Here is a 72,089-nt window from a genome sequence, read left to right as displayed (position 1 = left end):
TCCTATAAACAATATCTCCTTTCTTTTCTTTTTTTTTTGTTTGTTTGTTTGTTTTTTCAAGACAGGGTTTCTCTGTGTAGCTTTGGAGCCTATCCTGGCATTCAGTCTGGAGACCAGGCTGGCCTCGAACTCACAGAGATCCACCTGCCTCTGCCGCCTGAGTGCTGGGATTAAAAGCGTGCTCCACCAACACCCAGCCTTTTTTTTTTTTTTCTTACTATGATGAGATTTGGAGATAAAAATTCATCTTAGGCTCCCAATGGGATACTGAAGTTATAGAAGCTTGAGAAATTTATTTTTAAAAGTTGACTATATCTCTAATTATAGACTTTACCAACCCGACTTTACAACACTCTGAACATGCACCACCCTTGTCTGTGGATGGAGTCAGCTCAGAAGAGCCTGAGTCATGGAGCCTGAGTCAGAGCCAATATCCAGCTGTGCATAGGACAGGCTAGCCAGCCTCCATGAATCTATTTCCTGTCTCTGGATGGGAAAATGATAATTTCAGCATCACAGGCTGTTTTGCATTAAATGAGTTATTCATATAAATAATTTAGTATTTGTTTCAACATATGAGTGTTCTGAATGACTATGCATTCGTTCACACTCAAGTATTTTTATCACATTCATTTGGTGTGGAGGAGGCATGCACCTGCCAGGGTACACCTGTGGGGGTCAGAAAACAACTTACTGGAGTTTGTTTTTCTCCTTCCACCATGTGGGTCCTAGGGACCAAACTTAGGTGTCAGGCTAAGCCATCTTACCTGCCACTAGTCCTTCAAAAGATAAATATTTTCATGAGATTTTCCTAGAAGAGACATTAAAATTTTCAGTAAAATATAATTCCAAAGTATACCTTATTAACAGTCAGATTTTCAGAGTCCAATCTGTTCTGAAAACGAGAGGAGGTGAGTTTTCCATAGTTCCTGCCTGTATCACACTGGGCCCCACTCACACACATGGAGCGTATTACTCCAGACTATATTGGATTAGAGGCCTTCTGTTGTGCAAGCTCGTTTGTGTGTGTGTGGTTATAGACATTCCTTTGCTCTAATTCCATCTGCATTATAGTCTGGACAGTGTCATCAATGACATCGATAAAACTGGATCCAGATGGAAACAAAATCATTTACTAGCCTGGTACAGGAAATGCCACAAGAGAAACATTGAATGTGACAGATGGCAGATAGGAGAGGCTGCCTGACACCAAACCAGGCTTAAGCATTTTGCAGCAAAGGTTTCATGGCTTTGCTCTGTGCTCCACCTTCCCAGCTTTTGCAAAGCATCTCATTGTTCCTACAATGACAGTACTGTTAAAAATCAGTGACAACTCTACATTATCGTCTGTGTGGCTCCAGCAATAGGACACCAAAAGAAAGCAAACAGTTCTTAGAAGGCTGCCTGTAAAAGCCCAAACTGGAATTTTAAATCGAAAAGCATACCATGAAAATAGGACTCCAATGAAAACATAGCCCAATACTTTAAAGTATGAGGATATGTTATAAAAATTCTTATTTTTATTTATCTTTTGCTTTAAAGTGTCACACTTCATTGATTTTTGGAAATTCTACATACACATACAATGTGTTTTGATGTCCATCTCTCACTTCTCCCTCTGATCCCTCTCATGTACACTCCCATTCCTGAGCCCTCCTAACTGCTCATCCTCTTTCTGTTTTTAATAGCACGCTGATCCCAATTTGTGCTGTCTATATGTTCTTGGGTATGAAGCCATCCCCTGGACCATGGTTGACCTACCAGGATCCATATCCTAGGGAAAACTGACTCTCCTTCCCCCAGAAGCTACTGACTGTTAACAGCTCCCCAGCAAGGATTCAGGACTCAGGAGTCTCTCCATGCTGGAATATTGATGGTTTGCTCTTATGCAGGACTTGTGTAGGCAACCACGACTTCTGTGAGTTTATGCATATGATGGCCCCATCATTGCCAAAAGATCCTGTTTCCTCCAGGTCCTCCAATACCTCTGACTCTCACCATCTTTCTACCCCTTTCCTTTTCTCCCCAAGGTCCTAAGCCTTGTGGGGACAAGTGTAGTATAGATAACCATTTTTGGATGAGTGTTCCACAAACACTTGTTCTCTGAGCTCTGACCAGTTATGAGTTTCTTCACTCACCACCTTCCACGGCACAGAGAAACTTCTCTGATGAGGTCTGAGAGCTCCATTCATTAATCTATGAGTATGAAGACATGAATTTAAAGGGCAGTTTGGCATTATTAGTTATCATTTTATTGCTTGAAGAGACATTGTGACCAAATAAATCCTTTAAAATATATTTAATTAGGGGCTTGCTCTGTTTTAGAGGGTTAGTCCATGATCATCCTGACAGTCACAGTGCTAGAGCAGTAGCTGAGAGCTTTACATCCTGATCCCCAGGTCGCAAGCAGAGAGAGAGACATTGGGCCTGCCTGGCATGGTGCTGAAAACTTTAAACCCCACTCCCAGTGACACACCTCCTCCAGTGAGAACACATCCACATCTTCTAATCCTTCCAAAGAGTTCATCAACTGGGGACTAAGGATGCAAATATATGAGTCTGTGGGAGGCATCTTCATTCAAACCACTACAGGTCAGTAATGTCTCTGCCACTATTGCACCCATGGGTATACCTTGCCACATTTGTCATTATCATCTATAATGCAGACGCCGAGAGTTCACAGCTCTGGGTAAGACAGTTGATGACTTTGTTCCCCCAGCAGCCAACATAGTGCCTAGCATGCTCTAGTCCTCCAATAACTAACCAGTAGGGAGGAAGCTTCCTGGTAAGTACCCCCTTGATTTCTCCACTTCCTGTGGCAAAAAGTGTGGCATCCTCAGCAATAGGATCCTATTATTAAGTTTGGGGGCGGGAGGGGGGCAAACCAATGTATGGCTTCTTGAAGAAGCATTACCTCTTGAGTACAGTAACTAATCAAACTCTTTTATGTAAGTGTGTGTGTGTGTGTGTGTGTGTGTGTGTGTGTGTGTGTGTGTGTATTTTTAAAGTTAATGAAACTGTAAGTTTCCATATGGCTTTGTTTGTTTGTTTGTTTGAGACAAGATTTCTCTCTGTAACCGCCCTGGCCATCCTGGAACTAGCTTTGTAAACCAAGGTGTTGATCTCACAAAGATTTACCTGCCTCTGCCTCCTGCGTGCTGGAATTAAAGACATGTGCCACCAATGCCAGACTACATGACTTTTAAAATTAATTTTACTGTTAACTGTTCCTCTCCTACACCTTCTCCCACCCTGACTTCCCATCTCTCTCCCCTCTTCAACTTCCTTCCCAATTATTCTCCTTTTTTCCTTCATGTCACCTGTGTTCTGCTATCCTTCAAAAGTACAGAAATATTTTAATTGTTTATTCTATAAGTAGTATTATTTAGCTTCAACTGCTCCTGAAAGAATGACACCTAAGGCTTGCCGTTCTTCCTGAGTCTGTGGAAGAAAACGTGCTAATAATTATTCATAGCCAGGAACTATTCTGGCTAATAGGTTGTAAACAGATGTGCTTCGTCCCTGAATAAATCATTGAGTTGCAGGTGCAAAACCCCCTGTCCCTCTTTACCTAATGAGTTTCAGAAGGATAATCTAAACTCTGGTGAGACTGCTCACCCATCTCTTGTTCGGTGGGGCCTCCAGAAAAAGACAAGAGTATGCAGCATCCAATTCTGTTAAACCACTGCGATTTGAAGTGCAACCCAGACATTGAAGTACAACCCAGACATTGCTGCTCAGCACAGGCTCAAATCAGTACTTTTGCAAGATTATCGAAATGGCCTTTGAATTCTTCTCATTTTAGTATTTACTGAGGAGCAAAGTTATTTAAGCCAAATCTTCTGCTCTCTTCAATAATATGATACTGCTCTTGGGTTCTCTTTATCAAGATGATGTTACTATTCCAGTAAATGTTTGTCTGATGGGAATATGTGCAAGTAACCATATTCTTGTATTGCCTTTCAGAGGCTTCCTCATAATTCATTTAAATATCAAAGTGCTCACCTCAATTTATACTATTGAGTCACTACTTACTTGCCAAGGCACTTTACAGCCTTGCTTCAAAACCTTTTCTCCTTGCTGTGACTCATTCCCAACCATCACATCACAAACCTGGTCCAAGCAGAGTATTCATCAATGTAGTTCTGGAAAGAACTGATGTGTCATCCAAATGGTAAGGCTTACCTAGTCCTGGTGTGGGAAGCTAAGCAAGTACATAGTTTGGGGTATTTTAATACTAAAAAAGCAAGACTAGCAATCTCGGGAAAGGTTGGAAGCCACGTAGAAGAAAGCAATACCTAGATTGTCTCATTCAGGTCTATAAGCAGGATTCTTCTCTGGAGGCTTTGCAGAATGAGACATTTCTATATATCTAGAACATTTCCTTTCTTAAATCATGGGTGGAATTCTGACAAAGAATAATAGAGACATGTATATATGTGTAGATGTGTGTGTGTGTGTGTGTGTGTGTGTGTGTGTGTGTGTGTGTGTGCGTGGTTATGAGAGTGAGAGTTGAGAATACCTATAAAAAGAGAAATAAAAGCATACATAGCACTTGTTACTAGCAAAGAGAAAGAAAAGATCACTTCATTGCTTATCAAACTCATTATACTTTTAATTTAAAAGGCTTAAGCAACTCAGAATAAGAGCCTAAAGCTTGGGAAGTTTCATTAAATTGTTCAGGAACATACATCCAGTTTGCAGTTTTAAAACAGAATAAAAACCCATCAGCCTACAATATCAACAGCAATGGATTTGAAATTTTTCATCATATGCATACATGTCCTAAAATAAATATCTATATGCATATGTAATTCCACAAAAATGAACCACATAATAGTTCTTCTGAAGACTGTGGCTAACTGATGACATGATGTTCTTTTTACGTCACTTTTATTGTGCTTGTTGTTCAGTGGTTTCAAAACCACTCTCTTTCTGAAGCTTATTCAAAATCTAAAATTTGCGGAAAGAAAAACACAACATATATATGCTCATCAATAAATAAATAAAGTCATGAACTCCTGGTGAATTGATAAAGCAGAAACCAGTTACTTAGAAATCACACACCTTGATGGAGAAACACACTGGATAAGTTCTTTTGAGTTCAGTATCCTGTTACGCCCCAGGTTGTGCTAAGGACACACCCTGCATAAGCCACAAACATGCACATTACAAGAACATACACATAAGCTACAAATAAGCACATTCCTTGCTCACTCCATCTATTCCAAATGTGTAAGGGCCAGTATCTGAAACCTTGTGTGCATACACAGCCTCTCTTTAGTGAACATGTGACCTAGTGTTTACAACTAAGAAGTCTAGCTCTTAGGGTGTTGATTTTTGAGCCTTTCTCTGTGACAGAATTCTATCTCTACTGTTCTAAAGTTTAAAAAAAAGGGGGTTGCTTAAAATTTTCATACTCTTCAAACAGAAGTAGCCCTCTGATGCTACATAACAGCTATTGGTTTGTATCACAATATGTTTCAGAGGCTGGATTTCTCCCCCAGAGTGTCGTTATTTTAATGTGACACATTATGACAAGCGAGAAGAAATCAATGAAAATGGAATTCCATGCAATTATGTTGTGTCACTTTTTCGTATCATAAATGTAAGTTGTTTTTTATTGAGGGTTTTAATTTTATCATAGGAGCTTTGGCTTCATTGGAAAACACCCCCACACTAATTTCTGACAAATAAAAATGCAAATTTCAGCTGTTACAGATGGTTTAACCACTTTGAACAGTTTTTGAGACAAAAAGACTATATTCAAAACATGCAAAAAGGTTAACATTAAAAATTATCTCATTCTAGGAAAAGTGAAGTGAATGGCAGGAGCAGAGTCAGTGACAAATGAGCAGTGGAAAGGCATAGAGCTGGCTAAGGTACATAAGAATATGGAGGGGCAGGAGGTGGCTGGCCCCTCAGTAGCTACAGAGTAGTTAACAAGCTGGCTTCAAGCACCAGGCGGTGGGAGATGCTAAAGAAAGATGATTGCTCCATAAAGCTCATGCCTCCCTAGCTGTGCCCTTCAGACCTGACTGATGAGAGTGGAAGGTGACCTTAGGCAGGTCTTGTAAGAGTTTGCACCCATCTGTTATTATGTGGTGATACCTAAGGGAATACAAACCCTGAGGAGCTTGAAGAAATGATGGACTTGTGGTGCAGTAAACCAAGCATCCAGCAACCTGATTTCTGTTGCCTGTCACCCACTTTTGTCAGCGGCTCTACCAGCTAGACTATCACCTGCCCTGGGACTCTGGTGACTCCAGAGACCTCAACAGTGTTCTTCTAGGAACATCCTGAAACGTGTCTATTCTATAATCATGACGCTCTCTCTATACACTATCTGCAAATTCTTGTGGCTCTGGTCATGGTGGAGCCAAACTCCAGAAAATTGCCCAGTGGGCCCAGGCCTCACTTGCTGAAGGAAGCCTCTGTTCTAGCTGAAGACTAGAGGAGCCTGGAATCCTAGGAGCCTGCATGTATTCAAGAATGAGCAGGATACTTGGAACTACACAAGCCCCAACCTCAGTAAACCCTAAATGGCAGTAATCCCAACAAATCATGGAGGCAGCTTCCGCTCACGACAACATATGGAGGGCCTCAGGGTAGGTACCAGGGCCATCACTATGATGGTGGACACAAGCCTCTACCTCACTGTGAAATGAGAAAAATGAGCCCACCTATGGAAGGATCACCATGGGGGTCCAAGCCATGATGATCCCCAGAGCAACCACTCTTCTTCCTGAAATATGTGCCCCCACCCATGTCCACAACCCTGTCCTCATTGTCCTCATGGTCTATGGCATGGACCATGTTGTGAATAAGGCTTCAATGTCTCCTGCTTTTGTGTCAATGTGGAGAAGGTAGCATTCTTAGAAAGTGAGTCAGTATGCCTCCTTGGGAGATGGCTAACAGCTACACTTAGAATCTGGCCATTACTTATCTCAACAAACACAGTATTTTCCAGAAGATGGATGCTTGTGTCCTCAAGCAGCTGACACTGTGCCTGGCCAGCAATACCAGAAAGAAGACAAGTCCTGCAGGTGTGATGACCTCAGTCAAGGGGCAGGCAGCCAAGAGCCGCATCCAGCACCCCAGCAATGGACCGCACTTCAAAGCCCTTGAAGCTTACCCAGAAGAACTTCTGGGAGATCAGCCTGAGCCGAGAGTGATGCCATGAACTTCTGTGAAAGTATTCCCATTCAAGAGCAAGCCCAGGAGAGATGCTCTAGAGACATTGGGATGCCTGAAGTATTGACAGGTACAAAAACAACAATGATGGAGGGCTCCTGTATACCCTGAGGCTGATCCATTGCATTTTTTTAAACTACCTAGGTGCTAGGAAGGACCCACCCCTACTAGTAGGAAAACATTTCTCTTTCCTTTGTGCAGTTGGCTTTTGTCTGGCTTGGTTAGTTTGTTGGTTACCTATTTGCAAAACATCTTGAGTTCCTTTTCTTAATGTGTCTTTTGCAAAGTCTTAGCCTTGGTGGAAATGCTGAGAGTCTGCAGGGGAAGGGAAGAACAGCAGATATCTCCCAAAATAAAATCTCTACATGAAAAAAGGAATAGTGTACCTGTGGTTTCTTTTTTGTTTATACATTTATGCTCCCAGTGTTTGTGAAAAAAAGTTAACTATTCTAATTTTATTCCCAATATGCTAATTAACAAATTTGATCTTGCTTAAATTTTTGCCAATAAAACGGACTTCAAAAGACAAAGCTACTCATTTCTTCTCCATTTATAAGCATACTGTGACATACTTTCTTTGCAGACATGACTCACTACCAAACCCCACTGGAGCACTGAATAAATACTCAGTGGTAACTTAGCAACAGTTGGCAGCAACACTAACCCATCAGATGGTGACCTCTCCTCCGTTTTGGATCCTCAGAGAGACTAGCCAACCTTGACATTGATTCCATGTATGTATATTTCCTGCTCTGACTTTTGGTGCTCTGGCTTATGATGCTAGATAAGATAGAACCACCAGTATGGAGTAACTCTGTATTAACTGCTGTGCTTCACTTCTTGTAGATCTGGAAAGATGATTGAACAGTTTGATAATTACTTGATAGAATTTTTCAGAGTTTAGAAATATACACCAAGAACCACAAGGAAGACATTTCCACGTGGAGGCACTCCCTAAGCCTGGCCTCCTAGGGACTGACCTGGCCTACTCTTCAGGCAGTGTGACATGACAGTGTGACACGTCAGGGTCACCTGGGAGATCAGGAGCCCTCAGTTCTCCAGGTGAGCACCACCAACCATTGCTGCATGAGCTTCAATTCACTCCCTAACTTTCCAGGAATTCTCCTCACACAGCTTTAAAATTAGGGGCTCTCTCAGTTGAAACAAACCTGAAAGTTTTTGTCTGCATTTGACAGTTTTCCAGATAACACTTCTGGTTTAAAATACTTCCTTGTATTACACTTATTCCAAGAACTATACTATCTCTCTTCTGATGATGGTGTTATGAATCAAATTGTTTTCTTTTTATTTAAAAAACATATTCTCCTCTCATATACTACATCCCCTCCTAGCTCCTCAAAATACCTCCCCTCTCCCCCAGATCCAGATCCACTGGAAAGCTCCTTATTAGTATATAGAAAATGTATCTTAATTTTTAAAAACTTACATTTTTGAACAAGTGCTGGATATTTCACATCATCCCTGATACCTCCCACCCTCCTTCCTCTGGCCCTTCTCCCTTTCTGCTTAGTCCCCTGTGTCTGCTGAACAGCTTAACTCCTGCTTTCATGTTACATATGCATGCATAATTTTATGTATCTATATAAAATGTAGGAATAAGAGAAAAGAAACAATATGTATCTTTATGAGACTGGCTTAATTCATATAATACGATTATGTCCAGTTGCATGCAATTTCCTGCAAATAGCATGACTTCATTTTCTTCATGGTAGGGAAAAATTCCAGTGTGTATATACACTACATTTTCCTTGGACATTCCTGTTTGTTGGACACCTGTGTTGGTTTCATAACAACTGTGGTGAATAGTGCTGCAATAAACACTGATGAGCAACCATCTCTGTCATAGTTTAGCTTGGAGTTCTTTGGATAAATACACAAAAGTGATACAGCTGTGTTACCTAGTAAGCGGACTAGTTCGCAATCCCACCATCAGCGTGTAGGGTTCCATTTGGTTTATGTTCACATCTTTGCACTAATTGTTGTTGTTATTTGTTTTCTTTTAAACTGACGTTCTGACTGGGGTAAAATAAAATCTTAATGTAGTTTCAAATAATGTGGTGCGGGGGTGTATGAATGTGAGAGTGTACCCCTGTATGCACATGCAGGAGCAGAGCAATATATCAGGTGTCTTCTTCTATCATTCTCTGTTTTTATGCTTGCTTGCTTGCTTGCTTGTTTGCTTGCTTGCTTGCTTGCTTGCTTGCTTGCTTGCTTGCTTGCTTGCTTGCTTGCTTGCTTGCAACACTGTCTTTCACTGAATTGGCAGCTTAAGCTTTGAGGTTTTCTTGTGCCCACCCCCTGTCCAATACTGGGGTCATAGGAATTATACAGCCTGGCTTTTTATAGTGGTGTTAGGAGTCCAAACTCAGATACACATTCTGGCAAAGCAAATACTTTTTCCCACTGAGCCCTCTCCTGAGCCCCTCAATGTAGTTTTTGCCATGCAATGTCTCTTGAATAGTGATGTTGTGAATATTTCATCTTTTTATTGTCCATTTATATTTCAGATTTTGAAAATTCTGTTTTATTTTGTTAGCCCATTTTATTTCTCCCATTCTGTAACCCATATGTCTTAGTCAGTGTCCATTGCTGTGAAGAGACACTATGACCATAGCAACTCTTATAAAGGGAAGCATTTAATTGGGACTGGCTTACAGCTCAGAGATTTAGTCCATGGTCATCATGGTAGGAAGCCTGGCAGCATGCAGTCAGATGTGGCATTAGAGCGTAGCTTAGAGTTCTACATCTGTATCCACAGGCAGCAGGCAGAGACAGATGCCAAGCCTGGCTTGAGCATTAGAAATCCCAAAGCCCACCCCCAGCGACACCCTTCCTCCAAGACCACACCTACTCCAACAAAGCGACATCTCCTAATCCCCGTCAAGTATCACCACTGCCTAATGACCAACCAGTCAACTATATGAGCCTGGGGGGGGGGCGGCCATTCCTACCCAAACCACCACACCATCTCTTCATTCCATTAATTGTATCTTTGCTGTACAGAATTTTAAAACTACATTCAGTTCCATTTGTCAGCCATTGCTCTGATTTCCTGAGCAGCTAGAGTCTATTAAGAAAGCAGTTGTAGAAGCCTTTATCTTGGAGTAGTTAGTTCCCCTACTTTCTTCTCTGATAGCTTCAGAATTTTGGGTCTTACATTAAGATCCCTGGACCATGGGAATGGATTTTTTGTTTAAGACAAGAAATCAGGATTTAGTTTGATTCTTTTACATGTTGATATACACTTTCACCAGCATCATTGTTGAAGATGTTGTCTTTACTTCAAGTTGTTTCTATCTCTTTGTCAAAATTCAGTTGCTGTAGTTTCTTGGATTTATATCTGGGTCATACATTCTATTCCATGATTTTTGTGTCTGTTTTGTGCCATATCATGTTGTTTCTGATACTGAGAGTGTATTATAACTTGAAGTCAGATGTAATGATACTTTGAGTGGTTTTTTTCCTCAGAATTGTATGCTTCTAAATAAATGTCTTTTTATATTTCTGTGAAATATGCATTTGGAATTTCGACTGGGATAAAATTGAATCTGTGACTGACTTTTGGTATGACAGCCAGTTTCACAATATTGACTCAGACTCATGACCAATGAGAGGTCTTCTATAATTTATATCTTCAAACGTTTTTGAGTTTTCATTATAGATGTCTTTCACATTCTCACTTGGGCTTATTCCAAGGTACTATTTTAGGCCTTTGGAAGAGGATTGTTTTATTAATTTCTTCTCAGTATGCTCACTATTTGGGTAGGAAGGCTACTGGTGTGTGGTGAAGCTGTTGGTTATCTGTAAGAGCTTTCTTGTGACGTGTTTTGTATCTCTTAGGTATACATTCAAATCATGGGTGAATAAGGATGCTTTGAAGACTTTCAGGCATTATGTGGAATAAAAGTGGAGAAAGTAAGGCTGGAGCTATGACATATAATAATAACTAAATTTTCTTTTCCTTTTTTTTTTTTTTTTTTTTTGGTTTTTCAAGACAGGGTTTCTCTGTGGTTTTGGAGGCTGTCCTGGAACTAACTCTTGTAGACCAGGCTGGTCTCCAACTCACAGAAATCCACCTGCCTCTGTCTCCCGAGTGTTGGGATTAAAGGCATGTGCCACCACTGCACAACTGGTCATGAATTCTTTTACCCTGTTTCTATGACAGAAAGTGTTTCCTTCTTCAATTATGTCAGACAGTTTCTCTGAGTATAGTAGTCTGAATTAGCATTTGTTGTTTTTCAGAACTTGAATTATGTGTAAAAGTATCTACTGTGAATCTGTTAATCTTGTGGACCTACTTTTATATGTGACTTGCTGTTTCTCTCTTACAGCCTTCACTATTCTTTGTTCTTTCACTTTCACTACAATATGACATAAGGAGTTCATTATATTGCCTTCTCTTGTCTTTAGTATTCTAAATGCCTCCTGTACTTCCACAGACATTTCTTCCCCTAGAAATGGGAAGTTTTCTACTATAATTTTATTGAAAATGTTTTCTATGCTTTTAGCATGAAATTATTTTCCTTTTATGCCAAAAATTTATAGATTTGTTCTTTTCAGAGTGATCCATAGATCTAATGTGTTCCCTTCATATATTTTGATTAATTTATCATTTTCATTGACTGAGTGTTCCAATTTTTCTACCTCATCTTTACTCTGATAGTCAGTGCTTTCTATGTTCCTATGTTTCTATGTTTCTATGTTCTGTTAGTGAGACTTTTCACAGAGCTTTGCATTTTACTTATTGAATTTTTAATTTCCCTTATATCTAGATGCTTTCTTATATTTCTATCTCTTTATTGAATTCCATTTCCATATCCTTTGTTGATATCCTTATTTCTATCAGCTGTTAGTTTTCTTCTACAATTCATAAAGTTTGTGCCTCTAATTTCTTTGAACACATTCAGTTTAGTCTGGTGACCCCAGCTCTCAGTTTCCCAATAGTGGGGTCATAGGATACAGAGACATGGAGATCACAGGTGTATTTCTGAAATTCCATCTGGCTGTTATTCCTTTGAATGTCATGTGCCAATGTGGAGTGCCAATCTCCCAACACTATAAAAAAGAAGATTTTCTTGGAGTCTCCTTCTGTTATTGAACTTAAGAGTGAAGATTTTTCCTAGCCTCTCTAGATCACACAGACTGCTGTTGGCACTCCCTCTCACTGGGAATAAGGGTAATATCTCCTATTTCACTTAGCTACTTAAGCGAGCAGTATCCATGTCACCCATCTCTTCTTATAGCTGTTATGTCGCTTTGCCCAGTTTATTTCTTGAAGATTCTGGAAGATCATATCTAAGTGTCAGCCACCACCTTCTGAAATGGGGTGGTTATTATTTCTTCAGGGTACCATTTAACATGTTAAGGCAAGATGACTAAACTAAATGTATTACTTTGTTTTCTTTTGCTGTGATAAAATACCATGATCAATGCAACTTATAAACAAAAGAGTTTGTTTTGGCTTACAGTTTCAGAGGGCTTGAGTTCATAAAAGCAGGGCAGAGGCAGCAGGAGTAGGAAGTGGGTGCTCACATTTTGAACCACAAGAATTAATCAGAGAGAGAAACTGAAGATAGTAAAGATTCTTAAACTCTCAAAGCCCTCCTCCAGTGACATACTTCTAACAATACCATACCTCCTAAACCCCCTCAAACAACTCCACCAAATGGTGTTCAAATACACGAGCCTATGGGAGACGTACTCCCTCAAATCACAACACTAAATTTAAAAAAGTAATGTGTATAATGTAGAAATGCTGTGTTTAGAGGTAATTGTCATCTTAGAAAATAATGTGTAAGAACTGGCTTCATCTAAATGGGGTTTGAAACTTGTAATTTCATAATCTGTCAATACATTCTCAGTGTTGGTAAGATAATCCTGGCAATACATACACACCCTGTATGATGACCTGTTTCTAAAATGGGAAGTAACAGATTTGTTCTTTACGGATTTCATCAAGGCTGACATCAAGGGACAGACTTTATCTCCCAGGACTTAAGGCACAAAGAACAAATGACAGAACAGGTATGTTCACATAATAGCCAACACTTCAGAACCATAATTTGCAGTTATAGTTATGAATGTTGTCAAATCTCCAAAATAGCCAGAATATAGGCATAATTATTCAGTCTGTCAGCACTGTACCAGGTTAACACTGGCAAGTATGGTAGAACCAAATCACCAAGTGAATAACATTGCTCCACATCTGAATGTTCAGTCCAGGAAATGTAGATAATGAAAGTCAATGTTTATTAAATCAGACCAATGAGGATGCAGCAACAAAGAGCACCCAAGCCTCAGAGGAGTAAAAGAATGAATGTCATTTCTCTCTAAACCCATCATCAATTGAAAAGTTTTTGTGCATCATAATAATAATCCAGAGATCTTCCACCAACATAGAGGCTTAAATCATAACACCAGAGGGCGAAACAGAGTTCTGGGGTCTTTGCATTGACAATTAAGTGTTACCTAGCAGAAGTGGCATGGTCAGTTTTTTTCCCCACATTTATGGACATTTATGGTCTTATGGACATTTGCCATAAGACCAACTTCAGTGAAATTGGTCATTTTATAACTCCATAATATCTTAATATATCATTGCAGGTTTAATTTATATTTCCCTAGTAATTAAAGGTTGTCAGCACATTTTCCAGCAAGTTCATTGACCGTCTGATAAATTTTTTCCCGATAAATTGTTCAGATTTTTAAATACTTCACTTTGATTGTTGTATTCTACTTATTGTGACATAGTATGTACTACTCTATGCTCTGAATACAAGTTCCTTGTGGAAAATAGGTTTTGTCAATACCTTATTGCAGTTGCCTTTGCCTTTCCATTTTCATACAGTGTGTTTTGATAAGAAGATATCTTTTTCAGTTTTAAGAAATGTAATTATTCATGGATTTAATCTCTAAGAACTATTTGCCAGACATAGATTATATAATCTATTTTTTCTTTAAAATATGTAGACATGCACAAACCTGCATTATATTAAGCCAGCCAAAAATCCCACATGGATGGGGGAGGGGTTCATGAAGTTCCATTCCCAACTGAGGAGCTATTGGCAACTGATGGCTGCTTAATGTTCCAACAGCCATGGAACATTACAGCCATGCACATACAGGCAGCACAAAGTGGACTCTGCATTTTTCTGGTGGCAAACAATAAAAAAAATCAGACACATAGCTTTTATTTTGATATGTACTTCTATTTCCCACTAAGAATAAAACTATCCTAACTAAAAATGGTCCATATAAGCCATAAACCTCACAATTTAGTATTCTACAGTTTGCCTTAAATACTATGTAAAGAGAGAAAATATTGTATGCCTTTCACTCTTACCCTAATATTTATTGTTTCTTCTGCTGTTCTATATTCTCTGTAGCTCCAAGTATCAGCCCAGCATTTGTCCTCAGGCCTAAGAGCATCCTCCAACGTTATTTGCAGTACAGGTCTGTCGTGAATAAATCTGTTAGATTTCACTTTGATTGAAAGCGTCTTGATTTTACCTTCCCTTTCCAAGGATGGTTTCACCAGATACAAAACACCATGTTAACAAGCTTCTTTTCTCTTAGGTTTACTTTGAACATGCTGCCTTCATGATCAGCTATTGTCTCTTGCGTCTGATAGCAATTAAATATAAATCCTGCATTGTTAGCAGAACATATTGGGTGAATTTTCTCAGATTGCTGTGGAAGTTTTCTCTATATCTTTGATTTCAGCAGTTTGTCTATGATATCGCTAGGTGGAGGGTTTCTCCCCCTATCTTTTTTAGTGTGAGATGGGATGCACTATGTTACCCAACCTTGTCTCAAACTTACAGAAAAGTGATACTCCTGACATGGGGCCACATATGTCAATCATTGAATGTAGCTAAAACATGCTTCTCGTTGGAAATTTCTCAGTTTTTTGAATGCACAAGTTTTTGTTTTTCACAATTTTAGGGGAAAAGGAAATCATAATGGTCTCAGATACTTTTCTTCTTCATTTATTTTTTGTTTTTGTGATGCCAATTATATGCACTTTGCAATGTTGAACTCTTCACTACCTCCCTACAGCTCACTAAGGTTGCCAAGTTTTTGTGAGGCTGTTCATAAATGATTTCCCTGCTCTGCCGATTTCTGCTCACTTAACTGACTCCTTAGTTTGTAGTTTATAATCTTATATTAAGCATATCCATTTAAAATATTCTAGATGAGACAAAAAATTCATCTTCACAGTTTCTATTTGTTCCTCTTTTCCAGGCTCCATTTCACTTTTGAGATTACTCATCTGTCCATTCATGATGAAATGTATTTCTTTCTGCCTGTGAAAACACAAAACAAAGCTTCAAAATATTTTTCTGTTCATTCAGACATTTGAGCCATCTTATTGTCTTGTTCTTCCATGCATCTTAAATTGGTTTTTGACCTGTGGGCATTGTTTATAATAATCATCTTTTTTGTTTTTCTTCTCACTGTGAAGAAATTAGAGTTGAATTCTCAGTCACCTCTAGCCAGTCTTTCTGGCTATCAATCTTGGTGCTGGTTTATTAATTCCTGGCCATGCTTTTCTCCTTGTCCAAATTTATGGGTTTTGAGCTCCATATATTTGTTGTATTTAAAATCTTTTACAGAATTAGCTGTAGTGTTAAGAACAAAATAAAAAGAAAGAGAGAGAGAGAGAGAGAGAGAGAGAGAGAGAGAGAGAGAGAGAGAGAAAAGAAAGGGAGAAAACACTCTACCTAATATTCTGCCTTGATGGCTTCATTTTGCATTTTTGGCTGACTCTGGTCATAAAAAAGTTCTTTTCCTGACCTCTGGGAGTATGTTCAGGCAGGCATTGCATGATGATTGTAAATGCTCCCCAAGCCCTGCCACTGTAGACACAGCCATATGAAGACATTTCCTGCATGATCAGAAAGCTGCTGTTGAAGACACTACCCGTTGTGTTCTTCAATAATAAAGTCAGAGGACTCAGTGTTTTCTTTTCATGATACCTGGGGAGTTTCTGTGAGAGTCTATTTCAAAAAAAAAAAAACAAGAAAAAAAAAAACAGGTTTTCATCAAGTAGAAACTGTGTTTTCCTTGCCAGGAATCTTAATGCATACATCACCAAAATTGGATCGAAAGATAAGTGCACAGCCCAGCTCCACAAGCCTCAATCTAAACATTCCCCTATTTATCAGAAACGTTCAGTGTTGCTGCAAAGTCATTTTGGCAGCTCGAAAGTATGGTCTGGGAATCGAACTCAACTTTTAAGAGAACTAATATATGGAAAGTCTTAGCTTTGTAGAAATTCAGCCTTCAAAATGATCATCATACAATGAAACCATAGTACTAAAAGAAATTTGAACACAACAAAAAATTGATTTATAAACCCTTAGCTGTAAGTTGGAAACTGAATGTTACCATTGGATAAATAATCAAGAATGAGGTAATGAAGTTTCCTGTCTACTGAGAAAAAAAAACTTAACAAATCTACTCATGTAAAAATCTTCTAAAAAATGAGAGTTCATGAAGCAGAAAAGCATAAAATATAAATACAATAGGCTACTTAATAAAATATTAAGACATAATAGAAAATAAACATTATCTGTAATTGCAATATTAAAATATTTAATGTAATTAATTATAAAATCAGTGGCTTTGGGAAACAGAAGGACATGACTTCAATGTGGACACTATCATTTACTAGTTATGTGAACTTGAGCACATTTTCAGCACAGCTCCTCTGTCTGGCATTTGTACTGACTACTACTGCTACATGGTAGAGTGGTTAGAATTTTAAATGACATATTGCATGAAATTGTTTAGTCCAATGGCTGGAATCTGACATATGCTTAATAAATGGTATTGTGAAAACGCTCTATCTATCACTAAAAGATCACTATGGAATTCCGGGCTATTTATTTTCTTCTTGAACCCATAACTTCTTCTGTTTAGTAACTGGGCCAGAAATGAATATTGTTTCCATATTTCAAGTCACTCTAATGTGAGTCATAAAATCATGGACCACTGGAGTTGAATATTGCAGAAAGTGAAGATTCATGTATGAGAAAAAAATCATAAAACACCTGTTTGGAGAAAAAATGAGGCAAGAATAATCATGAGAACATAACAGATATTTATATAATACTTTGGTAGTACATGATCATTTTATAAAATTTGAAAGACACATGGGATTCTGTAACACTATGTACTTCAGCTGCCTGTGCAGTTAAAGATATTCTTTGAAAATAGAAGTCATGAGTTTTTATTTCCATACCACATGTTATTTTTCTCCTCATTTCAGTCAACATACCATTGCTAACACACACACACATGTACACACACACACACACACACACACACGTACATATATATACTCACATATGCATACATAAACAAACACCCTCACAAATGCACACAAAACATTCACACACATGAACAGGAATTTGTATCATGGGAGCTCAAGATGTTTTGGGCTGTTGGTAAAATTACTTAATCTAAGAGCTACTATAATGATTCTAATTTTCATATGTAATTGTGGCTTAGCAGGACCTCTGATTTCATCAATAATCTTTTTCCTGAATAAAGATAATGTTATTTACTAAGAATGAATAGAAGAAGAGGCGCCAATGTTAATCACAAATTCTGGATGTTGCTTTGAATGGATATGGGAGCTCCTACTGCTTATCAGGCGTGTGGACCTCTCACCTAGGCAATTGTACAAAGGTCCTACAGGCAGGTGAGAGGCTTGGGAAAGAGAAAATGATTTTATAATTTTCAGAGTATTGTATCATCCAACATTTACTAAGTGCCTATTACAAGCAACACAATATAATAGTACAAGCCTCACAGTAACTCTAGAAGAAAATCACCACTGCCCTCATTATATGATAAAGAAATGGACAGTGGGGCCAAGTAAACTGATCAAAATTCCACGGAAAATAAGTGTCAGAGCCAAGATTTTATGCATAAAGTCAGGCAGACTTCCTGGGTCATTACCTGACCCACCCCCTGTTGTGCACTTTGTACAGATTCTCAGACTTTATATACAGGTTCTTATATTCTCAGGCCTCTAATGAATGGTGTGATGATAAACTCTGAATACATGAGCTAATACTGAAGCCAAAGAGCTGTGAGTCACACAACTGAAATGGAAAATACTGCAGGAAGAGAAGCATGGCTTTCTTGCTCGGGTTGAAGCCATGGACACTGAGAAGATGAGGACAAGGCATGGCAAACTGAGTAGTGCCCAGGGACATGCTGACTCATTCAGAGTGATCTTGATAGAGCTCTTTAGCCAGACAAGAGGTCAGGGAGAACTTCAAGTTAGTGGGTGGCAACTAAGAGGAGACAGTAAGAGAAGAATGCTATTTTAGTTTTACCATGGCTGAGCTAGAGAGGGAATTTTAGAGAGTTGTGTTTATGAGTGCTTTTGTTAATGGGAGGCCGAGCAGAGACCAAGGAAAGTATTAGAGATGAGAGTTAAGAACCAAAGGATGGACCGTCATCAAAAGAAAGCCACTGTCTTGAAATTAAAAAGGAGAGAAAGTGCAGATGCACTGGACGGAAATGATTTGGAAGAAGAGAAGAGAGCACTTCTAGGTAGATCTGTTTTGTCTCAGTTCAGCAAAAGCCACCATCACTTGCTCAGAGAGTCATCTTGAAAGGTGGGGAATATAGAAGGAAAAGAAAGTACAAATAAGGGCAACTCTCCCTGAGAGGGAAGCAGTGCTGACTGTGGGGCAGAGCTGAGGGTCAGTTCAAAGTATTCCAGATTCCAAGGAAACCAGTTGTCCTGGCTATAAGCTTTTCCCCAGCATTGTTTCTTTGCTCTGGTGAAAGCAGAAAAAAATAAATGGTGCTGAAAGAAGGGAGTTGAATGGCCATGGTGCTAAGTCAGCAGTGAGATGGGGAGGGTTATTGGCAGATAGCAATCACTTCAAGAACCTGGGAGAAATGAGTTGGAGATGGTGTTGGACAAGGGGCACCAAGAAAAGTACTGAGGCTCATGGCTCCAGAAACGGCAATTTCATCTCGGACAGCCAGAGGAGATATTGAACACAGTAGAGTATGCTGGACTTCACTGGAGCACCAAGCAGCACCAAATTGAGGCTCAATGTTTCAACTAATGAATTTTGAAGGAACACATTCAAGCCACAGAAAACAATGTGCTAATATTCTCTGCAATCTGTGTGTATACTACTAACTACAAGAAACTGTTTAAATTTAATCTTAAAGTGATTTTTAAAGTGAAATTTAAGATTTACTTCCTCAAGCTCAGTAGCTTTTCAAGCACCCAAGAGATGTGACATGTGTCCAGTGCTACCATGTAGTCCAAGACAAGTCAGAACACTCCTACAGTAGCAGTTCTACTGATCAAAGTTTAGGCTTGCTAATGCTTCATTTAAAAAAAAAATGTAATGTCTGAGAATGGGAACCTCAGAGAGGAGAAAGAGCAGAGAATTTACTACCAATAAATGGACAAAATATCAGCCTCCCATTTTTTCTCTTCTAACCCCTTTAGCAATAAAGGGAAATATCAAACTTATTTATTTGCTTATATAATTTTAAAAGCAAAGGGGATTCAGGCATTACTTGATCAGGCTTCTTGCTTCCTTTTTCTCCTCTCAATTTCAAACTGGACCATTTGTTTAACCTTTAGTCCAATTTTTCTCCATGTCTACAAACATCTACCACTGTTCCAGCTTTTTCACATGTGCACCCAAAATCACTCAGAGAAAAATATGTTCCCTCCATCCTGCCCTAGAATGAAACTCTTTTATTTCACATTGGCCCAATCAATCTTAAACACTGACAATTCCCCAGGAAATCATATATATATGAATAGTCACAGTCCTGGTCAATAGTCCAGTCATCAGGCAAATTGTGCCAGGTTGAGCCAATTGAACTGGACCTATGTGGACTCACTCTAGGATAAAGACATCCTCCAAAACCCAAGAGAAACGCCTGCCTAACTACCGTGCCATGGAGCAGGCACTTCTACAGAAGCATCTGTGTGCAATTGGAAGTGAGATGGGCAGACCACAGCCCCCTGAACCTTCTGCAGCCAAAGATAAGATCTGGGTGCAAGAATCTTGTCCTACTATAGCAGTCACCAGGCATTCTAACAACTCTAACCAGATGGCTAGAAGTTCCCCAGGCTATGTTCTGAATTCTTGGCTCCCTTCACCCCCACGATTCACCAGGGAGTCACACTGACTCATTTTAAACTTTGCTCACTGTTGTCTTGGGACTTATACACACCTTCCTTGCAGCACACTTCTTAAGATGGGTTTACCAGGAAGTTTAAAAGTGAGAAAAACAAAGGAGGAAGTGATTTCAAAATAATTAGCCAAACTTAACTGTCTTCTGCATACCAACATCAACAAATTGGAAAGTATAATGAAATAACAGGAAAGCTATACACCCACCTCTCCATTTGCACTTCTTTCTGCCCTTAGGCAAGTCACTCAAGCCTCTTACATGAAAGTGTTCTCACCTGTAACGTGGGATCTATAAAAAAAAATTGCTAGGATTAAGTTAGAAATGGAATATAATGAACTTTTAAAATGTCTGGAAAAGAGTAATCATACATAAATATCATTATGATAGAGTAACAATAGATATGCTTAAATTCCTTAAAGTCAGATTAGCAATAAATGAGTTATAAATACATGAATAAATTGTAAGATGTTTGCCAGTGCATATAAGAAACAAGGTCTGTTAACGGTAAAGCACAATAGATTGTAGTTTTATTGAACTACAAAATTCTATAATTAAAATGGGTAAAATTTATGTATGAGGGTGGGGAAGGGAATTCCAAGTATGGTGGTAATATTTGAGTACTTAAGAAGGCATTAATTTTTAAAATAATTGTTGGTGACTATGCATTGCCTGACTTCAAACTCTGGCAACACCATCAATCTTGAAAAAGTTACTCAGTGTCCATGTCCTTTACTGGGGGACATCTATTTATACTGACCTCTGGTTTCTACTTCTTTGTCCCTCACCTTCTGGTCACACTCACATACATGCACTAGATGAACAGGGACTGCTTCATTTGCTGTGCAGAAACTTCTTAAGGTCATTAAGTCCCCTTTGTCAATACATGAGATCATTACCTATGCTATTGAAGTCCCTTTCAGAAAATTCATGCATGTCCCTCTATCTTGAAGTATGTTCTCTATTCCCACAGTTTTGAAATTTCAGGTTTCATATTGTTTTTGATCCATTTTGAATTGATTTTTGTACAGGTTGAGAGATACAGATCTAGGCTGGTTGTTCTTTGTGTGGATTTCCAATTTCCCCAGCACTGGTTTTTTTGTTTTTTTGTTTTTTTTTAAAGAAGCTGTCTTTTTCAAACATATTTTTTGACAGCTTTGTCAAAAATTAGGTGCCTGTAATTGAATGGGCTATTTCTTGATCCTCTAGTTCATTCCACTGAACTGCATGTCTGGTTTTGTGCCAGTAAAGTGTGCTTCTTACAGACAATAGAAAGGTGGGTCTAGTTTTTTTTTGGGGGGGTGTTTGTTCGTTTGTTTGTTTGTTTATCTAATCAGTCAGTCTGCATCTCACTAGTGAACTGAGACCTTTACATGTTAGGTTACAGTTGAAATATTCTGAGTAATTCCTATAGTTAGGTGTTGTTTCTTCTGGTTCATTGGATTGCTAACTGTTCCTTACCTTCCCCCTTATTAGTTTCAGACATTTGTTGGTTTACTGTGTTGAACATGATGGATTCCTTTATAACTCTCCTTTATTCAACCATTCCCATCAAGAAACATATTCTTTCCTAGGCTTTCATGACAGAGAGTTATCTTTCTTCTTCTAGCATTGCTAGATATCTTAATGATCATGAACTGTCTTAGTTTTGGCTTGTCTTGAAATGCCCTATATCTGTCAAAGCTACCATTGTGGAATATGGCAATCTTGGTTGGTATTTATTTACTTTTAGGCTTTAAAACATATCATCTCATACTTTCTTGATTTTGACTGTTATTTATGAAAGTGGTGATGTAATTTTGATGCATTTGTCTTTGTAGGTGAGTTCATTTTTCTCCTTTGAATAATTTAACTTGTATATAAATTGTCTTGTTAATGTGTTTTGTTTTGTTTTTAACTGTGTGCTTTTGACATATTGACAGTGATTCATCAAGTATAATTCCATCTCTGGTACTATCTTTCTGAAGTTCTAAATACCCCTCACGTTTTTATGTCAGCACTTTCCACTTTAATGTCATAGGAAAACTCTTAAGTGTTTATTTAAGTACCTTGTACTACCCTGTGGATTCTTAGGTTAGGTCTCTGGATCATATCTCAGAGGTCTTACACATTGTAGTCAGGAGGTATAGGTGGGACTTCCAGGCAGAAAGGAACAACTGAGAGGAAGAAAGGTGGAGTCTCCAACCAGACACAGAGGAAGTAGGATATGCAGGAGGAGAGGTAACAGCCACAAGCCACATGGCAACATGTAGGCTAATAGAAATGGGTTAATTTAAGTTATAAGAACTAGTTAGTAACAAACCTAAGCTATAGGCCGAGCTTTCATAAGTAATAATAAGTCTCTTGTGTCATTATTTGGAAGCCTGCTGGTGGAACAGAAAAAGACTTATTACAGGTAAAAAAGGACATTCAATTCAAATTTTCCAGCAAAGATTTCAACAGTTCCAGTGAGGCATTTCCAGGACATTATTACAATAAAGATTTTTTGATGGTTTTTTTGAAGATTTCCTTATTTTTTAAAGAACAATGCTGGAAGGATTACCATTCTAGATCTCAAGATATATTACAAAGCTAAAGTAACAAAAACAACATGGTACTAGAACAAAACAGACGTGTAGAGCAATGGAACAAAATTAAAGACACAAACATGAGTGCAAATAACTACAGCCATCTAATATTCAACAAAGATGCTAACAAACATATGTTGGAGAAAAATCGTCTTCAACAAATGGTGCTGAGAAAACTGAATGTCCACATGCAGAAGAATGAAGTTAGACCTGTATCTATCACCTTTCATAAAAACTAACTCCAGCCGGGTGGTGGTAGTGCATGCCTTTAATCCTAGCACTCGGGAGGCAGAGGTAGGTGAATCTCTGAGTTTGAGACCAGCCTGGTCTACAAGAGCTAGTTCCAGGTCAGCCTCCAAAGCCACAGAGAAACCCTGTCTCGAAAACCAAAAAAAGAAAAGAAAATAAACTAACTCCAAATGGATCAAATACCTAAACACCAAACCTAAAACATTGAGTCTGCTAGGAAAAAAAAATATTAGCCATACCTATGGGATATAGATGTAAGAAATGACTTTCTGCAATCCCCATCAAAATCCCAAGACAGTTCTTCACAGACCTTGAAAGAACAATACTCAACTTTATATGGAAAAACAAAAAACCCAGGATAACCAAAACAACCCTGTACAACAAAGGAACCTCTGGAGGCATCACCATCCCTGACTTCAAACTCTATTTTAGAGCCATAGTCCTGAAAACAGCATGGTATTGGCACAAAAATAGACAGATAGACAAATGGAATGGAATTGAAAATTGTGATATTAACCCACACACATTTGAACACCTGATTTTCGACAAAGATGCTAAATCTATACAATGGAAAAAAGATAGCATCTTCAGCAATGTTTATGCTATATAAACAGATATGAATCTATCTGTCACCATACACAAAACTTAAGTCCAAATGGATCAAAAATCTCAACATAAATCCAGCCACACTGAATATTCTAGAAGAGAAAGTGGGAGATACCCTTGAACATATTGGTACAGGAGACTGCTTCCTGAACATAACACCAGTAGCATAAACATTGAGATCTACTGTTAATAAATGGGAGCTCCTGAAACTAAGAAGCTTCTGTAAGGCAAAGGACACAGTCAGTAAGACAAAACGACAGCCCACAGAATGGGAAAAGATCTTCACCAACCTCACATCTGACAGAGGGCTGATTTCCAAAATATACAATGAACTCAAGAAGCTAGCCACCAAAACACCAATCAATGAAATTAAAAAGTGGGGCACTGAACTAAATAGAGAATTCTCAACAGAAGAATCTAAAATGCTGAAAGACATTTAAGAAAGTGCTCAAAATCCTTAGCCATCAGAGAAATGCAACTCAAAACAACTCTGAGATACCATCTTACACAGGCTGGAATGGATAAAATAAAAAACACCAATGACAATCTATGCTGGAGAGAATGTGGAGAAAAAAGGAACACTCCTCCATTGCTGGTGGGAGTGCAAACTTGTAAGACCACTTTGGAAATCAGTATGACGGTTGCTCAGAAAAATGGGAATCAGTCTACCTCAAGATCCAGCAATTCCTCTCTTGGGCATATACCCAAATAATGCACATTCATACAAGAAGGACATATGTTCAACCATATTCATATCAGCATTGTTTGTAATAGCCAGAACCTGGAAGCAACCTAGATGCCTCTCAACTGAAGAATGAATAGAGAAAATGTGGTACATTTACACAATGGAGTACTACTCAGCAGAAAAAAAGCAACGGAATCTTGAAATTTGCAGGCAAATGGATGGAACTAGAAGAAACATCCTAAGTGAGGTAACCCAGTCACAAAAAGACAAACATGGTATGTACTCACTCTTATGAATTTTAGACATAGAACAAAGGATTACCAGCATACAATCCTCTTCACCAAAGGGACTAGGAAACAAGAAGGACTCTAAGAGAAAAAGGCATGGTCCCCAGAGAATGGGAAGGGCCAGGATCTCCTAAGCTAATTGGGAGCATGAGGGTAGGGGAGAGGGAGCTGGCAGAATGTGAGGAGGAGAAGAGGAGGCAAGATTTTCAGGGCAGAGTAATGCTGGGAAGAAGGCAGAGTCTCAGGAGTTAAAACAGACAAGGAAAGAAGCAAGATGAATGTGCCATGTTGAAAGAAGGTATCATCATATGGCAGAGGGTAGATAAGAAATATAGGTTAATTTAAAATGTAAGACTCAGTTAGCTAGTAACCAGCCTAAGCTATAAGCCAAGCATTTATAATTGATAATAAGTATATGTGTAGTTATTTGTGAGCAACTTCCCAGACACAAAGAAACTCCACCTATAGAAGATCTCTGTGTTAATCATCATCCACTGCAGGAAGAAGCTTCTTTGATAAGGCTTGCGAGATGCAATGATCTACAGATAAACCAGTACGTCATCAGGAGTTGTTTTAATACTATGTCTATCTGGCAAATTAGTATTAGGCTCTCCTCTAGATCTATGGCCTATCTGACCACACATTCTTAGTCCCATTAATAGTGCCAGAAACGGGTTCCATCTGGAGTGGGCCTTAGATCATAAAGTGGTTGGTTACTCCCATAACATTCATAGCACTATTGTAGCCTTGGGCATCTCTATCTTGTCAGGCCAACCCTTGTAACCTTCAGTGGTCACAGCCGGGTGAGACTGATGGTTACTTTTCTCCCCTGGTATCATGGAGCATTTAGCACTATGAAAGCTAGCCACTGGGAATGCAGTTTCCAAGAAAGAACCTGTTTGGTTTCTCTATATTCCATGAGTCCATTGTAGTATCTTCAACAATGTGGTCTTACCTTTAAGTTCTGGATTTCTCAGATAAATGTCTGAGGCAAGAAACAACCATCCTAAGTTAGGTAACACAGACAGAGAGAAGTACAGCATCTTTTCTCTCATATGTGGTTATAGCTCTGACTTTCAAGATAAGCATGTTGTATTTAGAATACCCACAGACGAAATTAGTAGAGGGCCATGGGAGGATTTCAAGAGAAGGGGAGACAAAACATAGTGGCATACAGGGCTAAAGGAGAATAATTGGGGAAAGAAGGGATGTACTGGGGATGAGATATGGAAGGCAGGGTAAAAGAGGGATTATGAGAAGGGATAACTAACACTAAAGGACATTTGAAAAATCTATATGGAAACCTTCTGCTATAGAAGCTTCCTAAAATATATACACATAAACATAATTTAGTGGAGCAAATCTACAATAGAATAGGAGACAATACCCCAATCAGACAGCATATGCAAGCAAATAAAGGCTCCAGTGCCAGGAATAGGTTACTCTTTTTTGAGTTGTTGGCCAATGGGATATCCCTAAGCATTACAAGCTATTGTCACTACTCTTAGTGATTCTTCAGAACTTAATAGTGTCATCAATTTTAATGTTTTCTCAATACAATTTTATGTCTTTGGTGGATAAAGATGTCTTTCTAATATAAATAATTAATTCCTTACCCACTTCCCTGAAGATTTTTTTCACACTCAGGTCTATTGTGTATTACCCCAGTGTCAGATACTAGACAACTAGGGACTGTCCGTGTACCTCTGAACCAACTAAAATTATTCAATAGCCAACCTACAGCCAATCCACAGCCATCATCAGAAATCTAACTATCTCTGCCTTGCTAGTCTCACAAGCACCCAATGGCTCCAGACTGTCATCACCTTATCCCCGAATACCATCCCCCCTTGTGGCCTTTCTGGCAGCATCTCTTCTATAACCTAACTGGGAACCCTGCCTTCCATCTGTCCAGTGAAAGCATCAGTCTAGTTTCCTGACATCAGAAGAACCCCTAAATCACAGTGATCATCTCTGTATTACACCAGCAGCTAGAAAAAAAAAATGTGTGCCTTTTTCTTAGTACATCTTAGTACATCTTTTTAATGAAAGAAATCGCAGCCTGTTCCTCTAAAACATTATCAAGGGGTCACCACAGATGAACAAGTTGAGCCTCCAGACCTAAAATGGCTCCTGCATCCACACCTCAACTCTCAGGAGACATGTCTGTTCATTAAGAAAAAGAAATAATCATGGTGCCACTTTCTTCACCTGGAGTTTGCATAATGGCATAAGGTCTTCCTGTGCCCTTTTAACTCATTAAGTAATGTTTGCATTCTGAAAGTAAAATTGAACAGTGTATGCAGCCATGAGCCCATGCCATTACTCCTTCCAAGAACAGCTTCTCCCACTCAGAGGCCCTTGGCAAAAAACCTCAGGATTACATGGAGCATCTGACACAGCAGGCAATGATCTTTCCCACTTCCCCTGGAACTTGTAGTCTTTCCACACACTAACTTCTGTTCTGACTGAAGCATTAGGAATAAGAACTCTTTAAAGGCAACCTCCTATAATAAAGTGTATTAGCTCATTTCTACCTTTGGACACCAGCCATACATAAAACATGAAATGATACCCTGAAAACTCCCCCAAGTGTGGCTGACAGCCTGTGTGTCTCACCAAACAAGAACAAGACCAAATCACCTTCCCAGGACCACAGAGACTAAACACAACAGAGCCAACCACAGAGGCACAAACAACAGTCTTCTCAAACTATGAAGAACACATTCTCCCTTCAATCTTCTCTCCTAGACACTGCCCAGATGGGACAACAGCTGGCCATTTCCACGGGGCATCTTCCCTTACAAAGTTCCTATTAGCCCACTGAAAATTTCTTCATTACTTGTATGTAAATGTTAGTTACAGAACTTCTCTGATAACCTGCCATTGCTTATGTTTTTAAAACTCCTAAATACAGAGTTTGGGAAAGTTTCTGTAGGATTGATGCAAAGAAAAGAGTAAAAGGTAAAATTCAAAGTGAAAAATCCTAAGGACTATAAATCTTTGGAATTTTTAACCTTCCCATGTGGTTAGAATAAAATCAGGGATTATTAAAATGGTTTAATTGAGGAGTATCTGTATCATTCTTGCCACTGTAATTTCATTAGTGTAATTGACGTGCGGTCAACTAAGGACCATGACAGTGATTCCATAAACAGTGGGTATAAAGTGCTAAGAAAATCTACCTGAAGTATGAGTTCTCTCTATCAATCATCATATCTTCTCAATGCTTTACTAATACACATACAATTCTGCAAAGAGTCACTTAGATCCAATTACATCACTACATCAATCCCAGCAAACTATCTCTAGTCTAAATCCCTCAGGTTTTGAGTAATGGTCTTTACGGAATTGCTATGGAAAATAATTGCCACGATGTCTTACTCTATTATTCTGTAATGAAAGATCATTCTCTTGGCCAAAAACAAAGTGTTTTTTAAAAGTAAGAAAACTATGTGTGTGTGTATATATAGAATTATATGCAATATTTGTAATTCCATGTGAAATTTTCAGACAACCTTAATTGTTATCAACTCTCACCCTTCTGTAATTACCTCCCTCCTCTTCATTAAAGCTTCCACTCCCCATATTCCTATTTCTTCCTTTGTAGCCTTATTCCCCTCTGTTCCTCGTGACCTAATATATAAATATCATATGTTTTAATATTAAACCTTCTGCACCTCTGTTAACACTCATTACTTAAATTGGAAATGGATAACTCCGGGAACGCTAATGAAGAAAATCAGGAAACCTGGTCCATGATGCACACGGTGTGTGCAGCTACTGATGGAAGACTGGCTATGGACAGGCCGGAGAGTAGGGACATCACTGCTCTTCCAGTCCAGATTTCTATGAAAATGTTTCACCAATCGAGAGCCCATCCCACTTGAAGGGATTCGCTCTGTCTCTGAACACATGGGGAGGGGCCTAGGCCCAGCACAGGAAGATTTGGTGGACTTGGTGGAGCCCCGGTTGGGGGCCCTACCCTGCCTGGGGAGTGGTGGGTGGATGGGGTGGGGGGTAGGTTGGAGGTGGGGGAGAAGGAATGGGGGTGAGGGGAGGGAGAGGGAGAGGGGAATTACATGTGAAACAAGCCTGTTCCCTAACTTGAATTAATAATAATAATAATAATAATAATAATAATAATAATAATAATAATAATAAAAAGAGAAAAAAAAAGAAAATGTTTCACCAAAAAGATGGAGTTGCATATCTCAAAGTTAAGACCAGAGGGCCTAAAGGGCAAAGTTAATAAAATGCATATCATTATAAAGCTCACTCTTACCACCACTCCTTCTTGTGCAGTAACATTTTATGAATACCTGGAACTGATATAAAAGCTAGCTTATTTTAGAGCTAGTTAAGAACACATATGTCATACTGGACTGGAGAGATGGCTCAGTGGTTAACAGCATTGGCTGCTCTTCCAGAGGTCCTGAGTTCAAGTTCCACCAACCACATGTTGGCTCACAACCATCTACAATGGGGTCTGATGCCCTCCTCTGGCATGCAGGCATACATGCAGTTAGAGTACACCTACTAATTATTAGTTAGTTAATTAATTAATTAATTAATTAAGAAAAAGAATACATAGGTGGTGATAGGAAATCAGGAGGGGCTCTTTGGGATCTACTGGCCTGGGGACTTACTGCGGGCAGAGCAACTTGCACCCAGGCGGATCAAGTCATCCAGAGTCTACTGGCATCAAAGTGCTAGTCCTGCCTCCACCCACCAGGAAAGGGAGTGTCTCAGAACCACCCGAACCAATCTTGAGACCCATCGAAATAATGAACCTGCTTGCACCCACCGGAAGAGAACCTTGCACCTGTACCAACCAGGAGAGGAAGAGACCCCACCTGCACCCACTGAAAGAAGGGATGGGAAGACAACAATATAAGAACACATTCAACAACAGATGACACCACCAGAGTCTAGGGAGCAAGACCAGCAAGACCTGAACATCTCAACACAGATGAAGCAGAAGAGAATGACCCTAAAAACAACTTCATGAAGATGATAGAGACCCTAAAAGAGGAAATGAGAAAATCATTTAAAGAAATGGAAGAAAAAACAAACAAAAGAATTCAAGAAATGGAGAAAAAGACAAACAAAAAATTGCAAGAAAAAATTCACACAGTGCAAAGTTTGAAAGCTGAAATAGAGACAATAAAAAAACACAGTCTGAGAGAATGCTGGAATTAGAAAAGATGGGTAAATGATCAGGAACTACAGATGCAAGCATAACCAACAGAATACAAGAGATGGAAGAGAGAATTTCAGGCATTGAAGATACACTAGGAGAAATAGATTCATCAACCAAAGAAAAACTTAAATCCAACAAATCTCTAACACAAAATATCCAGGAAATATGGGATGCCATAAAAGACAAAACCTAAGAATAACATGTATAGAAGAAGGTGAAGAAGCCTACCTCAAAGGGGCAGAAAACATATTCAACAAAATCATAGAAGAAAACTTTCTAACCTGAAGAAAGACATGCCAGTGAAAGTATAAGAAGCTTACAGAAAACCAAATAGAGTAGACCACAACAAAAGTCCCCTCACCACATAATAATCAAAGCACCAAATATACAGAATAAAGAAAGAATATTAAGAGCAGCAAATGAAAAAAGCCAAGTAACATATGAGGGCAAACCTATCAGAATTACAACTGACTTCTCCATGGAAACTCTGAAAGTCAGAAGGTCTTGAATAGATATTCTACAAACAATAAGAGACCATGGATGCCAGCTCAGACTACTATACTCAGCAAAGCTTTCAATCACTATATATGTAGAAAACAAGATATTCCATGACAATACCAGGTTTAAACAATATGTTTAAACTAATCCAGCCCTACAGAAAGTACTGGAAGGAAAACTCCAACCTAAGGAAGTTAACCACACTCACAGAAACATAGGCAATAGATCATTTCACTTTACCAAACACCAAAATAAACAGCAGAGTAAATCTATACACAATGCCACCAACAACAACAAATCCAAAACAAACAAGAATTAAAACTCAATAGTCCTTAATTTCCCTCGATATTAATGGTCTTAACTCATCTATAAAAATACACAGGTTAACAGAATGGATATGAAGACAGAATCTATCCTTCTGCTGAATACAAGAAACACACCTCAACTTCAAAACAGATGTTACCTCAGAGTAAAGGGTTGGGATAAGATTTTCAAATCTAATGGACCCAAGAAACAAGCTGGTGTAGCTATTCTAATATCTAACAAATTAGAATTTAAACTAAAATCAATCAAAAGAGATGAAGAAAGGCATTTCATACTCATCACAGGAAAAATCTATCAGGATTAAGTCTCAATTCTGAACATCTATGCCCCAAATACAAAGGCACCCATGTTCACAAAAGAAACATTACTAAAACTCAAATCACACATAAAACCTTACACACTTAATAGAGGGAGACTTCAACACCCGCTCTCACCACTAGACAGGATGACCAGACAGAAACTTAACAAAGAACAAAAGAACTAACAGAAGTTATGACCCAATTGGGATTAACAGACATCTATAGAACATTTCATCCAAACAAAAAGAATATACCTTCTTCTCAGTGCCACATAGAACCTTCTCTAAAATCGACCACATATTCAGCAACATAGAAAACCTCCACAGATACAAAAAAATTGGAATAACCCCCTGTATCTTATCAGACCACCATGCTTTAAAGTTAGAATTCAACAACATAAATTGCAGAAACTCTAAAAACTCATGGAAATTGAATAATGGGCAATTGCACCATTCCTGGGTCAAGGAAGAAATAAAAAAAATAAATTAAGGCTTCCTAGAATTCAATGACAATGAAGACACAACATACCAAACTTATGGGACACTTTGAAAGCAGTGCTAAGAGGAAAGTTCACAGCACTAAGTGCCCACATGAAGAAACTGGAGAATAGTCACACTAGAGAATTAACAGCACAACTGAAAACTGTACAACAAAAAGAAGCAAACCCAACCCAGGAGGAGTAGATGCCAGAAAATAATTAAATGAGGGCTGAAATCAATAAAGTAAAAACAAAGAAAACAATAAAAAGAATCAATGTGACAAAGTTGGTTCTTCATGAATATCAAGAAGATAGACAAACCTTTATCCAAACTAACAAAAAGGCAGAGAGAGAACATGCAAATTAGCAAAATCAGAAATGAAAAGGGGGACATAACCATGGGCACTGAGGAAATCCAGAGAATCTTCAGGTCATATTTTGAAAACCTGTACTCCACAAAATTCGAAAATTTAAAGGAAGTGGACAATTTTCTGGATAGATATCACTTACCAAAATTAAATCAAGAACAGATAAGCAATTTAAACAGAACTATAACCCCTAATGAAATAGAAGCAATCATCAGAAGTCTCTCAACCAAAAAAAGTCCAGGGCCAGATGGTTTCAGTGCAGAATTTTACCAGAAATTCAAAGAGCTAACAACAGGACTCCTCAACATGTTCCACACAATAGAAGAAGGGAAACACTCCTCCACTGCTGGTGGGAGTGCAAACTTGTACAGCCACTTTGGAAATTAGTATGGCAGTTCCCCAGGAAAATGGGAATCAGTCCTCCACAAGATCCAGCAATTCCACTCTTGGGCATATACCCAAAAGATGCACATTCATACAACAAGGACATCTGTTCAACTATGTTCATAGCAACATTTTTGTAATAGACAGAACCTGGAAACAACCTAGATGCCCCTCAACTTAAGAATGGATAAGGAAAATGTGGTACATTTACACAATGGAGTATTACTTAGTGGAAAAAAAACAGTGAAATCTTGAAATTTGCAGGCAAATTGATAGAACTAGAAGAAACCATCCTGAGTGAGGTAACCCATTCACAAGAGGCAAACATGGTATGTACTCACTCATATATGGATTTTAGACATAGAGCACAGGATTACCAGCCTACAATCCACAGGGCCAGAAAAGCTAGTAAACAAGGAGGACCCTAAGAGAGACATACATGGTCCCCTGGAGAAGGGGAAAGGGACAAGATCTCCTGAGAAAATTGGGAGCATGGGAAGAGGAGAGAGGGAATTAGGAGAATGAGAAGAGAAGAGGAGGAGGGGAAAGGAGGACATTAGGGAGCAGGAAGATTGAGTCAGGGGAAGAATAGAGGAGAGCAAGAAAGAGATATCATAACAGAGGGGGCCATTATAGATTTAAAGAGAAATCTGGCACTAGGGAAATGGTCCAGAGATCTACAAGGATGACACCAACTAACAATCTAAGCAATAATGGAGAGGCTACCTTAAATGCCCTTCCCCGATAATGAGATTGATGACTACGTTATATGCCATCCTAGAGCCTTCATCCAGTAGCTAATGGAAGCAGAAGCAGACACCCACAGCTAAACACTGAACTGAACTCCCAGGATCCAGTTGCAGAGAGTGAGGATTGATGAGCAAAGGGGTCAGAACCAGACTGGAGAAACCCACAGGGACAGCTAACCTGAACAAGGGTTTGCTCATGGACCCAAGACTGATAGCCTGGAAACCAGCATAGGACTGTTCCAGACCCCCTGAACGTGGATGTCAGTTTGGAGGTCTGGTTAATCCATGGGGCCTCTGGTAGTGGATCAGTATTTATCCCTAGTATATGAATGGACTTTGGGAGCCCATTCCACTTAGAGAGATAATCTCTCAGCCTAGACACACGGAAAAGGGCCTAGGCCCTGCTCCAAATTATATGAGAGACTTTGAAGATCACCCATGGAAGTCCTCAACCTCCCTGGGGAGCAGAAAGGGAATGGGGTTGGTGGGGGTCAGGGGAGGAGGGGAGGGAGAGGGAACTGGGATTGACATGTAAAACAAGCTTGTTTCTAATTGAAATTTTAAAAAGTTGTATACCGAATAACATACATCTTTTAATGTACTATTGTTTTCAAAGTAGGCTTGGCTTGCTTACCTTGCTTATGGTTATAGTGTGCATGGAATCTCAATAAAGTGGTTCATTCAGAAAAAAAAAAGGAACTCAGGAGGGCACATCTGAGAGAGATAATTAATTCTTTATTCTATGTCAAAAGGCAGGACAGTCGTATAACACAGCATTACAAACTGTGTGGGGAATGTGAAGCCAGCAGTGATATTTGCTTTAGATTTTAGCCCACTGATTTCTCCTCATTATTTTGAATACTTTATGGGTTTGCTGCTGCTGCTACTGTTGTTTGGGTTAGACTACAGATGTGGAAATTTTGGCAACAAAAATCTAAGACTGCTTTATTATAAAATTAATCAATGCCAAGATGTTAGAAATAAATAATAGGTTTCCCAAATTTAGAGTACATGAGACAGGATACAAATATCTTTCATGTGTAACATCATTGCCCATGGCCAAGATTACATTAAACAAAACCACTGTGTAGATAAGGAAGTGCCCATCCAGGAGTGAAAAAGTGCTTTCTTTAAACATTTTCTAGCTCCTGGGTCTATAAGGATAATATGGCAATTTTCTAGAAGGAAGAGGTTGTGGCAGGAATGGCTGGCTCTTCCCCAAAAGAGAAGAAGGGCATTCTCTCCTTCCATTACTCAGAGGTGGTTGTGATGTGGCTACCCAGGTGGGGTCAAGCGAGCCAGTCACCATGGCCTGAGCACAGCCTGTGGCTAATAGCTTCGCTATTGAGTGGGAACAGGAAGTGTGTGTTGAACTTGTATTATCACTTGATTAAGCAGAATTTGCTGGCCCTAAGTTCCTGCTCTCTCCGTACAGATGAGGGACCTTGAACATGGCATGCTGACTACTGCAATGGCACTGGTCACCTGACTCCTAGATGCTTCCCTGGAAACAAGCCAGCTGCCAACTTAGAGCATACGTCCGGGAACAAATGACCAGCTACTGGATTTTAAATGTTCTTTTTTCAAACAGTTTTGATGACTATAAATTAATAGACACACACACAAAAAAAAAAAAAACAGAAACTGGGAATGAGTGAGAAAAGACAAACATTAAAAGGAAAAAAACTAAAGGAATCAAGTATTTTAAGACATCATTACTTAGAATGTGAGGTAAAACAAATGTGAGGTAAAAAATTTTCCCAGTCCCTTCAATGGATCCATTCAATAGCACTTAACTAGGAGATGGGGGGGGCTGTCACTTGAAACACCTTTTGCTTGAAAATTCTATAATGATGCCTAGTACTTTGTATACTAATTTAAAATAGACTTAAAGGATAACAAAGGCATAGGAAATTAAAAGCTATTATTCACTGCATACAACTTCGGGAAGAACTCTAGAGAAATGAAAATGATGTTCATAGCTGCACTATTTGTAATAGCCAGAACCTGGAAGCAACCTAGATGCCCCTCAACTGAAGAATGGATAGAGAAAATGTGGTACATTTACACAATGGAATACTACTCAGCAGAAAAAAAACAATGGAATCTTGAAATTCTCAGGCAAATGGATGGAACTAGAAGAAACAATCCTGAGTGATGTAACCCAGTCACAAAAAGACAAACATGAGCCTCCTTCTAGTAGCTGTTCAAAGCAGAAGCAGGCACCCACAGCTAAGCACTGAACCATAGTCCTGCAATCCAGTTGTGGAGAGGGAGGAGGGATGAGCAAAGGAAGCAAGACAATGCTGGAGAAACTGCAGAAACAGTTGACCTGGCCTACTGAGAGCATGGAGACCCTAGTCATAAAGTTGGGGAAACACCATTGGACTGAACCAAGCCCTCTGAATGTGCCAGCTAGGGTGCCAGCTAGGAGGCCAAATATCCCTAGAGTACAAATGGACTTTGGGAGCCCATTCCCTATGAAGGGATACTATTACAGCCCAGATACAGCAAGGAGGGCCTAGGCCCTCCCCCAAACAATATGATGAACTTTGAAGGTCCCTGGTGGAAGGCCTCACTAAACCTGGGGAGGAGTTGGGGGATGGGTTGGGGGGTTGGTGGGGAACATGGGAGGATGGGAGGTCGAGGGAATGGGGGGATGGATATGTAAATATGAGTTCCTCTAAAATTTAAAAAAAAATGAAAAGATAAAATCTGCTCCCTAAAGTTGCTGTTTTGCAGGTGCTGAGCATGGCATCTTGGGATAGAAGCAGGGATAGATTCCTCTCCTCCTTTATCTTCCCCTCACTTCCCTTCCTCACAGAAATCAAACAGCTTATCTATCTGCCATGGAATGGGGGAAGGGAAAGCACAGATTTCTTGGAGATGATGACATGAGGATTTTATTCCCATCTTGATAAAGAAAAATAATTTAAGTATTTGCCCTACTACAAATGAAGCTAAAATTTGTGTTTGACAGAAAGACTAATTTGTGAATTTTTAAAGTTTAGATAATATATCTGACTTCTTAGAAATGAGATGTTCTCTTCTGGGATGTTGTTGACAGTTTATTTACATTTCATTTTTCATGAATTTCTGAAACTTTTTATAGACAACGACTTCCAAAGCAGATTTGTGTGCCCGTGGGACTGTTTCTCTTAGACTCTATGGCCTAGAAAGCAGAAGCCAAGTCTATATGCTTATTATTCATGCTGTACACATAAAGCAATGCTAGAAGTACAAGCGGGTGAAGCACATTAGCCTTGAGTTAGAGGGGGCAATGGGCCTGAATGGTCCACACCTATGAAGACAGTGGCTCTTTGCTCTTAACACAGCAAACACCTTACAGTGTTTGCTTCGTGATGATGTGCAACCTTGGGAATGTAACTCTTCAGTGTTAGATGTTGGTCTTGTGGTTATTAAAAAAAAAAACAAATACTTCTAAATACTCACTTAATTGTCTTCAGTGGCTCATGCTAGCTAATTGCTGTTTTAAAAACCTACTAAATATATAGCTACAAATGAAAACACCATGACTATAATGAAATTGGTCCTCAAAACAAACCCCAACTTTTAGAGTTATGGAAGAACTATTAGAATTGAGTGATTTGTGTGGTGGTATACTATTTATGATTTATTAAGGCTTGCCTGAGGACTTGGAAAGCAAAGCCAGCCTCAAGCTATAAAGATCAGGCAGTGGATGCATACCCCTTTAATCCCAGGACTCAGGATTAAGAGGTTAACGGAACTCTGTTAGCTCAAGGCCACACTAAGTACACGAAATTGATCCAGTCCTAAAAGAAACATCAAGGTGATCTCAGCACCGGGGATCACAGATATATAAGACAGGAGCAGGGTCTCAGAACTGGCATTCAGTCTAGAGTTAGTCTCTAGTCACGTTGAGGAAAGCATGGCAGTCTGAGTGAATCTGAGGAGCAGTGCAGTTGTGAGCAGTTTGAGGATCGCCCCTTTGATCTGAGCTGAGGTAGAGGTAAGAGCTAGTGGCTGGCTGTTTTGCTTTTCTCATCTTCAGTTTGAAGTTTGAACCCCAATATCTGCCTCTGAGTCTTTTATTTACTGTGTTACAGACCAGTGATTTTTTGCAAGGTTAAAAATGAATATATGAAGAACAAATTGTAGTTGAGCGAAATGCCCTCAAGCTATGTCTTCATTTAGTTAAATATGGTTCCTGGGAGTGTGCCATTTGTGATTATTTTCTCCTTATCCCACCCCAGGAGAGAATTACTGCTTCTGATATTGATAAGAGATGGAAAGGGCTGAGATATATATAGCAGATGACTGAACGTGAAAGAGTAAAAGGAAACCAAGCATTGAATATGTAGTTTTAGGGAGGTACTTACTGTTGCAGAAACAGTAATAGACAAACGCTAACAGCATCAAGCACATTGAAAAATACTCCAAAGGCTTGATCTTTTTATCTAAGATAAGAAGTAAAATCACATGTGTGAAGTAAAAAAAATTACATGTGTTTATATATACTGTATACACATGTACACTTACATTTGCACAAATGCCCACACATAGAAATGTGAGTATACTCAACATGAAAGTGTAAGTAGAAGATTTGCGGATAGAAAAGATTTATTTCCAAATAAAGTAACTATATCAAGAAAAACTGAAAGAAACAGATTGTATAGAAAATTCTTAAGGGATTTCTTTGGCCATTTGAGAAGCACCAAGTGGAAAAGCTGGTTAGAAGGCAATACCGAAGCCTCAATACTTTATACATGCTATTGCTTAATAACAGAAAAAAAAACTATGTTACAAGGGAGAGCCTGGGGAGATGACTCAGTGCTTAAATGATTTCTGCACACACACACACACACACACACACACACAAAAATAATAATGAGGACCTGAGTTCAGATCCCATGCTCCCACATAAGAATCTACACATGGAAGCACATATTGTAATACCAGTGCTAGCTACAGGAGAGGGGCAGACCCCAAAGCTCACTGGCCACCTAGTGTCACCAAATCAATGAGTTCCAGGTTCTTTGAAGAGATAGTATATCAAAAACTAGTGTGAAAGACCAGTGAGATGGCTCAGCATGTAAAAGTGTTTGCTTCTCAAGCTTGATGGCCGAAATCCAATCCCCCGAATCCACACTGGATGCAGAGCACTGACTCGAACCTCCACACAAGACACACAACATAGATACACACATAAGTAAGTAAATTTAAAAAATATCTCCTGGGTAAACGTGGAGGGGTAGAAAGGAGGGGATGGGGCATGGAAACATGAGGGATCAAGAAGAAGGAGTTGGGGAGAGCCAGAGGAAGGGAGGAATGAAAGAGAGATCTTGATAGAGGAAGCCATTGGTGGGTTAGAAAAATTTTTCTAGCACTGGTGCTAGAAAAATTCTCAGGAATCCACAAGCAAGTAAAGTAGTAAAATAATACTTGAGACTGGGATACAGGGTAGTAGCCATGTGTTTTCCCAGCATGCATTTCCCTAGATTCAATCCCTAGTACTCCAAAATAAAAATACAAAATGGTTCTTGCAGAATCCTTTCCAACTATGAGCAAAGCCCTGCAGTGTCTGACTCCAAGGTGTTGAGACTCAATATAGAGACTGGACTGGAATCTGGAATGCCTACAGAAAAGCGATTCTGTGGACATGGAAAGAAAAGGGAAGACTCGAGAATTGTTCCAGAAGAAAACCCAGAAGGATTTGGCATATAATAATGTTCCTGTGCCAAAGAAGAATAAATAATAAAAATAGCTCTCTTGTTCTGACACAAGAAAGTATATTTTCATTGCTATAGCATCAGAAGCAAACAGACACTGATTTTTCTCTTGGTCTTTCAAAAGAAAAATTGAAACATGCATGATCATAGATAATTTTCCACCATTATTTTCTTTTTTCTCTCCTGTAATAACACAAGTAATAAAAAGCCAGAGACAGATATTGGGGTTCAAGCTGAAGATCAGAAGAACAAAGCAGCCAAGCCAATAGCTCTTACCTCTACCAAGCTGAAATGGCAATCCTGTCTCCACGAATCCTCAGAGACAAAAAAAAAAACTCCATGAATCGTCAGAGGCAATGCTCTCCATGAATCCCCAGAGGCAAATGCCTCCCTGTCCGGAAACTAAATCTCACATATGACCCTTTGTTTCTTCCTTTTATACCACCCTTGTGCTGAGATTAAAGGCATGAGCTATGTTAGTCTTTTTGGCTAATTCACTCTTGTGTAGCCCCAGGTGGCTTTGAACTGAGAGAGATCTCTGTCTCCTAAATCCTGGGATTAAAGATGTATGCTACCACTGCTTGGTCTCTAAGGCTAGCTAGTATGGCTGCTGGGATTAAAGGTGTGTATCACCACTGCCTGGCTCTATGGCTGTGGCGAGCTTTGCATTTTGATCCCCAGTGGCTTTAAAAGATCATAAGTATATCACCACACTCCTGCAAGATAAAATATAGCCATAACATTTCAGTTTCAGGGGCCAGAGAGATGGCTCAGTGATTAAGAGCACTGACTGTTCTTCCAGAGATCCTGAGTTCAATTCCCAGCAACCACATGGTGGCTCACAACCACCTTGAATGAGATCTGGTGCCCTCTGCTGGTGTGTATATAGGCAGAAGACTGTATAAATAATAAATAAATAAAATCTTTTTTAAAAAAAAAGATTTGAAAAAGAGAATATTAAAAAAAAGATTTCAGGTGCAGTCAACCCTCTTCATCTTATTTCATGTGCACACATGCACACACACACACACACACACACACACACATATGCACGCACACACACACACTTTATCAAACAACATATTTGAGAAGTGATATACAATTAGCAGGATCTTTGTTATGTAAAGTTAACTCATCTTTTCTTGTCATCACCTTCCATTTCTCAAAATTCCAAAGCAGAGAAATTCCAAAGCAGTAGAAATTACTTGCCGCTTCCTGAATGATTGTTTATACATCTATGCTTAGCAAATAGCTGTAGATGATGGACCTTCTGTCTCAAATAATCTTCCCTCTTGTTCACTGGAAAATACCTCATCATTTTAAAACCAGAGCACTCATTGTTCCTCTGTGATATATGCCATGACATCCCATCCATTCTTCAACAAGCTTTTTTGGTAGTGCCAAGCAAGCTAAAGAACTACAAGTAAACAAAATTAAATTTCTGTCTTTCAGAGGAATAGGAGATGTTCTGTGTTAAAGTCAGAGCTGTACAAGGTAGAACAGACCAAGAATGCAAAGGAAAAGTTTTCCAAGTCTTTGTGAAAGGCAATAGACATTTTCTGTAAAGCTTGCACATACTCATAATTGCTAGCACATTTTAGAATAATCATCTGTGTGTTGTCAGTTCGGTAGGCTGATAGATGCCAGATGCCAAGACAGAATAAAAGAAATGTATTATGCAATATTATATAGTTATATAAAAGGCCCTGTAATGCTAAGGAGAAAGGTATTGAATAGAAATTTGCCTTGTTTGTACATATGTGAACATAATATACATATATATATATATTATATATATATAATATATATATATATGAGATTTAGAGTATAGTATTAATATACCATACTAATAATGTAGAGTTTTAGTCTCATCAGGTTTGAGATTCCTGTTTGCCATTTGCTAACTATATAAACTTAAAATTATTACCTTTTGTTTTTAATTAGGCTTGCCTGCATGAGCATATTTGGGAGGTATTGGAGCATTAGCACCTTATCAGTGAGCATTCCAATAAAGAATAAGACCCTCCTACCAACCACCATTAATTGTCAATGGTCCCTCAGAGAAAGACTGGGCCTTGTGAGCCTTTCCCACTCCCATTATGAATGTTGACAGGCCCAGGCTTATACTGGTCCTCTGCAGAAAACCAGGCTGCAGGGAATCAATGGCCCTCTATTTATCTTTATTTTACATTTACTTTCTTTTTTATTTTAATTTGGAAGTAAAAGTGGTATAAATCTCTCTATTCAGAACACTAAATCAACCAATCTGTGAGAATTCTGATTTGTGCCAGACAGATGTTATTATGACTATATGATCAATATTAATTTAATAGGAAATATGGTTGTAAAGGATGTGAGAATAAAGAGAAAACAACCTATTATATTTTAAATACTGATTTTATTTTCTTGTTGGTAGTGTTACATATTTGTTCACTCATTCAATAACTTTGTGAGAAAAAAGAAATGTATTGTGGATGAAGAAATGTATTGTGGGTAAAGTTTATGAGACATAAGGAAATAAAAAGTACAGACCACGAATACTATATTTGTATTTCTAGAAGTTTCCACAATGTCCAAAATTCAGTAAGTATGTTCCAAAGTATAATAAAATGACAGTAAGTACAAGATTGTAAGTTAAATATTATGGATGCAAAATGCATAAAACTTACTGTTGATTTTATTATATAATTCTTGTGAAAATACTATTGGACAACAAAACCTGAGTAACAAAGGAAACAGGGCAAAAGATATTACTACTAAACTATAACTCTCACATAAAACATCCTTACAGCAATTAGAAAAGCCTGCCAAATTCCAGTTTCCCCAAGACATTTTTGTCATAGAGTCTTATTAATCTCCATAGAAATTAACTCAAGAATGTGTTTAGCTCATGCCAGAACATCTTTGAAGACTGTAAATTATAGAGAATCTACTTGAGGCTAAGCCTACTGAGTGTGCAGTATTCTGTACCTCTGCAATCATTTTTTACATGTGATTTCAGAATGCTTTGTTGATTCAGATTGCAATATAAGTGATGCAAGATAAGTTTTTCCATAGACAATGAGTTTCCAAGGATAACTGGAATTCAAAGGTTCAACTGGTCCTTAGGAAAAAATTAATTAAAATGTATACTCCTGGAGTCCTGGTAACTCTTGAACACAGTAACAAAGAAGTCACTAAACTTTGTTGGAATGATTGCCAAAGATCGCAATTAATACAAACATTTGTGCTTTATTAATGTGATGGGCTGGGGCATTCTGACAACACTTGAAAATGAAGTTAATTTTAACCTTAGTGTTTGCAGGCATATAGAAGGTGGGCAATAGAGATGGGCATTGTGTCAAAATGAAGAGCTCCTCCAACTAATATTTGAGATGTCAAAAAGGCACACTGGAGAAAGGACAATCTTCAGTAAAGGGTGCTGAGGAAAATGGACATCAGCATGCAAATTAGTGGAACTAGGCTCCTCTCTCCAGTTACAGAAACCAGCCCAACATGTATTAAAGGTTTAAATAAAACTGAAGTGACTATGGAAAACATTCTAGGAAATTTCAAGGAGCAAGGGTTATTTTTAGAAAATATTATAAAAGTGTAAGAAATAAGAACAAAAGCAGAGAAGATAGTGTAAAGAACACTAAAAAATGAAAAGGGAAAATGCCAAACAGTGGGTTAATAGCTAGACTACATAAGACCCCCAAACGACTATGCAGAACAATCTGATTTTAATACATTTTACTTATTTTTTAAATTTTCAATGTATTTTGATATCTGCCCCTAGATTGCTACCTCAAACTCCTCCATTGGGTCTCCCTCCCATCTTCATGTCCTCTTTTGGGGTGGTCACTGAGTCCAGTTGACATTTCTAGTATGTACATGGGTGTAGGGTCATTCACTGAAACATTGACAACCTACCAGGAGCCACAATCCAGAAGAAAACTGATTCTCCTTCCTCCAGCAGCCAACCACTGCCATGAATCCTCTGCTAGCATTGGGTTTCATGTGCCCCTCCACCATCCAGGCTATGATTTTTGCCTGGCTTGTGGTCAGTCTTGTACAGGAAACAATAGACACTCAGAGTTGTGTGTGCAATAGCCTTGAAAGTCTAGAAAACACTGTTTTGTAGAAGTCCTCCCCAACCTCTGACTCTTGAAACTTTTCAGCATTCTCCCCTTCAATGGGCCCTGAGGAGTAAGGAGAGGAGGGTGTGACATAGATGTCCTATTCAGTGTTGAGCATTCCACATCCCCTTTTTCTGCACAGTAATAATCCTAAGTCTGTATTAACTGCCATCTCCTGAAAAAAATAGGCATTTTGATTAGGGCTAGGAACTTCAGTAGTCAACTGATATAAAAATATTTAGAAGGGAGTTTGATCACATGGCCATTCAGCAAAATAATAGAAATATGTTCTCCTTTGGGCCTATGGCCTACCCAGTCAAAGGTTTTGGCCAGGTTTAGAGTGCCAGGCATGAGTTGTATTGTGTGGAATGACCTTAAGTACAAATAGAGAGCAGTTGGTCACTGGTATAACCTTCACAATCATATTGTATTAATGGGGATATCTTGCCAATTGGATTGTTATTGTTGTGGTAGTGTTCACAGTTGAGAAAAATTGTCAATAACTTTTTTCCCAACAGCCTACATACAACCTGTGGAAGCTAGCCAATGAAGAGGAAACTTTCAAGTCAATACCATCTTGATTTTTCTGTGTCTTCTGTCCTAAGTATGTGGTGGTAGTCTTACCAACTTGATGGTCTGACCATCAAGTTCTGGTGGGTAATCAAGAGCAATGTCAATAGCCTATTGTTTTGGGGAGAGTCCCTGAGACCTCCTAGGCTACCACCTCAAAAAGATGGTACCCTATACCTGATAGTGGGTTTTTTTGATAACCTATTCTCCACCCCAAATATAGATTAATACTACTTAAATTTCATATATATATGAGTGGATTGATGATAGGTAGATAGATAGATAGATAGATAGATAGATAGATAGATAGATAGATAGATAGATGTATATATAAAGGAAGATTTTAAAATAGCAAATTTCTCTATGGCTTTTTCAAATATCTTTACAGTTAATTATCTGTCCAAGTCCCTTCCCAAGAACAACAGACCTATCATAGGGTTTCTATTTCTGTGACAAAGTACCATGACCAAACCATAGAAAAAAGTGTTTAATTGAGCTTACAGTTTCGGAGGGTTAGAGTCCATGGTGGTGGAGAAAAGACATATGGCAGGAACACTCAGCTGCTCCTGATCGTATCTTGATGCTCACACCTTGATCTACACAAGCAGGAGGCAGAGAAGACACATTGGGAATTTCATGAGTCTTTTGAAACCTCAAAGCCTGCCCACAGTGACATACCTCCTCCAACAAGACTGCGTCTCCTAATCCTTCCCAAACAGTTCCACTGACTAGGGAACAAGTTTTCAAATATTATGCACCTGTGGGAGCCATTTTCATTCAGATCACAAGACACAAATAAGCATTTCTCAAAAAGAGTCACACAAGAGGTCTGCAGGCACATTTTTAAAAAATGTTCCGTGTCATAAATGACCAGGAAATGCAAATCAAAACCACACAGGATAGTACTTCACCTCAGTAAGATTGATTATTATAGTATAGATCAAAGATAATAGATTCTGAGAAAAGTGAACCTCCATACACTATTGATGAGAATATAAATGATACAGCCATAAAGATAACAGTATAAACATTCCTACAAAAAATTAAAAGGAAACAATACTATCTTTCTTTAATTCCACTGTAGGCCACAGATCCAAAGGAAAGTACTTTGAAGATACATCTGTACTTACTGCATACTGCATAACTGTTCACAATAGCCAAAGATGAAAAACCACTTTATAGACAGAAAAGGAAGCCATAGTGTATGTATGGAATGGAATACTACATAATACACAACCACAGAAAAGTTGAAATCCCATTATTTGAAATGAAAAGAACAGGAGATCATTATGCCAAAATCAGGTAGAAAAAGACACACATCACATGATTTAGTCACTCATATGTAGAATATAAAATTTGGTGTCACTGAAATTGAGAGAGCAGGATAAAATGACCATGGAGAGTAGAAGCAGTCATGTGGGGAGGCTTGCCCCGGCCCACGGGGCTCTGGTAATTCATGAGTCTGAGGTGGATCAAGCCTGAAAATAATGGGCGGAAAGAAAGAGCGGGACCAAGCAGTTTTTCTTGTCAAGATCTCCTTTTATTGATTATTATAAGGGGTTTTTAAAGAGAAAGGAGGAAGCAGAGAAAGAGGAAGTGGGGGGAGGAATGAATGCTAATTGCTTTCAGGCAGGTATTCGGAATCTCCTGTGTTTATCTCAAGCACTAACCTAAGGAAGTGGGGGAAGGAATTGGTGTTAGTTGCTTCTCAGGCCAGGTCCTGGTACCTGAGGGGTGGGATGCTAGACTAGCTGGCAGCTAGCTAGGCATGGGGGGTCGCCAAGGCTGGCTTCTGACAGAGGCTGACAAAGGGTTACAGAATCAGACTGAGGAATAGGAAGTTCAGATGTGCTACAGTACTGCATTCTAGGTGACTTCAAGCTATGTGTGTTTGGAAAGAAATTGTTATAAACATTTCTGTCATCACCAGATGATAGATGCTTGAGGGGATGTTTGCCTTGATGTTAAAGCCAAACACCATATCCTTATATCAAGCCACACATGGTGCCCTCAAAGTATGAACAATTTCATATTTTATATATTGGCTTAAAATAACTCACTTTAAACTAACAGGTGTAGAAGTAGGAAAGTACCTACCCTGTCATTGGTACAGCAGGAAACTTCAAAAAATGCTTATATTAGCTCATTCTTCAAACAATTTTAGCAATTTATTGAAATATTAGAATCAAGCAGAGTAGAACTTTGATTTTTTTTTCAGATAATCCCTCCATTATTCCATGAAGAATGAAGAGCCACCACTGGAACTAAGATTTCAAACACTCGACCCACCGCAGGGAGCCTAAGTGGGACAAAGGAGGCCTCTGGGAACTATGCCTGGGAGCAACCATGGAAACATACCAATCTAAGTTCCTCATATTCCACTGGCCCTGCAGAAACAGTGCCTTCTCTGTCTTTTATGTCTTAGAAACAAGTAACTAGAATGCATAATGCCATCATTATCACTGTTTTTCAAATATATGAGATCAATTCACACTGAAGAAATCAAATAGAAAAACTAATGCCAAGTAACCAGAGAAACACGAATGAGTGGGGGTGAGGGAAGGTGGTATAAGAAATACACAAGCCTTTCAAGAAATATCATGAGGAACTGGTAGAATCCTGTTGGCTGAATAGCCACGAGAATTGAGTATCAAGTAGAAGATCAACGATTTCAAATGCTGTTAATAACAAAATGATTATACTTTTGACAGGGAGGTGTGGTGACAAGGACTATTAATTACTAGATTGTAATCTATGAGAAAAACTACAGCAGAAAGATACGAGATAAGGGACTTTGGGGTTTGACCTAGGAGTCTGGCATATAAGCAGTGAGAGACGTGGATACAAATTCCTGGGAACCAAGTTCAGGAGGATTTTTTTTTTTCCCTCTCTTAATATAGTGTTCAATGTATTGTGCAGGCAAATGGTATGGTCATTAAAAATGAAAATAAGGATATAAAACAAGAGAAAGGGAAGTAAACAAGTGTGCAAGAGTGACACGGGAGAAGGCATTCAAAGAAAATTAAACAGTGGTACCTATCAGTAGAACACAGGGTAAAGGGCCATCATCAAGAACAAAGAGACGTGAGTGTGGCCGTATTGACACACTGAATGCTAAACAAAATAAAAAGGGAAAAATACTTGAGAAAGGGAGGACTGGTTATTCATTAAGAGATCAAATTGAACCCTTGAAGAAAGCACTTTTTATTGGTTTTAGAAAACAGAAAAGGGAACAGTGAAAAAAATCAGACCTTTCATCTGTGAACATCGGTGAAGAAAATTATTAGTTCAGTGAGAGTAGAGCTGAGTGATACAAAGCCGTGGAGAAATGCACGTGTCTTGAGGGGAGAGAAAGATACCAAAAGAAAGGGCAGTAAGAACAGAACTGAAAAGAAATGGAATAATTGCTGAAGTGAGGAATAAAGAGGTCAGAAAGAATTCGACTGCCAAGCATAGGATTAGCCCTTCAGTTGGGAGGCACAGCTCACTACTGAAAAAGAACAAAAAGATGACTCACTTAAAAGAAATCCTGAGGTATTTTAAGAAAGGAGGTAACTTCAGACTTAGTCCAAATTACCCCCAGTGTCTGTGTGAATGGCATTTTTGGGTGAATCAACCATGTCAAGAATAAATTATACACAGCAATCTTATGCTTCACTTGAATTTTTCATTTCATTGGTTTTGCTTGAGTTCAGTGTTGTGTCTGGTGCTCTGTGTCTTTGCTCTGTTTGTATTGGATTGAGAAATACAATGTACTTAAACTTTAAACTGAAAGGCTGGAGTCACACTGATGAAGGGACAAAGTTGCAAGATTTGAGGGGATTACCAAGGCCTGTTCACAGAGTCCTGGGAGCTAAGGTCTTGTTTTGACCAAAATAAACAATCCAGGATGGAGGGGAAATTTATGCTCATTGTCTCACTGCAGACCTGACCTGCGTTTTTGGAAAGGCAAGTCAAAAATCTCCCAGATGGTGCTGGCTGGCACAGACAATGAGAACACTGAAGGAGGCTGGTAAGGAGGAAGGCAGACACAACCAACAAGATTGTTCCACACCAGGCCTGCTTCGCTCAGGGCCAGATTTCATTTCCATGTGCTCAAAACTAGAAAGCTAAAGCTGTTTCACAGACCCCATGCAGCTACTGCATTTGCTATGGCTGCCAGTCAGATACTCATGCATGGACCTTCAATACAGGATGGAATTAAATGCAGAGAGAGAGGCGTATGGGAGATAATTAGCTGGTGGCAATGAGAAGACACCATGTGGCTCTCCCAACAGAGGGAAGACGATAAAATGTTTCTGGAGCCAATAGATCTCCCTGGGACTAAACAGCAGAACTAGATGCTGACGCTGAGACGGCTGTGTCCTTGGCAGGACAATTCTGGCATGCGGTTTGGGGCTTGTTACTGGAGACACAGTGTAAAGTCTCCTCCTGCAGCTGTTCCAGGGATTTAGCAAGCAATAAAATCCCTACATCCTATCCCTATCCCAAGGTAGCTGCTAGCTACTGAGACCAAACTCTGAGTAATACAAGAAGATAGATCAACAGACTACAGACCTGGGCCCAAGATGACAGCCAGATTTTTGTAGCATGAGAACTAAGAACAGTTTTCAAGTAGTTACATTTTAAATGATTCTATAAGTAAAAGTGACCACATAAGTCTATAAATAAACGATGCTACATTAAAGAAACTTTAGATCAATGGTTATAGTTCCTATCTACAAGTGTATCCCAAATAGTATATGGGAGGTCTGTGTATGTGTGTGTGTGTCTGTGTATCTGTGTGTGTCTATAAATGTCTGTATGTCTGTCCATGTGTCTGTGTGTCTGTCTATGTGTCTATATCTGTGTGTCTGAGTCTTTGTATCTGTATGTATGCATATTAAACAAAGCTTTATTGGCCAACCACAATATAAACATACCCTTAATAAAAAACTTTTCATCTGGGTCCAAAAAGACTACAATGTTTACTATCTGACCCTTCCAGAGGAAGGTTTGTTAAGCCCCTCAGTAAGCCACTTCTCTGCAACACACCACCCTATAGTCCCGAATCTGTTCCCTCAACTCAAGCAATAATTCGTGAGTGAACATACCCTATGTGAGGTGCCCTGGGGAGAATGCGGGCCATGTGTTCCTGGTGCTTCCTTGGAGACTGGAGAACTGAGATGGCCAGATCAGCTGATGGAGACACCTCGGAAAAGGGAGCTTCACTTCACCTGGAGAGCTGCACAGGTACAGCCTCAGAAACAGAACTCATAACAGAAACCACGAACCAAAGGAAAGGGGAAGAGGCCCACCTCTGTAAGGACGTAGCAGGGCTCAAGCCAGAAGCAGAGATATCAAGGGGTTATGTTACCATCCTCCACACTAACCCCACCCTTCTTTTTCTGCCATGGGTCAATGCAAACCTTAGTTCAGTTTCCCGCTCCTCAGGCAAGGGTTTTTGTTCCATCTGGGTCTAGAGGACTTCATATGGCAGCAGTTTTTGTGACACAATGCTTCACTAGGGCAGCTGAATCTAAATTGCACTGCTTCTCTCGATCTGCACTGCACCTGACCCCCAACTCGGAGATGCCATCGTCATTCAGGGGATTCATCCAAGAGGTTTGCTCCAGCCTAGCGGGGTCCCTTCTCTAAGTGACTGCAAGCATGTCAAGCCCAAACTCCTCTAACAAAACTGGCTGTGAGGATCTTCACTGAGTTGAAAGAGCAAGCTACAAGGCCCTCCCGTCCCTATCAGCTCCTCTCCCCTAAATCTCAAGTCAGTTTCTGCCCATATCTAGGTATGGTGTGGTACCTCTGCTGGGCCTTCGTTTCGGGGTTTGGGACTCCTTGGACAGGGAATGGGGATTCACTACCATCCTGATCAAAACTTTCTTGGAACTAACCCATGACATGAGAATTTTCTGCACTCCCTCCTTTTGCACAGGTATCAAAACTGAGCAAAAGTCTTCAGCTTTTCTGCCTACTTGAGCTCCTTATATCTCACAGGTGTCTGCAGTCTCTTAAACACTGACTCTTGACTTGATAGATGCTTCTCCAATGCAATAACACAGGAGTAGATGGTGTAGTCCAGGCAACGGATGACCCCACCCTGAAGGAGGATGCTAGCAGTAGACACAGACAAGCGGTGGGTCACCCAGGTCTTAATGTATCCCGTACCATATGACACAAGAAAACAAATTTTAAGTTATGTCAAATGGCGTTGAAGAGAAACCTGTGAATATAAGTATTTTATACAGCAAGGTTCCTTTTGAGATTCTGAAGTCAATGTTTCTGCAGGATTTAAATCGTGATCCCAAAGCTGTAGAGAGAATTTGCATAGCGATATGAAGCAGCTGTATATCCAAATACATTAATCTCTCTGTCCTTCATGTGTTCTCTCTTCTTGACAGGCTTCATCTGCCATTTAGACAATTTTAAATAATTTCCCAGGGCTCCTCTCCCTCACAGCAGCACTTAGGATGATTGTGCATCCTATTTTTAGCCATGTAGTTTATAGACACCATATATTCGAAGCTTTCCCACCACACCAGCCATCCCTGCCTGGGTCTACTCTCTGCTTGACCTGAGAATCTTGAAGTGACTCTGATCTGTCCTCTGCCTTCTCTTTTTACACTTGTTCTCAATTCCTAGCTTATCTCTTCCAACCCTGTTGGAATGCTGTTCAATATGCCTGTAACTCCCATTTTTTATATGTACCCTGATTTTTCCCAGTGTTCCAAGCTTGATGTCCAACTGCCCACTCAGTAAGCCCATCTGTATATCTAACAGGCATTTTGAACTTAAAACAGACAATGTGAACTTTTGATTTCCCACCAACATTTCTCCTGCTGCCCCCACAATCCCTCAGTCTACCTCCTCCAGGAACAAGCAATCCCCACCAAGCCAGTATCTTCTGCTCCATTGCTGCTTTCCTTCCTACACTCATGACACATCAGACAGGAAACAAGTCTCCAGGTGTTGGTGGCTCATGCCTTTAATACCAGCACTGAGAGGCAGAGGCAGGTGGATCTCTGTGAGTTTGAGGCCAGCCTGGTCTACAGATCGAGTGCCAGGATAGGCTCCAAAGCTACACAGAGAAACCTTGTCTGGAAAAACCAAAACAAAACAAAACAAAACAAAACAAAACAAAACAAAAAAACATGAAACATGTTGTAACATACCTTGTCAGGCCTGGCCTCTCATGTCACTTTTGTTCCTTTCAGTATCCTTCTTCTTTGTCATGAAACTTCTCATTATGTGACTGCTGTGTGTATATGCACTCATACCTTTGGTTTATTTGTTTGTTTGTTTGTTTGTTTGTTTAAGTTAGCTGTCTATTTACAGCTAGCTGTTTCTCCCATACCTACAACTATTACCTGACCATAATTAGCATCAAAAAAATACCTGTCAGATTAACAAATACCAAACAAAACAAATGAATGAATTAAGTGAAAGAGTGACCTGATTTTATCTCTTGAGGATTTATACTCTTACTCAATTCTTCTGCATATGGAAGTGTTCATGAATGGAGTCTTGGGTCATTTAAGCTCTCATTCCAACAGTCACAATTTTTATTAACATTTTTAACTCCCATTTGTTTATAGCTTTAACTTCATAGGCATTATCTGAACACTGACTGTGTGAACAGACACATCCTAGTTTTTAGAATTCCTAAATACTTACCAGAAGGCATCATCTCACAGCCAGCAATCAGCTCATTTCCAATAAAATTCAAATTCAGAAAAAGAAAGTTGGACATGTTCTTTTCCTTTGCATTGCTGTTAGTTTTATTCTTAGATGAATCATCTCCCCTGTATTGATGTAATGGATAATTGGACCTAACCCTACAATGGAGGACTTGGCAAGTCATCATTGTTTTTCAACCAGGAAATATGCATCAGTTATCTCCTTTTAGTTCCACCCAGAAGTTCATGAATTATAACCTTTTAAGACCTTCCTCTTGCCTGTGTGTTTAGTGGACACCAGTGCAGATTCCGCCTTCAACAGCAAAATAGCTTTTCTAATGCTCTGAGAGGTCAAGCCTAATATTTATGCCATGGATGATTTTACCAAGGATATTTTAAGATAAAGAAGCCTAGATGCAGCATGTAGAAAGGTCAGCATGGGTTCCTGGCAAATGGCTTTCCTGAGATCACTTTTCATTCCATGCATATGGGACTTTCTGAGGGAAATGATCTTTACCACCAAACTGCCAGGAAGTCACAGCACTTCATGAGAAAGGGAGCCAGACCTATAATCTTTCAAGTCCATGGTTATTATCTACAAAGTGAGCAAGTGCATGGAAGCTTCCTTACTTTTCAAAAAGTCTAAACACATAACCAAAAAGATCTGTTTCCCAGCCAGCAATCAGCTGGTTTCCAACGAGCATGTCTTAAAGGATCTGCAGTTCAGTGGTTGATACAGCAGAAAGTGATGGATACCACATGGATCTGAGCATTGAGAACTAATTAATTAGCAAGGCCTAACATTCTAATCACTCTTGAGCAAAATGCGCTAAACAAAGAGATAAGATTATGTGTTCATAAAAATAGTGTCTCCCCAAACATTGTCTCCTGGAGTAGGGGAAAGGGTCAAGATCCCCTGAGCAAATTGAGAGCAGGGGAAGAGGGGGGAGGGAGCTATGAGAATGAGAGGGAAGAAGAGGAAGGGTGCAGAGGTCATGAGGGAGCAGAAAGGTTGAGTCAGGGGAAGAATAGAAGAAAGGATATGTGATAGGTAGGGTTTTAGTTGGGAGGGTGGTAGGGGAGGATGGGAGGGAGAAGAGAACTGGGATTGTCATGTAAATCAATCTTGTTTCTAATTCAAATAAAAAAATGAAAATAAATAGTGTCTCCCATTCATCTCATGCTTGCAAAGAATATCAACCCCCTTAATGTAAATGTAGCCCAATACTGCAAAGACCAAATAAGTTTCTAAGTAATTTAATTCAACAAGATGAAATAAAAATTTTCTTTCTAAAAATTTGTATATACATTTTCAACAATATTGTATTTCAGTTACTACCAAAATATTCTACAAAATGTGGGCTACGCCTTCCCTTATAATGAGATTGATGTATACCTTGGTTCCCATTACTAGAGCCTTCATCCTGTAGCTATTTGAGGCAGAAACAGGCACCCACAGCTAAGCACTGAACCATTCTCCTGGTATCCAGTTGTAGAGAGAGAGGAGCAAAGGAGCAAAGACAGTGCTGCAGGAACCCACAGAAACAGTTTACCTGACCTAGTGAGAGCATGGAGACCCTAGTCATAAAGCTGGGGAAACAGCATTGGACCGAACCAAGCCCTCTGAATGTGGGTGTCACCTAGGAGGCCAAGACAGTCTATGGGACCTCTAACATTGGAGCCAGTCTTTAACCCTAGAGCACAAATGGACTTTGGGAGCCCATTCCCTATGGAGGGATACTATTGCAGCCCAGATACAGCAAGGAGGGCCTAGGCCCTCCCCCAAATGATATGACAGACTTTGATGGTCCCTGGTAGAAGGCCCACTATCCCTGGGGAGGAGTTGGGGGATGGGTTAGGGAGGGAATGGGGGGATGGATATGTAAATATGAGTAGTAATTAAAGAATTTAAATTAAAAAATGTGGGCTATGTCGTTACATAGGATGAATACCATGATTTCACAGAAAGTAAGGTAATAACTGAGGTTTTTTTTATTTTTTAGTTGTATGCATTAAATTCTATGCATTTATAGTGTTGCATGCACAGTGTTTAATGACCTATGGCTTCATAATATTGTTACATTTCTTTCCTGTGGCAGTATCTTATTAAGCTGGACTATTTGTTCCTTTCTTTATTCAACAGTCATTTATTGAGCTCCTACTACCTAATTAGTATGCTGGAAACTGAAATTGCACCATGAATAGTCATAGATGTTCTTAAGAATTCAGAACCCAGTTGTCAAATTTTATTTTGGAACTCTTAGAGTTGGACATCTTTGCCAGGCCTTTTATTTTGAGCCACCAGCTAGCTTCCAAATCATGACACGGAGACTTGTTAGTTCTGAATGCTCAGACTCAGCTTAGCTCTTTTCTGGCTAGCTTTGTAATTTTAAATTAACTTGTTTCCCTTCATCTACTTTATGCCTTGGTGGTTTCTACTTTTCTTTCTGTATATCTTACTTTCTCTGCTTTTGACTGGCTGGCTGGTGGCTACTGCCTGGCTTCTAGCCCCAGATGTCTCCCTTGTTCTTTCCTTCTTTTCTCATTCTTCTCTTCTCTTCTTGAACCTAGTCTTCTCCTCCTATCTATTCTCTCTGCCTGGCAGCCCTACCTATCCCTCTCCTGTCTGTTGATTGGCTGTTCAGCTTTTTATCAGTGCAATCAGGTCTGATAAACCTTAGGCAGGCAAGGTGAAACAGATGCAACACATCTTTACATAGTTAAACATTCACCTTTACATTGTTAAATGTGGCGTACACAAAAGTAACACACCTTTACACGGTTAAGGTTATATTCTGAAGTATAAACAGATGTAGCACATATTTGCCCAGTTAAAACAGTATTCCACAACAAGCATCTCTGAGGAATAGTTCAGTGAAATACATATACTGTGTTAATTATTTATTGACCTGCTTGTTCCCCCCACCCCCCACCAGATTGCCAATTCAGACTGGCAATTTCTGAGGACGGTAGTTCTCCTGCTTCCCCATTTTTTATCACATTGTCAGGTATATATTAAGTGCTCAGTAAATACAGACCACAGATGACATCAATTCTAAATGCCTAGAGAATATATTAGACCCTGCCCCCAGATTCCTGCCTTGAATTCCTGCCTTGACTTCCCTTCACGGGGAACTATAATCTGTGAGCAAAATAAACCATTTCCTCCCCAAGCTGCCTTTGGGCACGGTGTTTTATTACAGCATCAGAAAGCAAACTAGAACATCTCCTAAACTTAATTTTCTACAAATAAGTAAGAGATTCTATTGAAATGCAAATTACATCACCCTTCTTCTCAGAAACTCTCAGTGTCTTCCTATAATTATTAATCCATTATCTCCAACAAAGTTCATGGCACTTGGCATGACCTACAAGATGCAATGTCATCCAAACAATTTTCCACTGACACTCTGTTTACTTACTCTACTTTCTTATAACTGTAGCCTCCTAGCTATACATAGATTACATAGTATGCCCATGTGTGGGCATTTGCATTTAGATCTTTTCTACCAGTAACACATTTTTCTGATTATTCCCATAAAGAAAATAATAATATATCAGATAAATGTAAAAAAGCCAAAATCAACTATACTTCCCCTAGTGACATCTAACTGCTGCCAAAGAATTCTAGATTTAATTGTAATTCCCCAAGGTCAATCTAAAATAAATTGAAAGTGTTCAGTGGAGTTACAGCTTGATTTAGTCTAGAATCTTGCAATATATCAGACTCACCAGACTTATCTGTTCATGTAGGTTTGTAGAAATATGCCAATGTTATGGATTTTCTAGGACTAGATAGTTGTCAATTGGATAGAAACTTAATAAAAAGTTCAAATCCTCAAATCCTCAGCCAATCATACTGCAGGGAATGCCATTCATCTATCTTGTAACCAGATACTTAGCATGCTCTAGAAAAGCAACTGATTCCCTCAGTAAATACTAGGTTCTGTACTCAGTACTTTGTAAATCCCACCAGAAATTTGCCTTATATTTAAAAAGTAGCCTATTCGACCTCATAGCATAGGATGCCAAAGTAAGTGGCCATGCAGCTACTCCATCCAGCTATTCTCTTCTGATAGAGAAGTAACTTAACTGGGACCCAGGCAAGAGACTGCCTCTAGACCAATTGAGTCAGTGTAAATGACCAATAGCAGGTTAGGCTATCCCCTAAATAGCAAAGAACACCCCCCCCCCCGTGCAAGAAGAAATAAAGCCTGTTTACCCTCCAGCACAATAGCAAAGGGCAAATAAAAATTATGCTCATTACTAGGAAGTTTGAGGGGGGGATTGTTGAAAAGTATCTTACTCACACAAAATTCTTCATATTATTTCATAGAGGCCTTCATTCTAATTCCTTTCATGGCACTAAACAGAGGAAGAGAGAAAGCTTTGAGGTTATTACCTCTAACATTCACACACTACTTGATGGGGGAAGTACTTCTGTGTATGTTCATCTTATTGATTGTTGAATAAAATACTGTTTGGCCAATGGCAGCAAATTAGGCAGGACTAGGAGTCAAAGAGGATTCTGGGAAATGTAGTAGAGAAGTGGTGCTCCAGGCAGGAAGTGACATAGCAAGGAGAAACAGGAAATGTCCCCCTTTCCCCTTCGCCTCCTCCAGAGGCAGGATATGAGCCACCGGCAAGGAAGGACACCAATAAGGCGTCCGATAAGATAAGTATTATAAAATATATAGATTTATGATAATTAAGACTGAGCTAACAGATGAGGAATCCTAGTCATTGGCCAAGCAGCTTTGAACCTAATACAAGTCTCTCTGTGTATTCATTTGGGCCCTAACTTGGGCAGTTGGCTGGCGTAAAGCCCACACGTGGCGGTGGGGCTCAGCGGCTTTGGCAGAAAGATTTATCGTAACAACTATTGATATAAGAAAGTATTCTTCCCACCAGACCAAGCCTGGCAGTGGCCCAAGTTGGCTGAAGTATGGCCATGTTGACATGAGTACATTCGTGAGCATGCTTTACCTTTTTCCCTGCCTATCCTTTTCCTGTGAATTTCATTGTACCTCCACTGCAGAACAAGCCAGGACATTTGCTGCTGTTATAATTTACCTCTACGGTTATGTATCCATTAGGAAGATGGTGTCTATCAACATAGACAATGTATCACTGTATTTATAAATGAGCCATACCTTGCTGCTAGGGAGACAGAATCTTCATCTCTGTTTCTGCCATATGTTTCACTTTTCCACCCTACCGTTTACTTTCCAGCCATGATGTTACCTGTCCTGTTAATGTCTTCTACTCAATACTCCCTCCATTTCTACATGAAACTGGTCTATGGTTAACAATGAATGGCCATGTCTGATTCAGGGATAGAATGACTTGTGTGGTTTGATATTCAGCAGCATTGGGTTTTGCTTTTTGTCTTTCTTCCTGCTCTTGTTCTTTCAAATGATATATATATATATATATATATAATATAATATAATATATATATGGAAAGATAGATAGAAAACATTCAGGTGTTTTACTGCCTTGAAGCTCATAACAATTGCTCTCAAAGAAAATAGTCCCAAGGGGATTCACTACATTATTCATCACATCAAATAACTGTGGATATTCTGCCGTGATGACCTTTGAAAACTTCATCACTGAAGACCTAATTTGTAATAATATAGACATTACAAAATCTTAACTAGGTTATTTAACCAAATATTCAAAGCTCATGCAAATCTTCAGAATATATATTCTAGGATTTCCTATTTAAAAACAAGTTTCCTAGAAATCTATGGTCTTTAAAGAACTTGACAACAGTCTGAAATGATTTCCCCCTAGAGGCTACTGCAGTCTCCCCCTCCTTCAAGCAAGTAGTACAGATAACCTTCCTCTACCTGTATTCTTTGTAAACCCACCAATAATTCAGACTGGATTCAGTCCTGACAAGACTTATTTCTCAATGTGAAAGTAGAAAGGTAGTAATGTAGAGAAAGAACTCATTTGAGATGCCGTTGTAACTTAACATTTTCTCCTCAAAATAATCACTTTCTTCTTTTATCAAAATTGTTTTTGAAAACAGCCATGAGCACTTCACAAGATTATAAAGTTCTACACTGCCTTTTTCATCAGAAAATGGTAATACCCATGTCATTCATTTGGGTTTGATATTTAGTCTCAGAAATCCACTGACAACACATATAACGTGGCACAAAATGTTTACAGTATGACAGGCTGCATTTCAGAATAATTAGACAACAAATCTATTGTGATCACCCAAACATTCCTATTGAGTAAGATGGGTATAAAAATCTCATCAATGGGACTTCACTTTGTCACATCCATAAACATGAACAAGTTCATGATCTTCCCTTCCTTTCTCCCTATCTCTGGAATTATATCTGATTCTGTGGTTTTAGAGAGTTGACAAAAACAACAGATTGTTTATTGAAAGAAAATTTTGCTATCTTTTACATATAGAGCAATAGCTTTCTTCTCTTCTAGACAGTTCTTCTAAAAATGCACAGAGAGAAAAAAAAAAACCTGTGGAATAGAGATGACAAAAGGCACCATGTTCGAAGTCCATCACAAGATTTGAGTTCTCTAAACTCTATCCTCTCTCTAATACAATTCACTGCACTACAGGTGTCATCTGGCTGGGTGTGCTACCTTTAGGAAACAAGTAGAAGATGCGAATAAACCCATGGCCAGACTGCTTATGGTGCCACAGAAGTAAAGACCTTTGACTCTGACTAAGGTCTCGTTCCTCTCCTGCCACCATGCATGAAACTGCAACAAACTCAGCAGCTTGCAAACAGGGCAAAACCTCTCACCCGTCAAGGTTCTCCATACTTTTTAAAAACACTAGCCACTGTAGGGAGGTAGCTGACTTAGTAGAGTGCTTACCTAGACATCTCCAGAACTGTATAAACTAGGCATGGTGGTACAGGACAATAACTCCAACACTCATGAAGTAGAGAATCAAAAGCTTAAGATCATCTTTAACTACAGACATACATCCAAAGCTTGTTTTAGGCCAGTCTGAACTGCATAAGACTCTATCTAAATTGCAATAAAAGATACAGCAAGAGCAATGTTCTCAAAAACTGATGAAGTCCTGGAAACATTACAGTGCATCCTACATGCTGCCTCGCTAATTACTTTGCCTTCAGAAAAAAAACTAACCCCACACAGCTCTCTTGAGAAGCTCGTCATAATCATGAAGGTATGTTCCAGTGACAGTGGAGCAGGAAGATGACAAGAATATCCCAAAGTCAGAAGTCTCTCACTTTCCAGCCAGGCACAGTGGTCTCTGAGACAGGAGGTGGAGGGAAAAGACTGTAGGCAGGAGGTCTGCTGTTTGTTATGTCTACCACAGTGGGAGAGTAAGAAACCGCCCCAGATAGTTGCAGTGGCAAATGGAAGCTCCTCCGACTTCTGCTAAGTCCAGCATTTGTCTACAAAGGAACAGCATCTGCAAGTGCTTTGGGTTCTACTGGATGGTGTTGCATATGGACAGACGCTTTGAACATAAACTAAGAATCCAAAGCTTAAGTCAACATCACCATTAAGAAAAAAATGGTAGATATCTCCCACCAAAAAAAATTAATAAGCATTCTACACTCTAAACCACTGGAAGGAAAAATGTGGAATGTCTCAGGAACTCCATCTCTACATACTAATTGGACCAGATCATCCTTTGGAACCAGCTACAGTGATCCTAGTCGTGGAATTCTTCACATTGTGACAATTAAGATCACTGTGACTGGTGAAACTTCTAATTACAAATTAATTACAATCAGTATTACCAGAAACCAACTTGCAAACGTCTTTTTTTTTTACTAAAGATTTGTTTGATCACTCTGTGTGTGTGCGCATGCATGCATGTGTGCCAGAGAGAAAGTGTATACTGTAGGGTAGTGTATGACAAAGAGTATCTTCCACTTCTGCTCTCCACTTTGTCTTTCCAGATGGGTCTGTCACTGAACGAACCCAAAGCTCACCAGTTGGCTAGATTTGCTAGCCAGCAAGTTTTGGTGATTTGCTTGTCCCTGTCCTCCATCCCCCTCAACAGAGGGCTACAGTAGTGCACAGCTGTACCTGGTTTTACCTGAGTGCTGGGGATCCAAACTAAGGCCTTCTTGCTTTGGGGAAAAACACTTTTACTGACTGACCCACAACCCACTACTTATTAAGCATCTGTAAATGCAATGGTGTGCTGGGAAATGTTTAACAACCAGCTCTGAGGGAAAAGTCCTTGGTTCGCAGTGTTTGAGTGTCAAGGGTGTATCCTCCTACCACTAGCAATTCAGACTATAAACAACGTTATTGCATGAGAAATGGTTACCGTTAGTTTTCAGGACCTGAGAGAAACAAGTCCCAACAGTAATGAGATTTATGGGGGAGTAAAGTCAAGAGCTGTTATCTTGGTGTGCACTAAAATTGAAAAATTCTGTCAGGTAGGTTTTCAAGAGTCAGTAAGTTGTTTTTCACAATTACATACTATTGTACATATACATGAGGACAAAATGTATCTTTTTTGTTCTTTTCTCATACAATGCATCCTGACCTGATTCCCCTCCTTCCACTCCTCCCAGCCTCCCCCACTGCTCCTCCATTTCCCTTCATAAAAGAGCAGGCCTCCCAGTAATATCATCTGAACATGGCATAACAAGATGCAATAAGACTAGGCACAATCCCTCATATCAAAGTTGAACCAGGCAACCCAGTAGGAGAAAAAGAGCAGGCAAGAGTCAGAGACACCCTCATGTTGAGGTCAGAGGGCCATGTGAAGTAGTCACTTCTCTCCTTCCGCCATGCAGGCTCCAGTTATCAAACTCAGGTCATCAGGCTTGGTAGCAAGTGTCATTGCTCACTGAGGCCTCTTGCTGGCTCTCTTGCTCTCTCTCTCTCTCTCTCTCTCTCTCTCTCTCTCTCTCTCTCTGTCTGTCTCTCTCTGTATGTGAGTGTGTGTGTGTGTGTGTGTGTGTGTGTGTGTGTGTGTGTGTGTGTACATTTACAAATACATTGCAGTAGCAGAGTACTTTTTCTAGTACTGATATAATGAATTGCCACAAATGTAATGGTCCAACACAGTTTATTACAGTGCTGTTGATAAAATACTACATGGGTTTCTTGGGGGCTAAAATCAATATGTCATCAGGGACACATTTATTTCACAGGACTTCTGGAGAGAATCTGTTGCTTTGCTTTATCCTAATTTCTAGAAACGTCATTCCTTGCTTGCTTGACATATCTTTTTGCCTCTGTCTTCAAAGCTAGCATTATCCACTGATTTCTACAAACTCTCTGGTTCCTTACTCTATTTTCCAGGATATAAAGCAAAATCAGGCCATTTGGATGGTATCCTATTGTAACGTCAGGTGATAAGCAGCCATCATTAGCAAACAAATTCCTTAACATATTAACAAACTCCAAGAAATAGGTTGTATGTAGACATCATGAGGTTGCCATTGGTCTACTTAACATGTTTATGGTCTTTTCATGTATTACACATATACCAAAAGTAATGTTGGTGAACACATATCTATATCTGCATTAAGGGGAGGTGTATAGCTGTAGACTCATGAATTTTTATGACACAAAAACTTTAGACATTTTTTTCTGCTAGAATTTTGTCTGAGGGAAAGAACAGTGTCTACAAGAACAACTTGTCACTGGCTCTCTTCAGTTCAAAAGACAACAGAACCATATTGTCCTTCCCTTAGTCTCTGAGAAGCTACAAACAAAGTTTCCTAAATACTTGCTAATCCCAAATAATCAGTATATCTACAAATCACCTTTTAGTTGAACAGAACTGAATTTAAGATGGCTGTCTACAATTGTGCTATATTTATTTTCTATTGGATAAGAGTTCAAATAAATGCTTTTTTGGGAAAGAGTAGGTCGATTACACATTTCCAAAGAAAGTCCCAAAAAGGCAAAATGATAATTACATGTTCTTCATTTACAGGTGGGCCACAATATTAAAAATCCAATCATGGAAAGCTGCAAACACTCAGTAATAAGACTCCACACCACTGAGGGGGAAATAATGTCCACACTAGCTTCCCATTTTCCACAGTTCTGAGCTCTGAGCCATTCCAAGAAAATCAGAACGCGATAATCCCAGGCATATAGAATATCCCAAAGAAAGAAGAAAGAAACCTTCCAGGAAGAAATTGAGCCTAAGCGGTTGGATGTTCTCCCTACACAGAAAGCTTTGAGTCGCCCCAGGCCTGCCACTCGCTTAACATTTATCCTTGCCTAATACCTCAGCTCTTTCACAGCCTAAACCACAGCCCACATCCATTCCTGTCAACAGTAGTGGCCCTCAACGGATTCACTCCACCTAGGAAAGTATTTCTCAGGTTACAGGCCTGGGTCTTAAATGAAGAGTGGGTGTTCAGGCCCTCCAGGCCCTTGCTTCATGCAGAGATACTTACTGTTCCATAGTGAGCTTCGCAAGGGTCAGAAAACAGCTCATGCTGTATACGTGCTCTGTCTCACCTCACAAATGTCGTGGCACAGCAGGCCCTCACCATGTTCTGGCACTTCCACAGAGATTTTCCACCCTTTAAAAGCATGAGCTAAATAAGTTGTTCTCTACAACCTCAAAAAGCCTCATACATGACTGGGCCACAAGTACAGAAAAGCAAAGCTGTGACCACTGTGTTGCCTTACCTAAAGACTAGTCAATTCACAGAAAACATTTCCCTTCAAGCTTAAAGGAAGTAACTAAGCTCAACCCTGGCACTCAGATTTACCAGATTGTGGCACCTAAGTAGCATCCTCTCTAAAATAGAAGTAATAATTATGCCCACCTTATAGATTTGTGATAAGAGCAAAATGTTAGCCATGCATAAACTGTTGAACGCTCTCTCTGATGTAGTAAGTTCTTCATAAATATCAGTTGCAGTCATTGATAAAGATTAATTGGATTCCATCCATCATGCCACAATATGTTGGACAGCAGATAGTCACAGCTTGCTCAGCTTGATTTCTTATATAACCCAGGCCACCTGTCCATTGGTGGCACCACCAAAATGCTGGGTTCTCAGACATCAATCATGAATAGAGAAAATGTCCCACAGGCCAATCTGATGGGAACATTTTCTCAATTGAAGGTCCCTCTTCCAGAGTGACTCAGACTTCCTGAGTAAGCCAAAACTGTGGCCACCACATTTAGAGCCACATAACATGTTCTAGCTAGTAAAAATAGAAATGTCTTCATTAGCCTCCATTATTCCTTATCAATGGTATTTCAAAGGAATAGATAATAATATTTCTGCATCCAAATAAAATCTCACAGATACAGAATGATTTTACAATGAGTAAAACAAACAAAATAAGGCAAAAGAATAGGTATACTGTGTTATATACCCTGTGGTTCTTCAGGTTAGCCTCTTTTCTGCCCTATATTTTAGTACATCCTCAATTCCTATCTAAGCATCTGAGGGAAACAGTCCACAGCATCACACTAGGAAAATCAAATCCTTATCCAACACAAGTTTTACTAGAAAAGTTATAAGATGTTTATTGAAATTGTCTTCACTAAATTGTTTAAGGACACATGAATTGTTTCTTCCTTTTGTCTATAATATTTAATTCAATATATAAAATCCAATTTTCAATTAATCTTTGTTAGATCATCTCTATTTAGCTTTGGTCACTCAATGAACGATCATTTGCCAGGTATTGTGGACATAACGATGGCTTTTTAAAGTTTTCCCAAACTATAAAGCAGAAATTAGATCCTTCAGTCATTTAAGAAAAAGATGAATACTCATAAAATTTCTGTTATGACAGCCAAGTGCAAGCTAATCAATCACATCTACTGTTTCAAAGTAAGGTTGGTTAGATTAATAGACAATGCCTTTCAAAACAGATTTTTTTTTCAAAATGCTCACAATCTCCCTCTTATTCCCATGCAGTAACCCCCATGTAGTTGAAATATCTATTTACAACTCTAAGGCCAAACACATGGGTCAAGGTAAGGAGTCTGGGCAATATAAGAAATCATCCTGAATGAGGTAACCCAATCACAGAAAGACAAGCATGGTATGTGCTCACCCATATATGGATTTTAGACATAGAGCAGAGGATTTCCAGCCTACAATCCACACCACCAGAGAAACTAGGAAACAAGAAGGATCCCAAGAGAAAAACACATGGTCCCCCAAAGAAGGGGAAAGGGACAAGAACCCCTGAGCAAATTGGGAGCAGGGTGGGGGAGAGAGGAAGGAGGTAGGAAAAGATAAAGGGAGAAGAGGAGGGAGAGGAGAAAAAGAGGGATCAGGAAGACTGAGACAGGGGAGGAATAAAGGAAAGCAAGAAAGGATATACCTCGATAGAGGGAGCCAATGTAGGTTTAGAGAAAGGTCTGGCACTAGGGAAATGTCCAGGGATCCACAGGGATGACCCCAACTAAGAATCTAGGCAGTAGTGGAGAGGCTGCCTTTGATGCCCTTCCCCTATAATGAGATTGATGACTACCTTGGTTGCCATCCTAGAGCCTTCATCTAGTAGCTGACTGAAGAAGAAGCAGGCACCCACAGCTAAGCACTGAGCCAAACTCCTGAAATCTAGTTGTAGAGAGGGAGGAGGCATGAGAAAAGGAACCAAGACCATGCTGGAGAAACCCACAGAAACAGTTGACCTGACCTAGTAAGACCCTAGTCATAAACCTGGGGAATCAGCATTGGACCGAACCAAGCCCTCTGAATGTGGGTGCCAGTTAGGAAGCCTGGGTAGTCTATGGGACCTATAACAGTGGAGCCAGTGTTTATCCCAAATGGACTTTGGGAGCCCATTCCCTATGGAGGGATACTATTGAAGACCAGATACATGAAAGAGGGCCTAGGCCCTCCCCCAAAGGATGTGACAGACTTTGATGATCCTCCATGAAAGGCCCCACTATCCTTGGGTAGTGGGTGATGGGTGGGTTTGGGGAGTCGGCAGGGACATGGGAGGATGAGGGAATGGGGGGCTTGATATATAAAATAAGATTGTTTCTAAAATAAATTTTAAAAAAAGAAAATAAGAGAGAAAAAAAGATCCATTTTTAAATGTAAACTATTCCTGAACTTATCTGTGAGTTCAAGGAGATATCAATAAAAATAAGTGAAAAAAGATATTAACATAAAAGCATGGAATTACATTTTTGGTGTATTTTAATTTAAGGTCAGATTAAGATCAGAACACCTGAAGTCAAAAATACTTATGACAATGCTCATCTTTGAAATACCATGTATAATGGCAGTCATCTGGTGGCTGTTCTGTCAGTGAATGACGGAGATACAGTTTTATTGCCCATTTTTATCTCTCCCCCAAAATATCAAGTGGTTAAGTCTGTAATCCCATTTTCAAAGCAACAAAGAAACAAGTGAGAAGTCACACTGTACAGTATGAATTTCAATTTAAAGTGCTGCCTGCTACACAGAGACACTGCCATGGCATTGATGTGTGGCAATTATGGAAAAGAAGAAGGAAGTCGCATTTTAATCACTTTGATAGAGGAGGTGATGACCATATAAGATTATGTTTCACTCCCTTTTCGGAGTCCTCTAGTGGAATCACTAAAGAGACAGAAGTTAGGGCTGGGGTACAGCTGAGTGGCAGAGTCATTGCTTAATGTGTGTGAGACCCTAATGAGAAAGACAGAGACAAAGAGAAAGGAAGAGAACATAAGCGGACATACATATTCTATATCATCTGTGTCTAAATAGTTAGGAATATTTGCCCAAATAACCAACCAATTCAGCATGCAGAATGGATAAGCCCACTGGTTCAAGAATAGGGAGGTATAGCCAGGCATTGGAGGCCCACGCCTTTAATCCCAGCCCTCGGGAGGCAGAGGCAGATGGATCTCTGGAGTTCAAGACCAGCCTGGTCTACAAGAGCTAGTTCCAGGACAGTCTCCAAAGCCACAGAGAAACCCTGTCTCGAAAAACCGAGAGAGAAAAAAAAGAAGAGGGAGGTATAAATTTTAATGAAAACAATCACTATAAAATTCAGATAACTACTCATAAGTAAGTTATGAATAGAGATTCAATAAAATATTTTAGAAGACATTTTATCATTTCTAACAACGTGAAACAATTTTGGCTCCTTCTTCACTCTAAAGATCTTTCTAGAGCTAAATGTTGACTGTTTCCCTAGATATTTAGAGTTGATTCAGAATGTTTCTATCATTCTTTTTTTCTTCTTTTTGTGATCCCAAAGTGCCAGATTTTTGGACTTTGAATTGCTGAATGAGGTCACATTTCTGAATTATCATGCTAAAGAGCTGTTTTTTGGTTTTTTGTTTTGTTTTGTTTTGGTTTTGGTTTTGGTTTTTGTTTTTTTTTTACTTTTAATGTCCCATGTGTCATACAATCTGACTTGCTTATTTTCAGATCTTCATATCATAAAAACACCATGTATCCAAATTTTCCATCTTGAAATGAACATTTGGTTCATACGATATGGATAAAGGAAAACTAAGGAAAGCCAGAGAAAGAAAATGCACTCAGAATTACAGAAAATATTATCAATGGAGTAATTTAATACTCTATTACTAAGAATGTCAACTAAAATACTCTACCTAGCAATGTCACAAATACACATGGCTTTGGTATTTCTCTGTGTGTAGACACACATGAAAATAGACAACAATGACAAGTAGTTAATGACAAGGGCAAGAAGTTAGAGATACTCATTAACCAACACTTACAGTAGAACAAATTGCTTAAACTCTTCACTCAGTTTTCTTACTTTGTTAATGTTACACACCTTAACAGCAGGATTCAGTAAGATAATGCACACTAGAAACCATGCACAACCAGGCCTGGTGGTGAAGGCCTCTATTCTTAGTACTCATGAGGCAGAGGCAGTGGATCCTGAGTTTGATCATAGCCTAAGCTATAAGAGCCTGTCTTTAAAAACAAAACAAAACAAACAACAAAAATGTATTGAAAATTTCCTTACAAAACTATTTACCAATAAGAAAGCTGAAAATTAGGATTTATATAAGGCAATTGTATTGTTAAAGGAAAATTTTGGAACAAGTTGCCAAGGTAAGAAAAAAAAATCTAGCCAAACAATATGAATATTTCAGGCTGTGCCTAAGAGCTATACATATATCCAGAAGCCAAACAAAGTAAGGTGATTGTCATCAGGAAATAAATCCTAAGGACAGGAACGGCAGCTCAGTGACGGCCTGTGCAAGTCTAGCACAGGCAAGGCTCTGAGTTTGACACTCAGCATGAGGAACAATGTATAAATCCCACTCCAAGAGCAGAAACATAAAAGTGTACAGATTTAAAATAATCTCTGACAAAATCCCAGTGATATTCTTTCTAGAACTAGAAATCACCTCTCTAATTCAGATGAAACCACAAAACCCTAAATAGACAAGGAATCCTTACCAGAAGGAGCAATGCTGGCGGTATCACAAGACTCGATCTCAGAGTCTACTCTAGGGTTTTAGTAACATAAGCAGCATGTTACTGGCACAAAAGCAGACATGTAGAAAAAATAGAATTGGACAGAGGATAGAAAAAACACCTCTCTCTCTCTCTCACACACACACACACACAGTTACAATCACATCACTTTTCACAAAGCCATCAACAACATACACCACAGAAAAGGAAACATCTTTAACAAATGGTGCTGGGGAACCTGAGGTCCCATGTGCAAAAGAATAAAACTGAATCCACACCTCTCAGTCTACATGAAAATTGATTTAAAGTGGATCAGAAACCTGCAGGTGAGACGTAACATTTAAAACTGCTGGGAGAAAGCATAGGAAGACACTTCAAGATACAGGAGCAGGCTACAGTTTTCTGACATGGACTCCAATCACACAGGAAACCAAGAATTCACAAATAGGGTTGAAATTTAAAAGCTTGTTTGGAGCAAAGGCACCAATCACAAGAGTGAAAAAACAAAGCCTATGGAAAGGGGAAAGTAAAAGTCTGCCTACTGTACACCAGTCTGGAGACTGATACTCAGGACACTTAAAGAGTGGCAAAAACTAAACATCAAATACCGGATCACCAGATCAACAAATGGGCTAATGAACTGAATGGACATTTCTCAAAAGAAGAAGCCATACAAATGGCTAACAGATATCCAAAAAACTGTGTCACATCTCTAGCCATACAGGAAATGCAAATTAAATTAATACTGATATTCTATCTCACCTAAATCAGAATGGCCGTGATCAGGAAAACAAATGCTGGCACAGAAAAGTCTATCCACTACTATGGATGTGTAAACTTATATACCAAGTATGGAAAGCTTTATGGAGCATCCTCAGAATACTGAAAATAGAGCCACCATATGACCCGGATATACCACTCTTGAGTATTTCCTGAAGAGGTCTAAGTTCACATGCCACAAACATACCTGCACATCTTATTTATTGCTACATTATTCACAATGGCCAGAAAATGGAATAAACCTAGATACCCAACAATAAATGGCAAGGTAAATGTTTTATGTTTGTATTAACATAATATATTATAGAAAATGAAATCATGTAACCATAAAAAATCAAACCACAATATTTACAAGAAAATAGATACAAATGGAAATTGCTGTAAAATGAAATAGGCCAGAGTCAAAAGATCAATAACACATTTTCCCTTACTTGAAATTAAAAGTGTGTGTGTGAGTGTGTGTGTAGTGTGTAGTGTGTGGGGTGTGTGTGTGTGTGTGTACATGTGTGCATGTATATGTGGTATGTGTGTGGTATGTCTGTGTGTGTGTGTGTGTGTGTGTGTGTGTATGTGTGGTATGTGTATGTGTGTGGTGTGTCTGTGTGTGTGTGGGGGGGTGTGTGTGTGTGTGTGTACATGTGTGTATGTATGGGTGGTATGTAGTGGGGATGTGGTGTGTGTGGTGTGTGTGTGTGTGTGTGTGTGTGTGTGTGTGTGTGTGTGTGTGTGTTGCAAAACTAGAAAGGGTATCAAGAGAAGGATGGAGGGGATTTTCAAGGACCTTGGAAATCAATGTGGCAATGGAACATGTGACAAGAAAGCAGAAGTTGGGGTTTCCTGAGATAAGATAGAACCAACGGAAAGAGGAGCGGAGGCAAGTAGGAGTGCAGGACAAATCAGGACAAAGTGCAATGACATACATGCATGAAAGTGGCATGATGAAACCCATGACTTAGTATGCTTACCCAAAGTATTACATAAATAAACAATAAAATCATTTTAATCCCTCTCACAGTGCGGGTGGGGAGCTGTTGCATACTGTTAGTGGAAATGTAAATTAGCATAGCCATTATGAAGAATAGTATGGAGTACACAACACAGATGAATTCGGCATGCCCAGAAGATGCCTCCTTCCCCATGCTCAATGTAGAGCACTATTCACTACAGCTATCATTGATTTATTTGCGCAAAGATAATGCAGCAGATATACACAATTGAATATTATTTAATTATAAATTAGAATGAAACAATATCATTTGCAACAAAACTGACAGGATTGGAAGACCTCTTCCAAGTAAAATATGCCAGATACGAAAAAGATCAGTACCTCAAAAGATCAGTACCTCTTGTTCTCTCCTACGTAGTTCCTAAAAAAATAAAATGCGGTGTTGACCTGAAGTACAGCAGTGATTAACAGAGGTAGGAATGATGAGACACTGGGTACAATTGGGGCATGCTATGTGCCTGCATGAAAACAGCACTGGACTCCATCAGTATTGGTTATAAATGTAGCTAACACAGGCTGATACAAAGAAAAATCCAAGCTACCGAGAAGTCTCAGATTTGAATTCCAAGGGCTTCAGTCATAAACAGACGAACCCTCGGTGTGCTTTTGTTCCATTCCTGGTCTCACCTCTTGATCTTTTGTTTTCTTCTCCCTGGGCTTCTAGTGAGGAATCGTTCTGTGTCTCCTCCCTCATCTCTGGTGATTTTTCTCTTCTGAAGTGTAGATTTTTATGACCCAAGGTTTTGCCCTGAATACTTTCACTCCTTTCTCAACTGCCTCATTCCTCTGAACAATTTATTCGCTGCCCTGTCTTCAGTCAACAATTCTATGACCTCCACATCTGAAACCCAAGCCAAGTTCTCTCTTAGGTTTTTGTCCTCTGTTGCCAGCGGCATCCTGAAGCTCTCCACCTGCCCTGTCTCCCTTCTGTGCCCTGTATTTGTCCCCTTCCTGGCTACTTCTCCTCTAGAAAACTCTATTCCATCTTCCCAAGACTCAAGAGTTAGGGTTTTATCATTTCTTTTTTTTTTTTCTCACCTTCCACCTCCAAATTATAGCTAAGTCCTACAGATTCTAAGCATTCTGTAATGTCTCTCTAAGTAATTCGTCTGTTAGCATTTCCACCTTCTTGGTCAGACCTTGAACCTGTGATAATGAAAACTCCTCCCACAAGTCTCCATGCCCTCAGTATAACCTTCATTCCTAATTAACTTGACCATAGATTCTCTCTGTTCCCAGTTTTAATTACACCACTTACTTGCATAAAAGCATTCAATAGCTTTTTACTGTGTCCCGTGAGTCTCTCTCTTCTCCCTAGCTTCCTCAGCCTCCCAAAGTATGGCTGGAACTTCACACCATTACCTCTCACTGAACTTTCTCAGTGATTGCTCTAATCTGCCCCACATAAATAACGTTCCCATTCCAGTACACAATCCGAGGTGTGTGTGCGTGTGTGTGTGCGCTCATGTGCATGTGCGTGTGCATGTGTGTGTGTGTGTGTGTGTGTGCATGTGGTGTACCTGTGTGTGCATTTACAAGTAGAGACAAGAAGCCATCCTGAGATGATGTTCCTCGGCACAGTCATCCACCTTGTCTTCTGAGAAAAGATAGATATCTCCTTGAGACCTGGGGCTTTTCACTAAGCTACACTGGCTAGCCAGTAAGCCCCAGGGACTTGTCTGTCTGCCTGAACAGCACTGGAATTACAGCAATGTGTCACTATGTCTGGCACTCAAGGTGGGTTGCTGGGGACAGAACTTAGGTCATCACATTTGCATAGCAAGAACTCTACCAAGTGGGCCATCGACCCAGTGCCCACATTCTGAGATTTCTACCACAGGCATAATCTCTTCAGGCTTTCTTCTTGAGTGTCCTCCCTCATCTCTAATGAGGGCCTCACCTTCCCACATATGAAAGCAAGCTCTCACCTCTTTTGCATATCTTCAACCATTTGGAGTCCTTTGTAATACTTTTCATTCTTCGTTTTCTAAGATAATCATTTAGCTATATGTCAGCTTCCATATAAAACCCAAATCATTAAGGGCATGATCTATACATGGTACCACCTTAAAACCACCACCTCACCAACAGTACAAGATTTTGCGTTGCTACACCGCCTACAATCTACTTTAATTGTAAAAGCACTCATGAAATAGCCTGCTTGACTTTTATTGAAAATGCCTAAATGTAATTACCAATTCAGGATACTATTCACCTCAATGAGAGTATGGTGCCTTGCACAGTCTAATCAGGATTCTTTTAATGTAAACAGAGAGAAGGTGTCTCAAAACTAGTCAACAAATCCATTGTACATAAGCACAAACTTGGTAGTAAATCTTTGGAAAAATCTCCCCAGCATAGCTTTCCATCCTAAATGCAGTTAATTGGTAGCATGGAAAATACTGACAATCTCTCTGGAGCTTGTTGACATAAGTTCTCAACAGTGCTGTTAGGTTTTAGCATGTTTAATTACAGTTATGTGGTGATGTGTGGAATCATTTTCAGTTCTGGTTAGCCCCCAACTTTCAAAGCTTTCATTTCAATGCTAAAACCTGCAAAGCAGTGAACAGAAGAGATGATGCTCTGTCCTTCCAGCTGCTATTGCAGAATCTGAGTCTGAGGCTAGCTGGCCTATGCTCTGTCCGTCCAGCTGCTTTTGCAGAATCTGAGTCTGAGGCTAGCTGGCCTATGCTCTGTTCTTCCAGCTGCTTTTGCAGACTCTAAGGCTATAGAACTCCCAAGTGGGGGTAGTTAAGATGAAGTCCCGCCCACACACCTCCCCAGGTCTTAAGATCTGAACTCCCAGTCCCCTGTTTTGATAAATTACCTTACAAATTAGTCCAATCATCTCACCATTATACTTGCAGGTTTTATTTCTTTCCTGGAACTTACAGAGATTAAAAATAAATTTCAAGTTTCTTCCAACATAGTTTCCAAAGCTGCAGCTCTTCTTTCCCTCACATCTGAATTTACCCGAAGCCAAATTGAGGCTACTCCTGCCCAGTGATGTCCCTGCTCATCCATCACGCCTTGCTGATGCGATCCAGTGCTATAAGTTTTCTTCAGGGAGCATGGGTGGCCAGCAGACGTGAGCCCATGAGTGAATGGAAGAACTGTGTAAGCGTGTGTCTCGGGTGAGGAACATGCACAGGCATGGTTGCCAGATCTCCTGATGTAGATGGTGTGTGTAGATAGTTTTAATCTCTTCAAAGGGAATAACTCAATTTCTGCTCTCATCCTTCCATGACATTTATTTTAGTGCTTTTTTTTTTTCTGCATGCAAGTTCAATTTGCATATGCTTTTTAAGACCATGTAAACTCTCCTTGAAAATATCTGACGCACATTAAGGATGTGGATACTGAAATGAAAGATGACCTCCAAATTTGGTTAACCTCTTTCTTTCAATGTATTCACTTTTTATTCCTTAGCAACAAAACTTAGAGCCAAAATGACTTTCTAATTGGTTTGCCTGTATAATTTCTTTAACTTTTCTAGCAAAAACTTGATCCTGCTATGAATCTTCTTGTAATTCAGACAAATTGATGATTCTGTGTTACTTGTTCACAGTTTTCATTTTCAAGTTGACATTTTGATAATATGAAATAAAATGTTATTTGGAGAGGACTTTTTATAAGGCTTTATCTGCACATTTGGTTAAGTGCTAACTTTGTTACTGTTTTCAGTTTGCTTCTAATGGATTGTGAGCTATGCAGACAGAGCCTGTGAGAGGTGATGTCTGTTCCCACA

The 72,089-nt window shown here is 39.4% G+C and overlaps 2 long non-coding RNA genes across 5 annotated transcripts; one reads left to right on the top strand and one right to left on the bottom strand.

The window, feature by feature from the left end:
• Positions 1–12,848: 12,848 nt before the first annotated feature.
• Positions 12,849–14,697, top strand: LOC107978102. Its single transcript, XR_003484557.2, has 2 exons — positions 12,849–13,239; positions 14,601–14,697. It is a non-coding gene; the product is annotated as an uncharacterized LOC107978102 (long non-coding RNA).
• Positions 14,390–55,654, bottom strand: LOC107978101. 4 transcript variants are annotated; one of them, XR_004769644.1, is made up of 7 exons: positions 55,483–55,654; positions 48,596–48,726; positions 44,004–44,098; positions 39,091–39,129; positions 20,616–20,697; positions 15,939–16,214; positions 14,390–15,521 (listed from the first exon to the last, which is right to left on the bottom strand). It is a non-coding gene; the product is annotated as an uncharacterized LOC107978101 (long non-coding RNA). The 4 variants fall into 4 exon arrangements; XR_003484554.2 differs by lacking the exon at positions 39,091–39,129 and having other exon boundaries at positions 55,483–55,653; XR_003484556.2 differs by lacking the exons at positions 20,616–20,697; positions 39,091–39,129 and having other exon boundaries at positions 55,483–55,652.
• Between the last annotated feature and the right edge of the window lie 16,435 nt (positions 55,655–72,089).

This window comes from Cricetulus griseus, chromosome 4 (genome assembly GCF_003668045.3).
Source record: "Cricetulus griseus strain 17A/GY chromosome 4, alternate assembly CriGri-PICRH-1.0, whole genome shotgun sequence".
NCBI classification, from domain to species: domain Eukaryota; kingdom Metazoa; phylum Chordata; class Mammalia; order Rodentia; family Cricetidae; genus Cricetulus; species Cricetulus griseus.
This window is presented reverse-complemented; position numbering and strand designations above follow the sequence as displayed.